This window comes from Mchenga conophoros, linkage group LG15, assembly GCF_057382185.1.
Source record: "Mchenga conophoros isolate Kocher_MC1m ecotype Shallow Benthic linkage group LG15, M_conophoros_male_GT1.1, whole genome shotgun sequence".
Classification (NCBI taxonomy): domain Eukaryota; kingdom Metazoa; phylum Chordata; class Actinopteri; order Cichliformes; family Cichlidae; genus Mchenga; species Mchenga conophoros.
The window spans coordinates 17898682-17951627 of record NC_140540.1 but is presented as its reverse complement, the minus strand read 5'-3'; the positions used below and the strand labels follow the sequence as shown (position 1 = coordinate 17951627).

Below are 52946 nucleotides of genomic sequence, written 5' to 3'. Positions count from 1 at the left end.
TAACATTGTTTTTGAGGATAGGCAGCTAATCTACCTCTCAGTGTTGTTTAGAGCTAAAACTATTAGTCAATAAATAGAATTTGAATCAATCAAAATTGAGAAATTTTTATTATCACTGCTTAAAAACAAAACAAAACAAAAACAAATTACTCCATAAAATCCTGTTTCCTGTTACCTTTAATGTGTAAATTTTATATATTTATGAATTTGAAATAATGATCATCAGACTGATCAATATTAGAAATAGTTATAATTAAGAATCAGTTTAAATTTCAGTGATTAAACCTCTGTCTATGTTGCATTATCTATTTGTCTCAGTGTAAATGCTAGGTTTAGCCACAAATCATTTAATTTTCATCTTAATCTTTGTTTATTTAGATGCATGGCATTCACACACACACACACACACACACACACACACACACACACACACACACACACACACACACACACACACATCGAACAGCTGTCCCAGAAAAGCTGTTATGGATCTCTGTTGCACTCCTGCAGCCCCAGCCATCTCCTCCTCTCTGCCAAGACTGTGCCCTCCCCGCCTTCTGGTGCAGAGGGTACGTGTCGGGGTTTCTGCAGCGCCAAAAGAGACCTGCAGTGCCAGTAAACACACCACTCCCCCAGCACACATACACAGACTCAGTCAGTACACTGTTGCTTGTTTCCCTGCCTTAAACAACCCACAGTGCCAGCTGCAGCCCCGCTGTCCACCAGCACGCGCCAGCTTGATGTCCAATAAGGGCCACGTTCAGCGTGTGTATGTGTGAGTAGACCTTATGTGTGTATGTGTGTTTAAAGGGACGAGGGGCTTAGCCTTAAATCCTGTCACCCAGCTGCCTCTACAGTCAGATGGTCCCAAAGACCCACATCAACAGATGTACAGAGCAGCTAGAGCGAGCAGAGCAAACAGAAAAAAATACCATCTCAGACTTAGTCTGCCTGTGTGTGCAGAGGGAGTATGTGTCTATAAAAGAGTGTACAACCTCCTCTGAATTAATGAAGAAAAGCAGTCATGACCTTTAATATTTAGCTGTTTATGTCCCTTGTGAATCCTTTCAGCCATTTTGAGCTGTCTGTAGTAGTACTACGTGTTTACAAATGCAGCACTGAAATGTCCTTGGCTGTTGTGGAGAGCTACTTTTGGAATCTGGTGTCAGTTTCCTGATGCAGTCTGGGGTATGTGGGGGGAATTGATGCCGACAGTCACAAAAGCAACTTGGCATCACACTCCTACTTCCTTGTACCAAGCAACAGCAATAAATAAATATTGGTATGCTTCCAGATTAGACTTAAAAAATTGATGTTGGCATTAAAAGCAGAAACAGATTAAATGTAGGTCAAGCAAATAACGTTTTACAGAGCATATTGTAAAAGCTCTCTAATGGCAAATTTGTGATTCAGAATGCTGGACTATATACATAACAGACTTAATCAGAATATTAGTTTCCTGTTAACCTAACCTTTTCCCAGCTAGAACAAAGCTACAAGTAAGTGCATGTAAGTGGAGTGACAAATGCCACATGGCTAAATTTTTTACAGCATGTGTGATGCCGTCACTGATCTCCCAGTTCTTAGCTGGGACTCTTATGACTTTGAGTCAATCCAAGATTCCGTCAATATAACACGTGAAAAAAGCATAACAGTAAGAGCTACACAACATATGCATGCTTTAATAATAACCTCCACTCTTTAAGCTTCGGATTTTCCACAAGATATTGGAACCTAGTTGCACGGATTTGTTCTCAATCACCGTCCAAAGACGAAGAGAATTAATAAATCTTTAGCTCAATGACAGCTTCCCAGCTTTTGGATGGGGTCTTGGTTAGGCCTCTGAGAAGGCTAGTCAAGTTCTTCTAAACCAAATTGTGTTTTCTGTCATATATAAACTGGACAGAATGGAGAAGAAAGATGACTTTGAACATGGCGTAGCTGTTTTCACCAGAAGGGCTGATCTGAGTATTTCAGAAACTGCAAAGATTTTCCCACAAAACCATCTCTAGTTTGTTCCAAAAAGAGAACATATCCAGTGAGAGACAGTTCTCTGGGAGAAAATGCCTTGTTGAGACATACATACAAACACATGCAGAAAAGCACAACACAGCCAACCTTGAAGTGGATTGGCTACAGCAGCAAAGAACCACACTAGTTGTCACTCATATCAGCTAAGAATAGGAAACTAAGGCCAAAATTCACATGGGCTCACCATAATGACATTGACAGTGACACTCGGATGGTAGGGTCAGAAGTTGGCATAAATAGCATGTGAGCATGGATCTATCCTGCCTTATAAACAGTTCAGCTTGGTTGTGGGGGTGGTTTAATGGACTGGAGGATATTGAGCATTGTTTAATGTTACAGCCTATCTTGGTAATGTTGCTGACCACGTTCTTTAATTTTGGGATCACAGTCTACCAATCTTCTGATGGCTCCTTCCATCAGGATAAGGTCACAAAGTTAAAATAGTCTCAAACTGGTTTCTTGGACCAGTTTAGGTTCATTGTACTCGAACTGCAGTCACTTTCAGATTGGTGAAGGCTTCCACAGCCACCAGATCTCAATCTAATAGAGCATCTTTGGGGTGTAGTGGAACGAGAGATTCACATCACGAATGTGCAGCTGACAAATACGCAGAAACTGTGTGATGCTATCATGTTAATATGAGCCAAAATCTCTAAGGAATGTTTTCAGCACCTTCATGCCATCACGTATAAAGACATTGCTCAAACCATACTGTGGTCCAAGCCTAGATTTGCAAGGTGTACTTAATAAAGTGTGATCTAGCTTGATGGTGCATGCATATGTTACACGTGACCAGAGAAAACAACTTATTTCATACAGAGAATAAACTGTACCAAGCCCTAACTGTATAAATTAAATATGGATTATTTTGAACTGTGAATTATCCAGAGATACTCCACTAGAGTCCAAGGGTAAAAATATGGAGATAGAAAGCATGATAGCCCCCCTTAAAGGACCTCATACAGAGCAGGAGGAGCACGGCCATGCTCAAACAAATTGTTTGTTTAGAGCACAAAGCAATAAATGCTGAGTCATAAAAGCAGCAAGAACTGCAGACAGTATTTCTGCAGAAATTAAACACCACATTCTGATATCGGTTACTCATGTCCACCAGATCTCTTTTACAGGATGTAATTATCCTAAGACCAGCCAAACCCTTCCTAAAATGTCATCTATATATTAATATAGCCGTAAACATAATCAGCTGACTTCCCTTCTCCCGCTATAACACCATCACTCCTACGAAACTGTAAGCTGATCTGGCTTTTCTGACAAAGGAAGGTCCCATTAGCACCAGCTGGGGCTACCCATGGGAACGAGGAGGAAAAAAGTTGTCCCACCCACACCACACACCATAACATTACTCATGAAACATTCACATCCTTATGTGGCCTGGACGATCACGCCAGTCTCCCATTGGCAGAGAAGAGATCGGCCCAGAGCAGGAGACAAGATTCTATTGGTGTGGTGCGAGCATGAGTGATGACAGGACGGCGGGGAGGCTGGCGAGGTTATTGGATCAATCGATCCAGGTCCTTCGCAGACCACACAGATGAGGGCAAGGGCAAGTGCTGCAGAAATTCAGAAGATGGCAGTTCTGGGGTAAATGCTAGCAGTTACAAGTTGTATTGTGTCATTACAAATACAAATACATGTACATATGTCTGTGAAGGTTCTCAGTCATCCAGGTCATCGTAGTCAAAGGAGCTTGCAAAGAAAAGCGTCTGGATTTCTTTAAGTTGCTTGAAGACGTTTCACCTCTCATCCGAGAAGCTTCTTCAGTTCTAAGGTCAAATGGTGGAGAGTCCCAGATATAAACCTAGTGGGAGTGACCCCTCTAGGTTTATATCTGGGACTCTCCACCATTTGACCTTAGAACTGAAGAAGCTTCTCGGATGAGAGGTGAAACGTCTTCAAGCAACTTAAAGTCCAGACGCTTTTCTTTGCAAGCTCCTTTAAATACATGTACAGTTATTGAGCAGAAGTAAATTTAGTGAGCAGCTTATTTTGCCCACTTTGTGCTTTCGTCTTTATCCCTGTGGACAAATATTGCAAAATCACAGGGTGAACTGCTCCCAAAAGAATTACTACTCAACTATTCAATAATCGGCCTGTGGGCAACCACTTTCAATCACAAGGCTCAGTTGGTTTGTATTCCCACTTTTAAGTTTCTATTTTAAATCTGACATTCTATCTGGATGGAACTAGTTAACGTGAATTTCTGTGTATACCGATGACGCCATCATATTCCTATGTTATTGCCACCTTGATTGACATTTTGTTTTGAGGACAGCCATTGATTGCACGTGCTTGCTTATCTGGTCCCCGTCTTTGAAACAACCATTTCAAGGGGAATGATTTCAGAGGTGCATTGTAGAATGACATACATCTTGGGTGTCCCACTATCTCCAATCAGCATTTTCTCTAGACTGACTGTAGTATAAGGCAAGATTTAATTTAAAAAAAATAAAATACATTGACAAATCAGAATGTGTGTAATCGTTAAATGTTGCTGCTCAATTTACACTGGATGTGAATATTTTGGGGTGATTTTTGCACTGTAAACCAAATATTACAAGTGTGATCATGGTGTGTCAAAACTGCTTTAATAAATAGGTAGGATGATTATTTAAAACAATGAAACACCCTTTTTGCTTTGTACAAAATTAACGCATGTCCCTTGTACAATAAAATGTATACAATATGCATATTCAGCTTTTAACACCAGCAGTGATGCAGCTTTAATTGTTTATTTTGCTGTGTCCCATTTACAGAAATACAATGGCGTTTTGAGACAATGACATGATATGAAAAGGGGTAAAACTGTTTAAACTGAGTTGGTAACTTAAAACACATTTGCATGATGGCAAAGAAAAATCTGCATCTGCAAACATTGTTCCCTTCATTAAAGCCTTTAAACCAAGCTAATGCTAATGCAAGATGTCCGCATTTGACCCAACATCCACATTCAGAACTCTAAACTGCCAAGAGTGGACTGGTTTTTCTTTTGTTTTTAAACCATCCATCTGTGTTTTATTTTAGAAATCTCCATGACAGTAAAGTGACAGCAGTGCACTTTACTCAAGCGAATAAAGCACACCACACTACACAAGATGTCTTACCTGCCTTAATAGTGGAACAACATCAACACAAAAAAAAAAAAAAAAAAAAAAAAAACCCCAACATCATAACACGACCACTGATAACACAAACAATGCACTGTTACATTAAGGCACCTGAAATAAAAGGGTTTGTGATGGGTTTATAAATGGTTTGGAAACTTGTTAAGGCTATAGTATTGGCAGCTTTTAAAAAAAAGAAAAAGAAAGAAAAAGAAAAGAAAGACAAAAGAAAAAAAAAACAAAAACAAAAAAAAAAAAAACAATGAAAAAGAAAGCAAAAGAGCGGTTTGACCGTAATAGCAATATGATTTTCTCTACAGCACTTACAAATAAATAGCAAGTAAATCTTAGGGCTAACAACAGTTAAGAGCAAAATTAAAGCATTTATAGTACATTTTCCTACAAAATAAAACATCCAGGTTATGCTTCCTACTTCTAACTTTGCCAATTGTGTATACACCCCCCTAAAAAACAAAAAACAAAAAAAAAAACCAACAACAACAAAACACTAAGGGAAGCTAATATTGAGACTGCATGCTAGACTGAAAGAAAAGCCAAAATAACATCAATGACACGAACAGGATGCCTAGTGATGCCTCGGCCCTGTGAAAGTTATTCTATCACATAATGTAAAGGTGAAAAACCAAAAACATCACTTTTTCTTTAATATTTCAAAACACATATTAATACCCCCCCCCTCAAAAAATAGACACCATTTATAAACCCTTCATAAATTCCTTCATAGGTGGTACCTCATTGTAAATGTTCCTAACTCTTAACTGCGGGACTCTGAGTATTAAGTGTTATAAAACCTGCCTATTTGGACAGGCATTAAATAAAAGGAATGGCGTTGTAAAAAAAATAAAAATAATATTAATCATAATAATAATAATAATAAAAATGTGTGACTTGTCTTTTAAGTTACTTATTTCAAATATACACAGCGACTCCTTTAGTATTTACATGTATGTACAGAGTATTCATTTCTGCTTTGATCAAATACCTTGAATGGCGTTGCTGTGAAATTGAAGTCTAAATGTACACATATCCCTTTGAGATTTGAGAACAAGGAGGTCAAACTGGGCAGCGCAACTTGGAGCCTGAACGCAGCTCTTAGAAAGGCACTTGCTACCAACTCAAATACTGCAAAAAATCGTCAAACAGAGCTTTCAGCCAAGAAAACGAGACAGGAGAAAAGGAAAACAAACAAAAACAAGGAAGGCCACATAGTAGGCACTGGGGTTTCTGCCCCCTCTTCCCCTCCAGGCCAAGTGTTTTTGGTAAGGCTGGCGTGTGACGGCCACAGGTGGGCAAAGCTGGAAGGAAACTAGAGCAAAGGGAGAGTTTCCCCTGTTACTGTGAATGCAACAACAGTCCATGTCTCTAAAACCCTTCCCTTTCTCTCCCTTTAATGTGCATCTGCCCCAACAGACACTGAACAGGAACCCACTGATAGTTTAACAAAATCATACTCATCTGTAAACAAAACATAAAATAAAATCATTATACAGCCTGTTTTTTTTTTCCCCTCAATCCATATCAGTGACTCACCATTTACCAACAAGTCCATAAACATAAATTGCAAGAAGCTTCTTTTGCCTCCTGAAATATCATTACATCTCAGCTCCTGTGTACATGTAAAGGAAAATAAGGTAACAGAATGAAAAAAGGATGTTCACTGTGCTCTAGCCCTCCTGAATCAAAAATCACTTCAGGTGACAGTGACGAAAACATGAAAATGAAGCAAACAATGGCTTATATAAACAAAAAGCATTTTTCCTTTCTTTCCAAAAATAGTCCAAACTAAAAATAGTCACTGCCTTGCAGCTTCTCTTGCTTCCACACTGCAACTCATTTGTTTATATATATCTCATACACAATAGTCTCTGAGGTCTTTCTGACCAGTCAGGACCGCACTGACATTTTTCCAGCGGTTGTCTTTGGGACTGTAGCCTGGGGTCCGGTGGGGGGCTTTGAGAGGTGAACTGGAGCTGTGCATGGTGCAGATCACTCCTCCACTGGGCCGCACTGCAGTTTTAGAGTACTTATAAACTAGCTGCTTTCCCGCCTCTGCTCCACCGCACTCCTCCTCGAGCTCAAGCTCGCCTTCCGTCTCCTCCTCCTCCTCCTCATCATACGTCCGACAGGAGGGGCCCATGAGCTTTTTGCGCTCCTGCTCAGCCTCCCTGTTGCTTTCTTTCAGCTGCTGCTGCTCCTGCTGACGTCGCACAACGATCCGCAGTGGCTCCCACTGGTTGTTGACGCTGTCGTCGGCGGCTGATCGGGAGGTCCTCTCGCGCTCTTTTCTCCGTTTGCGTGTCCACCAAACACATACAATGATGCAGAAGAGGCAGAGCAAACAAAAGGCGACACATAGTAGAGGCACCAGGTAATCTGTTGACATCAACATGGAAGGAAATTGTAGAAAAAGTAAAGTCAGTAGGAGTGCGACGTCAGCAATAACTAAAAATGGCTGGCCCTATGAAACCATTGTGCAACATTTGCGTTAATCATTCCTTACCCACTGATGGACGCATGACCTGGGTTTCCACTTTGACCTCAATGACTGCCAGCATTATGGTGCTATTGTGCCGCTTAGACAAGGTGCCCACAATGGCACTGGCTGTCTCCTGGATCAGACTGTGGTCAGGTAAATCCTCTGGATGGAAAGACTGAGAACCAAATCAAAAAGAAAGGAAGAGAAAAGACACCATGAAGTCCCAACCAAACATCTTATTGAGTGTGCCACTTGGGTTGTATGGTAGGCACTGGCTGTTTGTGTATTTTATGCCCCCACCCATAAATCTGTGTCAATCAAGCTTGGTAAAATCTCCAACATGAGCTAGAATAAGGTTGTTTTAGAAGGCAATGGAATAATCACCACTCTAATTCACTTTTACTTACTATAGCCACCTCTACAGCATCCTGATTTGAATGAGAGAGATCACAGAGAAGGAGAAGAGCGTGGTCTCTTGCCAAGTGTCTAGTATCAGGAAGATACCTCAGCTCAAAACAGATATTCTCCACTGTTGTTCCCTGTAGATATACACAAAAACCCAAAACGCATCAATCAGAAGCAACACAAAAAGTAGTTTAAACGGTTCAAAGCGATATGTGGCTGATTACTCACCGGCGGTACTTTGTCTCTGTTGAAAACGAGTGTTATGCGGCCGCAGCTGTTGTCCAAATGGCCGCTGTTTGGCTGGCACTTGGTGGTTACATGTGGAGGTGGAGGTCCAACCATTGAACAAACCCCCCACTGATGACAAGGGGGGGAGAAGCAGGTGAAGTAGCTATGCTCCAGACATTCTTGTCCAGCCGGACAGGACTGGTCACGGCCCGATGACTCGAGCCGGCACGGACGGCGACCACACAGCACCTGGTGTTACAAGGTCAAAATATTCACTTAGACGTGAGACAACATTCGCATTGCCATTTCTTTCTTGCGTCACTTGTCACCATGTTAAAATATCACGTGGGAGTGCGACTTCATATGAAAGCATTTTCATTCATGCTTCTGGAAATATTCCCTTGAATATAATATCCATTGTGAACTCAAAGACACAGAATGGAAAAGCTAATAACAGGATATCAATCAAGCCATCTAAAAATAGCACAAGTCCTGGAATCTGTTCAAAGGTGCGAAAGAAGAGTACCTTGAAGGCTCTAATCATAGGCGGTTATTTAACTTTAGGGTCCAGGAATAAGATAAACACGATGAGCTCTTAATCAGAACGCCGTTTTGATAGTAATTAAGTCTCTTACCTTTGTACAATCCACCTTGCCATCGAGGCAATGGCAACTGTTGCACTCCTCCTCCCAGTGGCTGCCATGTGGAAACTGCAGCCCAGTATAGTGGCAAGTTTTCCCAACGCCTATGACTATAGATAGGAAGAAAGAACCATGATGCACTTATGGAACAGTTTTAAAATCTCCAGCTGTCCTCCTGCAGCTCTCCTCTCTGGTCTAAGCCCCTTGCAGTAGATAACGACATTCGTAATTGCATGTCATAACCAGACAGTGAAAGCCCTCAGCTTAAACCACTGTGCCACTGGAGCTCATTCAATGCAAAACTTTGTTTTTAAGATACTCCATGGTTTTAGCCAATAATGTAAATCTAAAGGAGGTGATTTCATCCTGAAATCACTTAAATTTGAGCGTGCTTACACTCTTGGCATCTGGCTCCTCTTCTTCCACGCGGACAGATGCATCGGAAACTATTGATCTCATCCACACAGGTGGCTCCATAGGCACAGGGTGAAGACTGGCACTCGTTTATGTCTACACAAAGAGGAAAAACACCACAATTTAAGACAAAATGTTAAACCATTAGTTAGGTCTACGAGTCTTCCAAGCTCCCTGAAAGTTGATGTTTTAAGTACTTTGAGCTACTGGGAAAAAGTTGACATCTTAAAACAAGACGTGGCCTTCTTATGCCTTTTTTGCAACCAGTCACCATTGGCTGTGCATTGTTAAATAAATGTTGTTCTACAGACAAAGTTAATTCAAAAAGATAGAAAATAACTATAAAAGTCACATTTTCCCCCACTTACAATCATATCGCATTTGATGCTTTAGGGAAAAAAACAAAACAAAAAAAACAAACAAAACAAACAAAAAACGCCCCCCAATAACAACCCCCCACCCCGAAAACAGCCAGTCAAAACTAAAAACTTCCAAAAAGTGCAAAAATAAAAATCACAAAGCCTCGCCTCCCGTGTCAGTGGGAACCTCCAGGCCATTGTCACCCAGATTTCACATGAACATGTCTGAATGAGAATTTCCAAATTTAAGCCCCAGAAAAAAGGTGAAGGCTATCCGTCCAAAACAAAGGAGCAGAAAAGAAGAATTTCGGGGTCACTGGGTTATTTGTCTTCAATGTGTGAATATGTGACTGTGTGAGTACGGAGGAGGGATGACCTTTGACCCCCCCAAGGCGTTAAAGGACTAAGAGAAAGTGAGAGGGGTCTGTCTCGGTCTCACATTTAGATGTCAATACAGCCATCTTTTTCCACGCCCTATACTTTTTTCCACCCCTTCTTCCATGTAGCAATCCTCTTAATCATGTTCTCATCAGGAATATCATTGCGGTTGGTTTTAGCCATCACATCCAAAATCGGTTCATCTTAATCCTCATGTCATCACTCACTGATTCTGCAGTCAGGTCCGGCGAAACCGGGGGCGCACTCGCACCGGAACCAGTTGACTCCGTCCACGCAGATCCCACCATTGTAACTGAGGGAGCAAAGAAACTGACAGTTAGATGAGGCCGTACATCCTTTCCAGCTACAACAAAGCACATCGATTGTGTGCCTTTGTGGGGGGGGGGGGGGGGGGGGGGGGGGTCACAAGACTCAGTTCAACCCATCAATACAAGCCTCCACCTTTCAAATGCTAATAGGTGTGTCCAGTTCCTCCCCTCCCCTCATCAGGCCTTCTTCCATTCCTCCTCAAAAGCCAAGCTTCCCCCCAGGTCGCACGGAAAGAATGGACACGTACACCCCCTCTGCCATTCTACCCCCCACCTGCATTCACCACAGGGTAGGTGGGACTCTTGTCCTCCCCACAAAACTCCCACTTCTCACTGTCCTATTCAATATTTGAGCCCCCTCCTCTGCGAGATGCCCTTTGAGGCTTGATTTAAGGACAACTTCCACTGCTTTAGTGGCCCTTCACCCCTCTAGCCTGTAAGGTCTGAGTAAAGCGTGGAGATGAAAGAGCCAGGGAGGTGTGCAAGGAAAGAAAAATGTTACATACCATGGATGAGGGTCGCAGTCGTTTGTATCTGTTGAAGAAAAGAAAAAGTAATATATCATCTTTGTTGCATACATGTGGCATGCTACCCCCCACATCTGAATTGACCAGTCTATTATTTATATGCATGTAATGCAGCAATAATCCCAGCCTAATAAGATCATGGGTTTCAAGCTTTTGTTACTTGCAAACTTTATAATAAAACTTAAATGTCCCATTGCAACAGATTTCACCTCTACTTCAAAAACAGTACACCCAACACACAATTATGGTGATTTTACCGTCAGTTATATTTAAAGTTATACAGTAAAACTAACTTTGTCCACAGGTGGGGCCTTCCCAGCCCTCTTTACAGATGCAGGTGAAGGTATCGCCTCCTCCCACACAAGTCCCTCCGTTAGAGCAAGGACTGGAGGCGCATGTGCTGTTCTTAGCTATGGAAAGAGAGAGTGAGTCACGAGGTGCACTAGACTGTCAAAACCCAAAAGAGCAACACATACACAGGTATATGATTCCAAGCAGTGGAGCAAGTGGGTGATACTAAACTACCGGGAATAAGGTTACAGGTTTCCTACACATTATAAACTTACCGTACAGTCCCTATAGACAGTTATTTTATGTTCTACCAGCCTATATTTATCATCATTTTACTATTTTTTTAGCAACAGGCTTGAATAATTACTTGTTACCTGAGTGTTTGTGAAAGGCGAGGTAATTTGGGACATGCTTGTCCCACTAATTCCAGCCAGCCTTTAAATTAGCTAAAAGTAAGCTCTCAGGGAGGTCCTCCTTGGAAGGCTAATACCATATTGGATTGTCTGAATCATCCACTCCATATGGCGGTGTAGCTTCTGCCCTCAGGTTATCATGCAAGGTCAACCGTTTGGTCTCTCATGAGTGCGATTCAGATATTTATAATGGGTTCTATTCTGCAAAAAAATGGGTACTTTGCTCACTTGTTATGAATTTTCATTTCCCACTTCTTTTTTTTTTTTTAAATGCTAAACTGCTGATGCCATTACGTTTGTCATGTTTACAGTTTCTATATGAACCTAGAAAAACAGGACCGTCACCAGAATCCAAAACCTCTTCCGATTAAAACATTCGCCAACTTTCTCGTCAACCTAAAATTGGCTCACCGATCAGACAGGATTAAACTGCTGAAATGCGACACCAACAATGGAAGCCGATCAGAGGTGGCTGTTCTAAGAGTTACGTGGTTATTAAAAGATATGCCAAGTCTTGCAAATTTGCAGCAATCACTGTAGCCCGTTTTACTCTGAATCTAACCAATCGAGACTAACACAGCTGGTTGTTTCTCAGTTCTATTCAAGAAGTGAAGGGGTATAAGACTGCATGACATTTCTTTAAGGAAGGGCCAACAGACATCCCATCTATTACTCCAAGTTTGCCCACCATAAGGTTTATGAGTGAAAGACAATCATGCTCCATCTCCTACACTTAGTTTTAAAATACAATAATGTCAGTAATATAAAGCATCAGAAAAGTTTCTGATAATCTTACAAGTTGATGTTTCCTGTCAATTTGTGACAGTTTCTTATTAACATGATACTTATTCACCTATAAGGAACTGCAGTTGGTTTAAAATCAGGGCTGATTAACAGCCAAACTTTTTCATCCTTGAATCCATCATTAGCATTACTCTGGCTTAGCCTCACCCACACACATTTCTCAGCTTGTTCAGAGGGTTAAGGTTAGGCCTGGCATTGTGTCCATTAATGACAATTTAAGCCAGTGACGGAAACAGCCCATTTCATAGTTATGAAAAGCATTAAGAGCTCCCAGCAACTACAAATGTAGCCGTAATGATTGGTCCATGCATCGTCTGTTTAGTGAAGGCAAAGCAGAGCAAAAAGCATTCAGTAAACATTTTAAAGTTTTTGGATTTCTGACAAAATCTCCCATAAAACTAAGCCATTAGCTTCCTTAAACCTTAGCGTATTCCGTTTCTGCCTCACCTGTGTTGCACATCTTTCCTCCCCAACCAGGTGGGCATGCACAGCGGAAGGTATCCCCGTGGTCATTGCAGGTTCCTCCATTACTGCAGGTGGTTTCATCACACTGGCGCTCACCTGGCAAGAGGAAATTAATTAATAATTGGTGTAATCCAATAATGATATAAATGTAGACATCAGTTTTACAGCTGTGAAACTGTAAAAATACACAAAAGGTGGAGCTGGAACTACTGGGAGCTGTGAACATAAACACACCCATTAACACATAGGCAGATAACTCACGGGAATGGCAGGTCTTGCCCTTCCAGTTATCGGTGCAGTTGCAGTAGAAGTCGTTTACCAGGTCGATGCACTGTCCACCATTCTTACAAGGATTGTGTCTGCACTCGTTGACATCTGAGGAAGGAGGAAGGTTTCTATGATTCAAGTGTTTCATTCACTTTTGCATAAACTGTGGCGTGTTTGGTACAAAGCAACGCAGTGGTGGCAGATTCTTTAAACCAGCCGTGACTTTGTGTTTAAGAAGGACACAAAGACTAGCAGGAAATCACTCACTGTGGTCACAGAGCTGGCCCTCCCATCCATCAGGACAAACGCACTGAAATGAGTTCACTCTGTCAACGCAGGTTCCCCCATTTCTGCATGGGTTGCCTATGCAGTCGTTAATATCTAAAATAAAAAGAAAATGATATGACGTATATAATGATATACTGAAAGGGTTAAAAGAAAAGAAAAAACACCCCAAAAATGAATTACAGACCACACAGCACCTCCAGAATCTGAAAGCTTAAGTCTCTACGTACTCTCGTGACAGTAGATGCCACTGAAACCCGGATCACAGACGCAGGTGAAGTTTCCGGCTGGCTGGCTGATGCAGCGTCCTCGTGCGCCACAGACATTGGAGGGTATGTTCTGTATGCCATCCGAGTCATTGGTTGCAACAGCAATGCTGCAGCTGTCAATAGCTGTCAAAAATAAACCAAAAACCCCCCCAAAAAAACAAGTTTCAGGTTTAGTGTTTTCTCATATTATCGATCTATTCCAGCCTTTTCCCCCCTGCAGATTCCTTTAGCCACCTTGACATGGAGTGGTTTGGCAATCCTCTTTGAGCCTTTCACACATCTTTCCTTCGTAGCCTTCAGGACACGCACAGTAGAAGTCCTGTTCCATGCTATGACACTTGGCCTCATTCTCACAAGGGTTTGGATCACAGGCATCAGAAGATGACGAGCTTGGGATCTTTGGAAAAAACAGGAGAAGAGGGGGGGGGGGGGGGGGGGGGGGGGGAAGGACAAACAAAATATACACATTAAAAGAGTGACTGTTCCAATTATAAGACCAATGATGGCGGAAAAAAATAAATAAATAAAAATCACTCAGTAAACATAGTCCATCATCTTTACACAGCCAGGTATCTTCTTCAGGTGATGATGGAGACCAAGAGGATCTAAAGCACTATATGTTAAAACAGTCCATTTGTATTCACCAGGTCATTGCAAGCACAAATGTTGAGGATGCTTCCTCAAACTAACAGCCTGATGTTGGACACAAAAACCCCGGCAAACAATACAGTAAACTGGTGTGACTTAGTACACTCAGCAAAGTTTTCTTCAACAAGTGCTCACGAATTGTGGGGTGGTAGAGCAGATCAGCTACTAACTGGAAGGTTGGTGGTTCGATCTTTGGCTTCCCCAGTCTGCATGCCAAATATAAATCCTTAGGCAAGATACTAACCCCAAATTGCTCTCCGATGTGCCCATCGGAGTGTGAATGTGTATGAATGTTGGTTAGATTATACTTGAGTATAGAAGGAAATGCTTGTATGCACACTATATCAGTCCGTTTTACGGACAAAAGAGTTTCTAAGTGGTAGAAAACATTATCATCACATTAAACTGCCTATGATAATAAAGCAATCAGGCCAGCTGGAGTAAGGACAGCTAAAGTCTGAAGGTGAGCAGCTTAGCTTGGCTCAAGCCTCTGCGATTATGAACAAACTGAGTAAGTGGACGAGCAATGTAAGCCTCAGAAACTTTTACTAAGCTCATCAACAGAATCCATGCTTTCGGTTTTACATCTCTGCCCTGCGTTATCATTCAAGATTATTTTGAGAGGAGTCAGAATGCGAAACGGAGCAGGCAAAAGAACGGCTATCCATTATGAAGCTGGTTCCACATCATGCAGAGACAAGCGAACACATAAATATAAATCCTCTGACACAGAGAGAAGCTGCCTAGAGGTCAGAGTGATAACTTCAGCCATTTTCACATACGGCATTTCTGGGATTGGACAGAAAATCTTTCAGTTCCTATAAACAGAGCATAACTGTGCATAAACTCTGGGTTGCAACCCGTTGCCATTTAAGGTGCTGAAAAAGGGAGATGGAATTGGGCAACGGGGTTGGTGAAGTTTGTGGTCACACACAGTTTATTTTAAGTGTCAGGGCCAGACTTCTTTCTTTAGTATTTGCACGTGTGTGGTCAGGGAATCACGTCTGAAGGTAATAAATCTGCAGAACATCACTGTTAACTGCTTGCGCTGTCCAGAGCACAAAAGTCATTGTTAATGCAGCAGGCGAGAGCCCAGAATTTAGTGCGTTTCATTGCATAATTTATTTTTGCTGTGTCTAGCCAGACTTTTTGGCGATCGCTTAGATCACCCACATGTCCTCTGTGAATAAAAAGGGCCCAATTAAATGTAGATTGCCAACTGAGGACTCACATTTTACTGACCCCCTCTTTTCTTTCTTTGTTATTCTCAACTCGTATCCATGTTGTCCACTTGTCATCAAGTTTTCTACAGGAGACAGAGGCTCTCGTCACCAGCACCACCCGGGCAAGTTTAAGCGAAATTGCAAGATGCACCATTTCAAGTGGTCATAACTTGAAAAGTTGGCTCTGAAGAGAAAACTGGCAAAGGTTAAATCGGGTATTCCTGGAAGTTTTTTGTTATTTTCCCTTTTTTCTTCACACCTCTAAGATTGTTTAGATGCAAGTTGCCCATTTTTGGATATCTCTTGCTTTAGAGATGTTTGATTTCGCGTGAATAAAATCTCACTAGATGGCATTCACCGTGTTGCGAGTAGTTTCATGTAGGATATTATCTTTCTATTGCACTACATCCACCCGAGGTATAATTGTGCAGATGGAGGCGGGCATCCACCTGGGTCCTGCTGATGTCAGCGTGTAATGATTAGAATTTCTTTCGTTTATCATTATTCAGCAGCTGGTACCTCGCGATCTCAATTAACTCTGAGATAATTTAATATATTGCTTAATTTCCATAACAAGAGTCTTTAAAAAAAAAAAAAAAAAAAAAAAAAAAGCATTGGCCAATCAGATCACCAAGATATTTAGGAACCATGAATGGATTTCAAGGCAGCAAATATGAGATTTCACGCTGGGACCTAGTGCTTGACCGACTAAAAGTGATATTCGCAGAGTCACACTAGTAAGAGTGCTTGAATATAAAAAGATAAAGCTCTTTTTTGCTTGGCCCCTTAAATTCACAAAATTCACTAAATTTAAGCATGTCTACTACCATAAAAGTAAATGCATCATATTTGTCCCCTTTAGCCTTTTCTCTGTACCCATTTTCTCTGAAGACATGAAACACCGAGGCAAACATGACATTGATTAATCCAGTAAGCACTTGATTGTGTAGTCACAATCTAATCAGAGAAATACGATGCTGGAGGCATTGTAGTTTTGGCACTGCGGGGTAGGACTATACGGCCCTGCAACAGCAGGCATTAGAGCTCTGTAGTATGCGGGCAGAAATCCAGGGTCCCCTCATTCAGAGAGGCTCATATTTATAGTAGAGATGCTAAATCAGGATTGGCTCCTGACCAGCAATGTCCTCCATTCAGGACCCCAAGAGATGCAGCTGAGTGTCGGTTTCCTCACTGCTAACCTACATTCAAACACTCGCTTCATACATGAAGGGCTGCAGCAGGGACACCAATATGTGGCATCTTTATGAAATAAAAGTATGAATTGTGACGTGGACTTGGCTTGCAGGGTTGGAGGCTGACAACATTGCACGTTTTGGCAGATCACAGCAGCGATTTGGCACGTAGGGGAGTTTAATGATCTGCTGGATCAGATGACTATTGTGTTATGGCTTTTTGGTTGTCTTTATAGTTTAGGGCAATTTCTAGTCCATCTTAATGACACTTACATCCCAATTCATGGGCTGCTTTGCTTCACAACATGTTTTCTAGCATCCAACTTCACAGGAAACCATTTCCCCATCAGTGCTGGTACAATTGCACATGATTAGTCGCTATGATGGCATTTTGTTAATGTTCTACGTTTACAGAAGATCTGTGAAACAAACAGATCACCTTTTACGGTCATGATACCAGGTTATAATAAGAGATATAATCTCCTGATTTACATGCATATAACCACAAAGCATTTGCGGTCACATTTTATTTGTAGTGTGAACAACCAGACCAAAAATAAATAAATAAATAAATAAATAAATAAATAAATAAATAAATAAATAAATAAAGGAATTGAGCATTAAGACCTGCAGTGTGAACGTAGCCTTAGACCTCCAAGAAAACACCCTGAACTTAAGTGGACATAACATACAAACTCCACAGGTCCTGGACCCCTAAGCCTGGGGTGGGGAACTCAAGGGCCGGTGTCCTGCAGGTTTTAGGTATCGCCCTGGGTCATCACAGCTGAATCAAATGATTAGTTCATTCCCAGGCTTCTGGAGAACTTCAGGACATGTTGAGGAGGTAATTCCCCCCAAACCCTGTCCTAAGCACTAAAGAGCTCAAGTTAAGGTAGTGTGTGAAACTTCTGGTTTTGGATTGATCAAATAATCAACGTTACTAATTTACAAGCGTTTGTTGAAACAAACTTTGAAAATGTGAAATTGTGAAAACCAAAAGTGTGCCTTGGCAAGGCCAACAAGTCCAGAAATGTGAAAGGCAGTAAAGCACTTTACACAAACCATAAATCCTGCATGATATTGGTTTATGGAATTACAGCAAAAAACAGGTTTCGCCTCTCATATTTTATACCACAAGATGCAATAAAGGGTTAGTCAGCATCTCACAGCAAAAATTAATAAATGAAGCCTACTGCTACGTTACGTATTGCAGTTGGTCACTGGTAGAACCTGGGTAACATGAGACTCACCTCACACAGCTGTCCAGTGAACTGCGGTGGGCATTCGCACACAAAGCTGTTCAACACAGCGCGGCAAGTTGCTCCATTCTTGCACTGACCGTGGCAGGCACTGGTATCTGAAGAGGAAGACAACAAGAATTAGCAAGTTTCCTGCAAACATACATTTTAAAAATGCTACTCCACTAAAAGAGTGAACGATGCGCTATCAGTTGTGCATAGATTAAGTAAAAGTTAGGAAAAGAAAAAAAAACTAGTGAAGTGAGAAGGGTGCCAGATAGACTCTTATGTAACTGGGCATGCATAACACAGCTGGAGTTTCGGTTTGCGAGACGAGAAAGGAACACGTTGCCACACGTGTGGAAAGTAAGCGGTGCCAAAGTACACCTAAGCTGTGCATCCAGAAAGTGAGGAGGAGACATCCGAGAGCAACCAGAAGAAGAGTTATCGATTTAGGAGCGACTTTGAAGGGAGGAATACTGACTGATGTCACAGTTTTGTCCGGACCATCCCCGAAAACAGCTGCAGTGATATCCGCCAATCAAATTTTTGCAAGAGTAAGCGTTCACACAGGGCTGTCTTGCACACTCATTTGCATCTGTGAAGGCAGGAGTAAGGAGTCAATCAATTGAATGAAACCAGAGAAGGGACAAGATAGGAAAGAGACCAGCAACCCAGCTTTGAAGGCCTGCTGGCACCTGCGCTCTTGTATAATCGAACACTCAGAAGTTCGAGTGAGGTAAAGTTCGAGGAATAAAGAGTTAATCAAAGAACAGTTTAAATAATGAGGATTTTTGGTCAACTTCTGAGTTACAAAACTTTATGAACGTCTAATATTTAATGGCTCAAGTGCCTTAATTCTTAAATTTTTTGTCCAGTTGGTGTCAACAGAGTACTGGTATAAAATTACCTGCCTATTATTGGAATTCAAAAGCACAAAATTTGATATAAATATATTCATTCTTTTCAGTTTCTTGACCAATGAAAACATTGCTGGTTAAGATCAGGTGGAGCGGTCTCATAGGCTCGCTTCTGTACCCACAGAGTTCTCGCCACTTTCAAAGCTATAGTCTTCAGACCGAAAATGACGCAGGCTCAGGCGACAACACCTCAGGCACTGTATCAGACTTCACACAGCTTTAAGCGCCACAAAAAGCTTTATTCAAGCCTTTACTCCACAATACATGGAAACAAACTTTGAAGAGTAAAAGTGCCGAGCTACTTTCAGGATCTCAATTTCAAATTCAGTGTAAGTGATAAAATCTGCGAAAGTTCACCTGAATTTAATATTTAGCACCGAGTTATCCTGTAGTGCACTGAGTCGACGTTATTTTCGCAAAAAATTCCCCATTTGCATCACAGGGTGTTTTTTTCCCTGCTTAAGAGATTTTAGCCAGACTGAGAGAAAAGCACTGTAATTAAGTCTTACGTAAAGTTTATTTTAGAACTTCATAATATTTTTAGAATGTGTTTTGTGCGCCATATAGACAACCTCACAGTAATTCTATACACCACTTTGACCTGTTCAATAAAGATTAACAGTTTCACTCACAAACATCAACCACCTGCAGGTATTAAAAGTGGGTGTTTGGGGAGGAGAGGGCAGTCCGCAGGGAGTCCTGCTACACTCCCCTCACACACCTGTCTTCTCTATGAAACCCCAAACTCTACACATGCACCAATGGCCAGGTAAGACAGGAGGCCTATAGCTGCCTGTAAACTGAGACTGGAGCTGGTAAAACGACACTGAACTCTCGGGATCTCTTTCCTGCCTTTACCCCCACACACGCAACCCAACTTTGTTTACCGGTTGTAATCCATTTCCTGACTTTATGCTGGTCACGTCCGCTCATCGGAGAGGGGGGGTTCTACAGAAATGAATGCCACAGAGAGTGGCCAGCAAACAGCCGGATATAGGCTTTGGTATCTCATAAAGTCATTGAGAAAAAGGTGGTCACGCTGTGGGAAGCTGCCAGCTCATTCAGGATACCAACATCCTATATTGTGGCCTTGTGACATGGCAGTTTCATTCCAAAATGATGAGCAATGCTATGCCTGCGTGTCAAAGGCCAATTATTTATTTTAGGAAAAGGAACAAACAGGAAAAGGGCAGAAAAACATCTTCCCCGGCTGAAATAAAAACACACTAATATGTGTATGCACACAAAACTCACCTATCTGGCAGGTCTTTCCTTCCCACTGAGGGAGGCACACACACTCGAATCCATCCTTCAGGTTAATGCAAGTTCCACCATGAGAACATGGACTGGAAGCACAGTCATCCAAATCTGAGGAAAATACTCAGGTAAGTGACTGACTGATCAAAAACCTGATTTTCATGGCTGGAAATCACTTTCATCATATAAAAATAAAAATGTGTGTAGAAAAGAAATGAAGACACTCACTGGCACAGGTTGGGTTATCCCAGCCTGGAGGACACTGGCATTCAAACCCTGCTGGAACCTCGCGGCATGTACCACCATTTGCACAAGGACTGGAAACACAGGCGTGCTCAGCTGAAGAAGCAATAGTGTGGAAGAAAGGGAAACATTAATTTCATATGAGATATGTTTGGGTATTTTTTTCCTGTTTTTAAAAGTGTATTGTTAAAAAAAAAAAAAAAAAAAAAATACAAGTCTCCATTTGTCTTGCTGGATGCTTTCCCTACAAACTGTAAATAAGTTCACAGAAAAAGTGCCATGTATTTCTGACTAGCAAAACAAAGGCCAGTATAGCTGAGAGAGGAGGCGGCGGCAGCAGCGGAGGAGAGGGCAGAAAATATGCTGTACATGGAAGGCCCACCTCTAGGGAGTGGATTCTCTCTCACCTATCTCACAGTTCTTTCCAGAGAAGCCCTCTGGACAGGCACAGTGGTACTCATCTGGCTGGGTGTTCATACAAGTTCCTCCGTTAACACAAGGCTGATGGCGACCGCAGTAATTCAGATCTGGAGCAAGAACAGCAAGGAGATGCACAGTGAAGTGAAATGACAACTCAAGGTTGCAAAGAGAAGCACAGAAAATCTATGAAGCTGTCTTTTTTCACTTTGCGCTATATTTTCAACCAGGTAGAGAGAAGTTTGATATTAAGTGATAAGTGAATGTTCAGAAGGAACATGAGGATTAGAACTTCACCACTCAGAAACAAAAATCAAAGATGACAGCTGTTGCCACACGTGTTTATGATGTTTCACATCAATCTTAGACACAGGTACAGAGGCATACTGCCAAATATGAGTTAATGCAGGTCAAAATAATGTTTTTACAAAACTGTTCCTGGTTGAACTGAATACTAGAATTTTATCTGTATTGGTATATTCTGAAGTGACACTACTAATAATTCTCTTTAACAATTACAAGTGGAACAAACAGCTCTCGTCTTGTTCCACTTTTTATCCCGTTGGAGCAGAGAGCTCCCAGAAAGCTCGTCAGATTCCTCAGTCAGCAAGAAGCACCAGCTGTCCACTTTGACAGGAAGCACAGTGTTTTCTCAACCCCTCTGCTGCACTGCATTAAAATAAATTTTACTGTATTCAGACCACTAGCTGTGTAGACTTAGTCTGCTTATCTGTATAAATGCAGTTTTTCACAATTATATTCTTTGCTTCATTATTTTAAAGCTCCCAAAAATAAACTAACTGATCGCCGCACACCAGCTTTAGGCTAAAAGCCAGGTCACCCTAAAGGCTGGTAAATAAATGAGCAGGGGGATCAGTCTCCGCTGGGGATCTTAGGGCCCATTCTCATCCCCTGAAGAGCCCTGTGTGACGAAGGGATGTGGGGGGGTGGAGATCGGGTGTCCCTGCTGTCGCTCAGATCACACAAGCAGTAAAACTATCCAGCCGCCGGTCTCCACTCAGAGAAAATGAGCAGTAAATATAATTCAGACCTCATATAAACAGTGTAATTCTGTAATAACTGAATAACTATAATAATATAAAGATAAATGTAACTCCTCAATGTTAATGGGTCAGGGTGTGAGAAGCTTGCTCATCTATTACTCATGAAATCCAAGAAACTGTACCTGGAGGGGGAGCAGAGGAACGACAACAACGACTCACCCTGCCTGGTGTTGCGAGTCCCTGTGAATACATTTTGTAAAAAAATAAATAAATAAACAGCATTTCTTCCATACCTTTTTCGCACATCAGACCACCCCAGTTCTGCTGGCAGTTGCACTGCCAGGGGGCGTTGCAAGTCCCGTGGACACAACCAGGATGAAGCTCACATTCATCACAAAACTGGCCCTTCCAGCCATATCGGCACCTGCCAAACAAGAACACAGCCATGAATAATTTCCCTTTAACAGCTTCTTGAAAAATTGTTGGTTTCATGGTCCGAATCCTAATATAGTGAAATCACCCATCGGTGATGAATCAATCTTTTCAAAATATCTACATAAAACAATCTGCAACTTATGTCCAACAGTTTTGAAACTGATATGGTTTTATGCTTGATTATAAATCACCACAACCAAACTAGCGTCTGTTAAGAACAGTTCTTAAAGACACCCATTAGGCTGTGAGCTGCTGTAGCTACTAATGATGCACAAGTGACAGACAGCCCGTGGAAACAAACCTAATATTGTACCTGCTATAGTGTCAACACATCCCATGGACGTCTTCTGCCAACTAATCTTAGTAGAGGGTGACATTCCGGGGCAGCAGGGGTTAAGGATACTTCCAGTAGCTACTGTGCATTGGGTTAGAGTATGCGGGTGAGGCGGATTTGGGGGCTACAAGGGTGACGTGATGTTTCTGAGAGTGCGTGGCTGGAGGTGATTGTGTGTAGACAGTGTTTATGCGCAGCAGTCTGACGCTTCGGGACTGTACTCGGCTATTCCAAGGCTGAAATGTTGTCACGGCAGCTGTCTTGTCAATTGGCTGCTATTTTGAGCCCCTTGCAGACGGCACCGCTGCCTCTCTGAGCTTTCAGCACCCCCTTCCAACCCCCTCTTCCAGCCAGTCTCAGACTGGGGTCCGGGGTATCAGGGTAAGACTTGGCATGCTTCATCCACTGTATTCAATTACCACCAGAGAGCTTAACAGCAATTTGGCAATAACACTAAAAAGAACACGGAGACTGCTTTAAGGTATCCAAAGAGTAAATTTGTAGTTTGTCCTTATTGATATAATTAATCACAAATGTGAAACTTATGAAACTTGGCAAAACTCCATATAGAAGGGTTACAATTAATATCTAAGGAGTTCTTAGGAACACTGCAGCAAACCTCTTAAATATGTCAGAACAAGCCTAATGCGGGCTAATAAAAAGCCTCAATACTGTGGTGTGACAACAGGCACGTACTAGCCTTTGTGTTTCTCAAAAGCCCGTGGCAGACGAGGCAAAGCCCATAAAACCTTGATGAAATAAAGGGAATAAAGGGAGATGGCAAGGGATTTGATGCAAGCTTTCTGTGACCTGAGGCATCATTAAATTCATGCCGCTGCAGGAAGTCTCTTTACTGCTGCTCTTCCATTGATGTCACACTTCCTGTTGACTGCAACTTGACATTTTGTATGACTAAGAAGAATGCGCTAACTAGAAAAAGGACGGCACAAGAAAACACCATTCCCTCATTCCTCAGCTTTCGGCCAACTCTCTTTCCTAACACGTGGAGGCAAGCATCCCCTCCCCCCCCCCCCCCGATACAGCAGGTGAAAGACTGGGGTGGCGAAATGACGACGGGATGTACCACATCCTGGAAACGTGGATTCACTGGGACATCCAACGTCACTTTATCTAATTGTCGTTTCCACTTTGGGAAATGTACATAACACGGCGGGATATTCATTTCCGCTCCTGTCCCTTGCCCTTCGAGGAGGACTGCAATGCGGATGGGGAGAGCATCTGACAATTCCCAGCACGTTTTGCAGTGGTCAAATTCACACACCAAGACGAGTCCCTTTCTTCAGTCCGAGCTGCAGAAGCCTGATGAGGTGCTTGGTATTCTAAGGAGGATTTCGGATAGCTAAAAATACAAGAAGGCTGGTACGGCATTGCCCTTTTCTTCTGAACTGAGGTGGAGATGCCCACGAGGGAGGGAAAGGCTGACACACACACACACACACACACACACACAAAATACAACAGGCTTCGACAAGTGAAGGTGCCTCTGCTTTAAATCCAGCCTTTCCACCCCCACAGATTTAGCTCCTCTGCTGAATTTTTAAGAAATACCGATGCAATTTTGTATGTTTTAAAAACAAACAAACAAAAAAAAAAAAACAAACAAAAACCAACATTTCATCTAAAAATGCATGAGCAATATGACAGTGATCTAACATTTTACGACATGTGATACATTTAGAAAATTACAGCGCCAGAAACAGAAAGATTCTGCATTTATGATTCACATTTTTGCATATCAAATAAAATCTTCCCAGTCATCTTACTTGCATTCGCCTGGGACACTGCATGAGCCATGTAACAGGTTGCAACCTTGCTTGCAGATCGCTAAGACAGAAAAAGAGCAACAACATGTGTTTATTTAAATGCATCTCTTCCCATCCCATGCAACCCAGGTAATTAAAGAAGTGGAGGAAAGGGGGCACCAAGACAGAAAGTGGGTGGTAGAGACGCTGGTTTGTTTTGTTTGCCTTCATCCTAACAAGTGCAACAAGACATGAAAATTCATGGCACCCTGACTAGACAACTTTATGGCCTGCATAAAACACCACCCTCTTTTTTAAAAAAAAACAAACAAGCCAGGCCTTCTGCGCTCTCCTCCCCTTTTTCACCCTTCATCTTCTAAGGTCAGTTGGATGATTTATTGAGGGCCCCCCACTCTCTCCAACACCACCCACAAGCATGACCTCAACACTGCTAGACTTTAGAATAATGACCTGACCAAACATTCTACGTTTATTTATGCATACGGCACATTTCTGCCATCTTACTTTAATAATTATAGCCTTGATGATCAGTAAAGAGTAAACTGATCGGACTCCCTTTGAAAATCTGAACCCAAACTTAATAGAAACAGTTTAAAAGACATCTCATTAAATAGATCTCAAAAGGCAGCGAATCTTTACAATTCATTCACGCATTTCTTTTTATTTTTGAAGACATTTTAAGGTGCTAGGAGCTCACCTGTTGTGCAGTCGTGGCCCATCCAACCATCCAGGCACACACGGGTGCCTAAAGGTCCACAGCGGTAGTGGCCAAAGTAGTCGTCACGAGGAGAACACTGTATGTTGCACGTGCTGGTGTAGTAGTTTTCGTCACACTTTACCCGGATACGATAAGTGATGCGAGCCACGGGCCCATCGTACATGATTGTCTGCCAGGGGTCACCAGGGTTGATCATGCCAGTGCGGGCGCTGCGCTCAATCAGCAGGTCCTCCTCAGCTGAAACAAAACGGGGTGAATGTGCGATTCAGACTCACTTCCTTCTCACCACACATAAAGCAACTCAACCTGACACTGGATCAGATATTAGTCCACTCAAAAGGTGTCCTGACAAAACGTCCATCTATACGGCAGTTTAGTTTTTTGACTTGATCATTGCGGTCAACAGAGTCGACACAAAGTGTAAAGCTCAGACGATGACATTTCATTATTGCCTTTCTCTTGTTATGTTCTACACTAGCTTTAGAAGCTTTTATTGGACTTGTGCTAAAATAATATCCTGCCATAAACTGAATTAATATTTCACTTCATTTCACTTTCACACCTTTTGTCTGCTGAGAGCAGCTACACTTACAGTGAGAGGAGGGAGAGAAGAGTCTAACGTGACTAGATCAGAGAGGTATGCAATAGGTAAATTGAAAGTGGTGTTTAAGTACAGCCTGATGTTGCCTGGTGCCATGTAAAGAATCATTCCCAGCTTTTTCCTCAAAGTGAGCACCACAGCTTATTAGTATTCCCTACACGAACACCAACTACAGTCACTCATTTTAAATTTTTAGGCGGTCCCAGACTTCAGTGAATTTTACCAACTTTATGAAGCTCTGTAATGCTCCATATTTATTCTCAACCCTCAAGTTAATTTGTATAATTCACAGTTCATAACAATCCTCATAGCTCAAAGTAAACCCGCATAGTTCTCCCCGTTTATAAAAGCAAGACATTTCAAGGTCTCTCTTTTTAAGCCAGCTTCCTTCTGATTGGCTGCCCTCTTGCAAATCGATGGTCTGACCAGCAAGTGAGGGAGCCTTCTCTGCTCACCACCAGAACTGTGTCTGAGTTTGCCATTAAGGATAGCGAGGGGGGGGAAATCTGGCTGGTACTGAGCATTTACAGAGATATTAATTCTGAACGTTTGTTGCACAGGCGGTGCCTGCACGTGTGGTAGACTCCACATTTAAGCCAGATTTAAAATAATCGACTAGTTTAACAGTCAAAATACAGAAAAGTGTAACAGATCCGATTTCAGACTCTGACAAACACTCGGACCACATAAATAAGGCACACATGCTGTGCAATAACCAACAAATACCCACTACCCAGGCTGAGATCCTCACACTTTTTCTTTCCCCTGCCTATTGCACGCTTCTGTCCGTCTGTTACAGACCGAGCCACAGCATCTAACAGAGTGTCAACAGTAGACTTTATATAAAAGATTACAGTTGGAGACTTTAATATGAGAATCTCTTGGACCTGACTTGCATCTTCAGTCACTCTCAGGAGGTTTTTTGAGATACTGCAGTTTGTGGCACTTTCTGGTGGCTTCGCTTTTCAGCATCAGAGGTCACTGCTTTCTGTAAATAAGCTTCCACTTGCTATCATCAACTTAAAAGGTAATGAAGATCAATCAAGCACTTTAAAAAAAAAACACTAAGGAGTGAAACCTTTATGCAGAAGTCTCTCCATTAACTAAGTTGTTTAAAGGCTGAGGTATACTTATCAGGATGACTAAAAACTAATTTATTTGAAGCAATTTGAAAATCGGACGCTGATGTGGACCCTCTATCCATTCGTACAGTCACACTCAATTGTACCCACTGAATTTTAAGTGCGCTCTTGAAATTCATTGTCAATTTTCTGGCAACAGCACATATCATCTGTGAGCTTTAAACAAGCACCATCATGAAGCATCTGTGAAACATTTAAAGCCAATCATCCTCTAGCATTCAAACAGTCTACTTCTGAGGGGCAGAATGAAATAACAGGCAATCTTTTCACAGTGGAGTCAAAGCTGGAGAACAATCTCTGTGGAAATATGGGGGCCTGCGACTTCCTCCGTGGCTTTGGGCTCAATGCTCCAAAGACATTTTAAAGCAGGAACACGCACACACACACATTCCTCTGCTGGAGTCTGACAATGTCAGACAAAATTAAGCAACAATAACAGAAATAACCCTCGGTGGTTGCCAGATAGAGAACAATGGGCTCGGGGCCCAAGCCGGTCTCTGCTACTAAGCGTCTAAACACTGAGCCCGGCCACCCAGTCCAGTCCACTTCCTGCTCGATAAACACAAGGAAAACAGCCGGCGGCCTTTCCTGAGGACACAGGGGGAAGGGAAGAGGGGTGCTATGGAGGACATGACGCTGAAAGAGAGGAATCTCACTGACATCCTCGACACACTGGTAGGCTCTTACGTAGGACCAGACATGACCCCGATGCTGACTCAGGCCAGACAAGTTCAACTTAATGTCTCAGACTGAGAATGAAGAATCCATCTGTGCAAAAACAACAAATAGTTCAATGACAAGCAAAAGAAAAACTTAAGTATCGCTGGCTCATGACAAGTGTGAACTATGGCTACACTTGGAGTGGCGTGTCTCCAGAATATTCAACTTTGCAGTAGCTTGCAAATGCAGACCCTGTTCTGTTCTGCAAACTCTCCAAAGTCTCCACCTGCTACAGGTTCTAGTTAGAGTGCACCTCTAGTACACAGTGAGTCAGAGTACACCACTGGGGTGAGGAGGTCTCTGAAGAGGCAAGTGAATGACAAAGGAGCACTACAACGGGGACGAACAGGGAAACATGAGGAAGGAAGACTGAATATGTCCCAGCATTGATTCATTAGCATTGGTGTCCATATTAATACAAGCACTGTTTTTTCAGCACTACCAACTGACTTAACAGGCTCCTTTTTTTGTTTTTTCTTGCAATGGTTACAACGGCTTCAAGCTGCAGTTCCACATGTATCCATTAGTATAGATCAAACTACGGATTTGGTTGTTGCACCCCAATTCTCACCAATATGTGGTGTTCTGGTGTTGGCCCAGTATAGATCTGGTGTAATAGAACTGGTGCTTCAATGTTCATGATCTTGGCTCTACTAAGGCCTACAGACCAGTCAGTGCAACCAAAGAAGACAAAAAACCCACTGATAGGTCTCTAAATTTGTGTGACTGGCGCTTTAGTTTTGGTGGAAGAAAATCTTTTACCATCAGTAACAAAGGGGTTCAGATGATGCTTTTCTGTTCTGTAAATCTAGATGAAGGCTTGACATCTTAGAACAGCGGTCCCCCAACCCCCGGGCCACAGACCAGTACAGGAGTCGCTTGGTACCAGGCTGCGAGAGTTCAGGCTTGGGTGTGAAATTTATGGTTTTCAGGTTGTTGTTTTTTTTTTTTTAAATTATTATTAACTCTGTTTCTCTGGGTCTTTTCCTGTGTTGTAGTTGTGTCTTATTTTGAAAGAAATATGTATGCATTACCATAGCGACCAGAGAGCATTAAGGGGCAGAGGGGACGATGTTACTCTCAATGTTGTTGGCGCATTTCAGGGGGACGCTGCTAGTAAAGTTACAATTACACAGTGAATTCACGGTTATTATTGTATTTACAAAATACCACAGTTTGTCTTTGTTGTATCATTTTATTTTGTTGTATTTATGGACGACACCTTAAAGGCCAGTCCGTAAAAATCATGTCTGACATGTAGCGCAAAAAGGTTTGGGGAGCGCTGTCTTAGAACTACTGGAGAATGAGGTCCATGTCTTTCTAACAAGTCTCCCCATTTATAAAAAGTTGCCTTACCATTACTCATGAAATAAACCTACTTCTAACACGTTGCTATGAAAAGCACAAGACACCACTGCTAATGAAAAGATAAGACAAGTTCACGTGTGACCTGTCCAACCCTCCCACCTGCTGAGAAAAGCTGTAATAACTGCCCAACTCTGACATAAGCTTGCTACTACTGCAGACTGGCCCACCATCCTCCACAAAAGAAAAAACCAAACGTGTTTGTTCCAGACATTGTTATTTCTTGAACTTACTAAGGTAAGAAATTTGGGACATAAAAGCCAGTGACATCTGAAAATGACAATGAAAATAAAATAAAATCTAAACTGCCTCAGATTCAAAGGACAGTATAATTAAGGTTTTTCTATAGTTTGGCAAATGATGAAAAGCACAGCATTTTCCTTCTCATCTTGGTGAGGAGTCCCATGTCTTGGGGGGAAAAAAAAAAAAAATCTTCATCTTCTTTATAGCGATTTGGCTGAGACTAAAGCGAGAGTAGTTGGCAGATAATCAACTGGTCTGTTACTCAACAACTGGGCCGTACCACCTTCATCAGAACTAATTACCGTAAATGTACACAATCAGTGCAGAAACAGGAGACTACACAGGGCATGCACAGTCTAATCAAAGAGTGATGATGTCAAAATCTATTTCTTCTCCATTGTCTGCATTCTCAAGTGGAAGTGTGTTTGATGTTATGGACAAAACAGGATGCAGTGACCTCATATAAACAGAATAAGCTCAAGACTGGACAAGACAGGATGGCATGATTCAATACAAAAATTAATTCACCCTTGCATGCACATAAGGTTAATAGAGACACATGAAAAATGACACCTTTCTCACAGATCAAAGTTACATCTAGACATGCAGACATTATATGCCTCAATGTGTCCTCTTCCTCCTAGACTGGGCTACTGCTCAGATGGGGAAAAAAAGAGGCTCTACAGGAGTCCACCCAGCGGACACAACCAAAGGAAAACAGGATACAGCTGGTCAAAACTGACTGCCACAGCCAACATAGCCAAGGAAAACCAAGGCTTATATTCTTTATGAGGAGTCCTGTAATTCGTGACCTCTGCCATTAAGCCATCATTAAACTATGTGTCACAAAGTATTTAAGAAATTTGGAGGATATGCTGGAAAGATCTTTGGCACATTTTAGTGGAAATGATTAAACGTAATGTAGCGTCGTGGTTTTTTTTTTTTAACTGTAAGATGTTCTCATTACTGTATTAAAATAAATAAATAAGGAAAAAATACATTAAAAAAAAGAAACCCTTACTACACACACACTGGATTGCAATCAAATCAAATTCGAAACTCAAGTATTGATGTCGATACTAAACTCAAAGAAATCCAACGCCAGTCAAGATTTGTACTAAACACTTCTTACTGACAAACGCTACATAGTAAAATCCAAAGCAGTATGATGAAGGTGAGGTTTAAACTTACTTTCTCGTGTCTTGTTGTCCCAGTCCCAGGCCTCTACAATCAACGTGTATGTCCGCTGAAGGAAAAAGCAAAAACAAAAAGACATTAGTCACATGGCATTTATGACTCATTATTTTAGTTTTGGGCAGGTGGGCCTAAATGAGCTTGTTTAGCGTTGGCCATTGACTGGTATAATGTGAATAACAGGAGTCTTCAGGATCATGCACATGTAATAGTTGTGTCCATAAGCTGCATTTTTGCAGCTCTTTTTCCTTCTACAAACAGAAATCAATGCATTTCCAGTAAATGAAGTTGCAAACAGAGTCTCAGAGTACACCTTATATTCCAATGCACGCACAAATGTTTGGGACTATTAATCACAGGCCACACTGTAATACCTGCTGTACAATGAAAAGGTCCACTTTATTCAGTGATTACCGTGACCAGTCCAATTGTGACATGGCTGTTGTAGCGAAACCCAGTGAGCATTGCAAGACAGAATTTCAGTTGATTTTACTCGTCTTGAAGGTAACCTTGTTGACATTTAAATCTAAAGACAAAGAGGAATTGAGGACAATGAAATATTCTCCAACCAGTTTTTGTTTTTTGTAACTAGAGGGGGGGAAAAAGGGAACATTAAAACAGCCTTTGTCATTTTGTTCCTAAAATCACAGCAGTACGCATTAATAATGACAGTCGTTTCCTAAAAACAGACCGAACTGTGGAGATGATCATTTTAGCCTCAGCTGTGCTGCTCTCAAACATCAGCACGCACGGATACAAAAATCAATTTTACTGCTACTACAGCGTCTCATATGGACCTCGGCTCCATTATCCAAGGGTATGCTGAAGTTACTGCTGAATCATTGGGTTTCATTGACAGTGTAAGACAACAATTACAACTGTGGAAAAGAGCCAAGACAGGGAACAGGACTTCGATGTGAAAAGTACATGACAGGAAGATAATGCATCGCATTGGGTATTGGGATTATAGCTGGTTTAAAAGAGTTTTTGTACCCTTACAGAGCGGTCCAAACACATCAAAATGAGATAAGAGCCATTCAGGAATACAACTACAAGATATAGTACATGTCAGGCAGGGGCTATGATCACATGTACACATTTCAGTCTAATGTGCAAAAGTGATGTCTAACCAAAGTCAATCTTTCCTGCTTCAGTCTCCAGTTTTTAAGTTTGCCTTTTATCAAAAAAGAAATTAAAAAAAAAAAAGAAGAAAAATCTGCAAAAATGTACGGTCACTTTGCCAGTATAAGCTGTGTGAGATGAATTGGCTTTATCCTTGGTTGTCAGACAGTGAAAGAAAGCAGCAGCTAAGGGGATTATCTTGTTTCTGTCCAAGTTATGCTTTACAGTTAACCAGTACGACAGCGCTACATGGGTTTTACACTCTGCTGAAATTATTGTGCAATTAATAATAAAGACGAGCAAAGATACGATTGATGATCTATTGATGGAGTTTCATTAATGTGAAAGCTCCTCTGGTTGCTTAACTCCCCTCGACCAATGGACAGACGGGACCGCCCACTCTGATGAAAGTCAGTTTATGGACTGAAACTGTTTTATTCACACTTAATGGAAACCAGACAATCGTTTGCGTTTTAAGCAACGATGCAGCAAAAACTTGAGCATTCTGCACAGCTGATGCTGCTCGAGTAAACACCCGCACACAAAATAACCAAGCTAACCAGTATCACAGTAATCTAGCTGGTGTGCTGCAGGGCACACTGCTAGGCAACTAGCTGACCTAAATAGCACTCGTTACGTCACCGCCAGTGACAGTTGTAGTAGCCACAGTGTGACTGCTGTGATCTCTAGTGTAATGTCAATGACGGGGCATTACTCTCAGTGTGGATGGAAGGAAAAAAAAAAAGATAGTAGCATTTGAGCTACTTAAAGTTGAATGAAATGAGGAGGAGAAATCAGGGAGGGTCACTGTAAAACATGTGTACGTCTGCCTACGTTGTTGTTCTGGGGGACCAACAAGCTGGTAGGCTAGTTGCTGCTGGGCTGTTGGATTAAAGAGGCTTGTCTGGCTGTGGGTGGCAGCGGGAGGAAAGGGAGGGGAGTGTTATTGTGGAAGATCATTGGTGAAAAGAGAACGGAATGGAAGATGACAGGATAGGTGTGAGCGGGAGAGCTTGGGTTAATAAGGATTGGGAGTGCAGGTGTATGAGATTGTATGTATCCAGGCAAGACAACATTAGAAAAGAAAAGAAGGCTGGCGTGAAGAGATGGAAAGCTATAGTTAGGAGTTAAGAGAAATCAGGGGATCAGGGCATGGGCAGACTCGTGCTTCTGTTGCCAGAAGCTTTGCCAACCCATCCGACCGCAGACACACAACAGATGCGGGCTCAAACGTGGATTATTATACATGAACGTGCATCATCCCACGACACGTAGACGGCTTCTGACCTTTCTAAAAACCCACCCTCCCCCAACAACAAAAGGGTGGGCTGGCCGACCCACTCAGAGCATTTGGATGGGTGGGTGCATATGCCAGTGGATATAAAGAGGAACTATAAGTGGCAATACATGCATTTGGGACAGGAGATCTTAGAATGAAGCCTGTCGTTTCGTGAGACTATGCAGAGAGACGAACCTTGTCGTGACGCACATTCAAAGATTAAACAAAGAAGGGGTGGTCATACCGTGACTTGCACCTTTTGGGGTTTACTTTAAGTCCAGGCTTCCTTACATGCCTACATGTAGTAAACGTTTGAGTAAACAGTCCCGAATCGCGCATGCTGGGGATGAGCAAAGCCATGGACTAGTCTGGTTTCCCACAGACCGTCCCAGTCTGTGATTAGCTGGATTAAGTGACAGCTGCCCAAATTGTTGGAACAAGATAGATGGATGGGCAGAGGGATAAAGGGGAGGAGTGGGGGAGGGAAGGGGGTGAAGGCAACTGAACAAAGACCCTTGTCCCAACACCGTAACTCACCCCCATTCCAATCAAAACCATTGTCCATGAAGAGACACAGTCAGCACGGGGACAATTAGTGTCAGCATGTGTGCTACTGAGCCTGAGCAGCACAGTTGAATTGCTGAAGTCAAAACAAGCCGCCAGTGGCTCCTGTGCAAGTCCTAATCATATAATCAGACTCAGAAAGTATCCTAACATCATTAACCTGCCCTTTTTTCAACTCAAAACACATCTGCCATGTCTGACAGCGTGAAATACATCATTTGAGACTACAAAGTATCTGCAGTCAAATCTCCAAAACCCTTCCAAATGGATTAGAGGATTTACTTGGAGAAATCCTAGCTTTCAAGTCAAGAAGGGGGAGCAATGGTAAGAAACAAAGGATGTTAGTTGGATGCACTCAGTGACTGAGGTAATGATGCACTGACATTTAAGGGAAAAATAATAATCATTATCTATTCCAGGTAGTTATTTAATTCTCCACAGTAGACCACAATGATGATAAAAGCAAAGGATGTACCACTAGTGATGTCTGGGGAGAGCTACAGGTGTAGGTTCCCACGCCAGACGATGGGTGGATGGGTGAGTGGAAGGTGGCTGTTGAAATAATAAAAGGGACGGGAAACAGAGAGAGGTGGCAGTGGGAAGTGGAAGCCGGGGCAGGTTGGGGTCACTAAGCATGGGATCTGCACGCTTCTTTTTCAAAAGAGGGGTCAGCCCTCTGTATGTGGGGGCGACGTGCGGGTTTGCATTCGAAGAATACTGAGAATGTGAGATCCAGGGCTGGTGTGTAATCCCATGCAACATCCCCGTCTGCCAACAATTCCGTATCGTTGGAGGGGCGCGTCTGCTTTGTAGATCACAGCTTTGATTGACTAATTTCTGTCCCTTGGGGAAAGTTGGGATATCAACCGAGCTTTGAGAACGACTTTCACATAGTTACTATAAAAAAAGGTCTCAGATTAGCACTCGCAATTTAAAAGGAAACAAACAAACAAACAAAAAAAAAAAAAAAGCCCCGTCTGTGTCCTTGAGCTATTTTTGTCTCGCATGTCCACTGAAGGTAGCCTACATGCCCACCTCCAAGCTCGTCTACAGAGAGTTTAACTGATGTCTGATTTATTACCTTCTGATGGGACAAAAGGTCATCACAATTCATTCCATGGCCAGTAATCGCCACATGTAATCTTCATTAATCTGCGATGTCAATCCCAGCTTTTGATGTTAATAGGGCCGAGTTTACACTATTCTAGTGTAAAGGCACCGCACTAGAAGTCCTTCCTAGAGTGGACACAAGAGCATGTGACACAGGATCTCTGGAAGAACTGCTAAAAATCTGGATTAATGAGAGATATGACATGCTATGTCACCCTTAATATTTAGTACCAGGTAAGGTGAGAAATAACAGAATTCATCTGGTATTGCCATTTCCTAATGAATCAGGATCAGTAATCAAGCAACCCCAAAGCAGAGAAGTTTCCAAGGGAAGGAAAGCATGCTCAGGTATAGGATTTTGGGAAGCCATTTCAGGGTAAAACATTTGAAAAAAATAAAATAAAAATGTGAGCTTCCCATCACTTCTGCCAGTAGAGTGGACTTCAAATGTAAATCTCTCAGACTAGCTCCTCAATCTGTTCAGAGGCAAGGATCAAAGACCTCCAGTGGCAAAGTCCTTGCATATGTTGGCAGGCAGAAAGGTTGGATGGTTTTTGACCCTTCTTGACATCAGTGTTGAAACAGCACAGTGGCCATTCCAGGTTTCCAGGTATGGAAAACTCTAAAATAACCTAGTAGGAAATAAATTCTCAGTCATAAAGACAATTAGAATCCTGAGCACACAAATATATGATTAGTGTCGTCAACCTATCAAATATTTATGACATAATCCTGTGATTTTAACATCTTTAAAGGAGGAGAAGCTGGCAAATAAATCACAGGATTATGTTGGGTTTATTTTTAAATGTCCTCTAGCAGTCAAGTTAGGCATCATTTATTTTCACCATTGCAACCACAGGTGTAGTTGAGGAAGCAGATTACAGACAGTCTCATCTCTCTGGGTAGAGAGGTGGAGGGCTATGAGTTCTGCACGCCTGCCAGAGTCGTGTGCCAAGAGATCTCGTACTGAAGGCAAGGCATTTGGCTGGCTGGCATATACCGGCTGTGCACACACACACACGGCCCATTGAGCATGCTGCTACTATGCCAACAGGGTCATTACCCATGCACTTCCAATACAACAAACCCCTCCCCTCCTGGTGCTAATTAACCAGCATAATCCAAGACTGTGTTACACGCAAAACAAACACTGACGCATGCACATGTGTATACAAAGGCTAACGAGCTCGGCGTTGCCGTGTGCTAGTTTAGAGTTACAATTAAAATAAGCTAAAAGTAGGGCTGCTCGATTATGGCAAAAATGATAATCACGATTATTTTCACTGAAATTGAGATCACGATTATTTGACGATATTTATTTAACCCTTTAAGACCTACTATAGAACCAAGTCCACCAGAGCTTATATTATTTTATTTATTTATTTATTTATTTTTTTTTACATGCTGTAGTGCCATTTGTGGGAGCATTTCAAGTTGCTATACATCAATACAACTGTTATAGCCCATATTTTAATAATATGTATGCATTAAGTCCATAGTAATTACATAAATTGCAAAAAAGTGCAATAAACTACAAAAAAATTGAAAATCGCTTTTGTTTTGTTTACATATATTTCTACTTGGAGAAATTTAAGAGGTTTATCCCTCAAAACTTTAAATACAATAAAGTTGCAAAAAATAGTTTACAACAACAGGAAATTTATTTTGAGTGTCTTCATAGTTTTATTTTGGAGATACAGCAATTTTTATATACTGCAGGAAAAACAAAAAACAATCCTATGATGCAAATTTGCAAAGAAAACAGCAGGTGCATCATTTCACTGTGGGAAGTGTTACGAACAGCTGATAGGAACGGCAAAGCGTGTTTCTGGAATATTATGTTTTTGTTCCTGCAAGCGCTTTTTATGCAATTTTTGCAAAGCTATATGTGGAAGGAAACCGTGACCGAGGACAAGCTGATGGCATAAGATGTAAGTACAACTCCTCCGGTTTCATATGCAAAACAAATTATTGCACTAGCTTACACGGTTCAGGTTCTACAGGTATTTAAAAATAGTTACGCAAAACGGAGCGTGCTGCTCTGACCGGCTTTAAAGGGTTAACAATGACTTTAAAAAAATAATATAAAATAGTGTGCAACACCACTGAAGTTTTTTTTTTTTTTTTTAAACTCTCTTTTCAACCAACGGCAGTCACTCTCCAAATAACTTCTGCTTAGCTTTCCGAGCTTCCCTCGGGTCCTCTTAATCAGCGGTCTCCAACCTTTTTTGCGCCACGGACCGGTTTATGCCCGACAATATTTTCACGGACCGGCCTTTAAGGTGTCGCGGATAAATGAGGGAGGGGCTAATAATCGGCTCAGTCATTTTTAATGATCGTTGAAAGCCCAGATCGTAATCGTGATTAAAATTCGATTAATTGAGCAGCCCTAGCTAAAAGCTAAGATGTGGTGGGGGATGAGAGGGGTGACACTACAAAGGCAGTTTAAATGCTGTAAGTTAGCTGAAAATAATTCACTGACAGTCACAAAACTATTGACAGAAATGCCACATGTCATGAGTTCATCCCGATGCGTGCCAAGTGTGACAAACAAGTCAGAGTTCAAACAGGTTAAATCTCCATTACTGCAGCGTCTTGGATATTTGCAAATTACTTCCTCTGGAGTTAATTTGCCTTCAGAGGTCTAAGAGGTACTAGAGAAATAAGCATGCTTCAGAAACATTAACAGGCCAATTCCTGATCCAAAGCAACAGGGCTCCTGACTCGAGTGCAACCCAGGACCGCCTCCAGCACAGCCCCATTATCATTTCAAACAAGTTCAACAGAACAGTGACAATTTAACTGCCCATGTAATGACATGCTTTAATTACCCCCACAAGGAGCCTCTTGCACCTGCACACCATTCATTTAACAAGAGGCAGGGGATGTGGTGGGCCACAACAACACGCTTCAATGCAGAGTGACCATGGAAATACACACAGGTGCCGACACACAACTTACTGTACAACAGGGTTATACAAATAACATGTGCAGCATTCGTTGACAAGCAGGTCACTGTGCCACCTACTTAAGCAATGTTTTTACAATAAGAGACATAATGACTTTTAAAGTATGTGGTGAAAATACTGGAAAAGAAATTGTCATATGATTTAAAAGGTTTCCACCAGAAAAAAAAAAAATACATACAGCAGTGCTTGTGAGTCCTTTCAGGTGTAACTTTGAGCCTACATCTGTAGATCAAGTATGACACCTTAATCAAGGTGTCACCCCCCCTCCCCCTTTTACTTCATTTAGACCAATTGCACTTCTTCCTCTGTTAATATGAACACTGGCTACCAAATGGACTGATGATATACCAGACAGTGCTTTTGCTGCAGTGTTTTAAATGTGAAACATACCAAATATATCATTGATCTTTAGCAGAAAAAAAAAAACAACAAAAAAAAACAAACATCACACACACACACACACACACACGGGTGGAGCAGGTGCACTGTGCATTTACAGTAAATCTGAAAACACCAGTTTCATTTTGAGCAGAGACTCTGCAGATGTAAACAGTGGAGTTTTCTTCATCTGTCCCATGAGCTCAGATCCACAAGAGAGTACTCAGACCACCGTCTTAAACGCGTTCATGAATACACCCTCTCTCACCTGTGAGATCACAACAAAGGAGCACATGCAGTCCCCTTCTAGACAGGATTTAAAAAAAATAAAAAATAAAAAATAAAGCAAAAATCCTTCAGTTACCAACCTTACATACACTGATAAAAACAAAAAAACGTTTAGATAGTAAACTTCGATACATTATGGATGTAGTCGAGCTAAGGAAGGCATTAACTACACAGCAGATGTTATAAAATTACAGTAGGTACACTGTAGAACAGATTCACTGTGCTAAATCTCGCCGTTTTATTCATTTAACATGTTCCCTCTTCTACTTACATCAATGAAATCTGAACTGAAACCTTTACCACTGAAAATGACAAGAGTCTGCATGTTGGACCACGCAGATGCAATTTGAAATTTTGTGCGTCAATTTGCCTCTGGTTATGTTTGCACAAGGTGTTCTCATGACTCTATAGGAAATGGCTCAATGGCAACTTAAAGCCCATTTGCATTCGCAGTGCAGTGGTTTGGTTAAAATATGGTTTACGCCAAAGAAAAATAATGAGCTTATTTTCATACAGTGTGGAAACAGGATGTGTCACATCTTCTTAAAATACCCATCTGCAACATTTTTACCAGTGTTGATGAAAACAGCTGTGATTCTAGAGATTTTGTTCCTTTTAAAAACAAACTTGGCGTTTACGGTTTATTTTTAGTCGACTTACTTTTAAAGATCAATATCCAGAGCCAATTAATTAGTTAATTGTGATGACCGTTTTTACAATAAAACAGAAGCATTACTTTCAGTCACCAAGACTTAGCGATAACGCTATGTTTATGTTATAAACAAAAGTGGCTGTCTGACATTAATAACTGTCGAGTTCCTCTGAAGTCATAAGAAACTTTATATATACGAACATGATATTTACGAGCTCATTAGGAGAGGTTTGATTCCCATTTGAGACACACGAGTCAAAGAGCGTGAAACTGCAATAAATGTCCAAAGATTGAATCTGTAATTGCACTTAACTGTAAAAGATGAGAACTGTAAAGACTGAAATGATCCAGTTATTAGTGAGCCTTTCATGGTAAGATGTCAGTTCATCACAGTTCACTGAAGCCCCCCCCCTCACTCAGTAGCACAGAGCATTTGGACTGTTGTTTACGTCAGTCCGCTAAGTCAGAACCCAAAGTGTGGAGCTACTGCCTGATAAATTTAATCTGTTTACATCTTTGTTTAATAATTTACAGGTTTTTTTTACTTAATAAAATTGGAAGAATATGGTCAATCATTTCAGGAACAAAAAAAAAAAAAAAAAAAATCTCATTCTGCAGTAAAGCCTAGAGGAACATGCAAAGATAAAAGTAATAAAACTGTAGGCTACCACATCTTAATCACCACTTCTTAAAAAAAGAAAGGCTCTCTTACGTCCCATTATGTCACTTTGGGAGTTCAGTGCGAGTGGCTAATTGTATAATCGATACAGAACAACGCTGAATCACAGGTGAGACTCGTGTGAGTAGCTTTCCACAGACCAGCCCTGGGACCAGAGGAGGATGGATGGGGGAGGGAGCCACACAGAGGAAAGATAATTGTTTACTAGAGGCCTATGCAGCCGTCTCCTAGCAACAGCTCTGACACGCTCCGTATCAGGTGTGGTTAACCATGGCAGCCTGCTTTAGCCTCTCTCTCTCTGTGTGTGTGTGCATGCGCGTCGAAAAAAAATAAATAATATAGCTGCCCCTCAGCCAGAGAGGGGAGGAAGGAGGAAAGACCTACATTACATGAGCCTGCAGTGCATCACCAAAGCACTGAAATGCTCTGCTTCATTCTCATATTCAGATGCATCAATAAGAATCCTTGTCTGAGAAATGCGATGATACTCAAGAACATTTTCCGCTGCTCAAGCTCAAATTTGCTGACGTTTATAAGACAAAGAGTTCTATGTTAGAAGGTTTTGTCTGCTACGGAGTTTTACTCTGATAACGGGTCAGGAGCAAATAGATCACATGTTATAGGTGATATGTGGTGTTGGATATGCATATATATTGCTAGATGCAGTATCCAACCACTTCACTTCCTTTTTCCATTCATCTTGCAAGTACTTCACACCTGTCAAATGTGTGCACAGCATACTTTAACACAATTACTACCTAGTATCCCAGAATGTGCATCTTTATCCTAGGATGTATAATTCATAACTTGATACAAGCACAATGACTGAGTTGGGGACTGTGTCCTTGACCATCTTCTAGGAGTCAGTCGAGGTTTTTGTACTTTTATTCTCAACAGAAGCATGAAACAGGAATTCCAATAATTTATGTTTGCTCCAGAAAAGAGTTATGTAAAATAAAATTTAGCAGGTACGGCTAAGTTGAGATGTCATTTAATTGTGAATCAAATCTGCTCACAGTTGAAATAATCAGCCGCATGAGACCAACTACACATTAAGGGAGTGCGTGAGCGGAAGAACAAATAAACCAACCTGTAGCACACTCACTATCCCTTTACCATAGATGGGTCAGAGTGTTTAAAAACTCTTTATTCTAGGAAACAAACTATTTTAAGAAATATGTAGTTTAAGCATTTTAATGACACTGATGCCTGGTGTAGATCCCAGTAGAGTTTAAACTACCTCCCTACATCCATTAACTAGCAGAGTGAGGATGGAGGCTTGATACATGTCAAAGCCTGGAGCGGATAGAGTTACAGGCAGGATCACATCAAACGGACGTCCGGCTGATGTCACTTGAGGGCAGGGAGGATGAGAGAAAGATAGGAAAAGAAATTCCACCGGCAATTTCATTAGTGTTCAAATGGAAGTAAGACGTGGCTCTCTCTTTCACTTGCTCTCCAGAAGTACGCACGCAGCATGAGCCAACAAAAAGGAAACTCAATAAGAGTGGCCAAACAAGGCACTAACTTGGTCAGCTCATCTGCGAGCTGGAGCATGTGAATCTACATTGCATAAGGTCCATGGGCTTTATTAAACATGAACGCTGTTTTTATTTTAATGAGCAAATAGGCTTATTTTTAATCTTTCTAAGGCCAAGATTAAGAAAATCAGTGATTAACCTAGTCTGGCCTAAATAATGGAAACGCAGGGAAATGACTAGCCTAACCCTGATTTAACCATCATTGAGTCTGTTCCTTTCCCCCCCCCTTTGGCCCAGTCTGCTCATAATCAACTGGGACCCAAGTCAAGAACCTCCAATCAGAGCCGCTCCATCACCATAATGTTCAGTAAGTTACAGACAAGATGGGTGATAGTAGCCAAACACAAAGCAATGTCTAACAAAGGTTTGGTAGATTTCGTTTCCAGTTTGGACAAATGAAACCAATTCGGTGCATTCTGAATTCTATGTGGAAACCCCTGCATTCTATTTGAAGGCCACCAGATGGCGATGGCTGCGATTATAAAAAATAAAAATAAATAAATAAATAACAAGACTGATATAGATTTCTATGGGAAACAGATTTTTATCCATCAATCCTTTTTCTGAAGCTGGCTTGCAGAGGCAGCAGCCTAAGCAGAGAAGCTCAGACCTCCCCGTTCCTCGTCCTCCAGCCTATTCAAGTGAACATGGAAGTGGTGCTCCCAGGCCAGCCAAAAGATGCAAGCGTGTCCTGGGTCTACCCCGAGGCCTTATTCTGGTAGGACATGCTTAGAACACCTCATGCAGGAGGCGCTCATCCTGGTCAAACGCCTGAACCACCTCAGCTGGGTCATTTTGATGTGGAGTAGCAGCAGCTCTACGCAGAGTCCCTCCGAAGGTTATTATATTTTATTGACAGGACACAGACTGAAATGCTAGGATGGCTCCTGCGTTGCCTACTAACATTACGAGATTGAACGTTAGCATTGGGAACACAGTTGATTTTTCAGCTGCAATGCCAACTATCTCAAACAAAATAGCAATATTTCCTAAGAAAAATAATATTTTAAGAAGATGTTGCATTGAAACTCATTCCCCCTCGAATTCTTTGGACAGATCTTGTCTATGGATAGTTCCTTCACTAAATTTAAAGGATTTCCTCCCTTTGTCTACAAAGCTGGACAGTATCACTTGGATATTGGTTTGACTGCCTTTCCTATCCGCAAGTTAGGGTGGACACATCGCAGAAGTTGTACTAGTCGCAATCTTCCATGTGCTGTTTTTTTGCGTGCTTATGGACATCTTTCTTCTTCAGCATGTAAGGACAGACTGGAACACTTGTAGACATATGCTGCCCCCTTCAGTTCCAGAAGAACTGTAGTGGCAGATATGCTGCACGCGGTACCCACGGTAATAAAGAAAAACACGAGTACCATCGTGTTGTCAGAATATCTGAATCAAAAGTTCTAAGTATTGGTTCTGGTGACATCCTAATTACAATATGAATGTCGGTCTAACAAAAAGATTTAAAGCCACGAGAGTATAAGCAGTAAATTTAGGACTGAAGAAAGAGAGAGAGAAGAAAAAAAAGTGGAGGCTGAGCTCAGAGGTGGCATCACTAATCAGTCTTTTTACTGGCATGCTGTCAAGAGAACAACAAGACAGAGAATCACTGGGAGAATTCCAAAGAATGGATAAAAATCAGCCATTAGCAGCTGAATCATACTGGTGTGATGATAGAAGAACAGAAGAAACTATGATGCATAGAGCCACCATTTCTGTGGAGACAATCGTCTCCAGGAATACATGATAACCTTTTTTTGTTACAGCCTGAGTGCTCTACACAAGACTGAGATTAAATGTTCACTTTCAGATTTAGCTTAGGTGAACGGTTTAATTGAAACTTAGTGTCTTTAGCAGCAACATAACCATCGATCTAAATTACGCAGACTTGCATAGCCAAGATCCTAGGATTCAAATTTCCGCTATCATAAGAAAGTGTGAGACTAATTAAGTGTATGTTTAAGTATGAACAAGAACATTTATTATCATCAAAAAAGGCAACCTGAGCAGAATTTTTTCTGTTGACATCAACATCTGATAAGGATCAAAATTGAGAGCAGGAATAAAATCATTCATTCTGCTCAAGCCTGATTCAAGATGACAGAAGAGTCCAGGCCTCGCTGGTTTTCATGTGGCTCGAAATGGGCAGTTGACCAGATGACACAGCCAATAGTACACTGCATCTTTGTTTCTTCAGTGAGGAAAGAAACAAGGCCACAGCCAGTGACCCCGAAGACTTGTTGTGACATCTGGCACTGGAATACTGCGACGTTATCAGCCGGGCACTTAACAGAAGTACGACACACCAGAACAGCCCTCTTCACCTCTGCCTCAAGTTGTTGAGATCCTCAGTGGATCATATTTTATGAGATATGAACCATGTAGTTAGTCCATATGAAGTTTGAGTTAGACTCGAAGGAATACTCAACTCAGATGAATTATAACTTGATGGTGAATATATATGGCTAGACATTGACTTTTTTGTCTTTTAGCCTTTTATCAAGTCATTTTGGACACAGCAGACTGCCTCAATTTGAGGAAAGATTTCAGGCATTTTAAGTCATTAATAAATATGGTGCTCCATCCTTTTCAAAGGATCAAAAGGCAATTAACATAGCCTTTGGGCTATTTGCACAAAAGCTGTTGATTATCCCGGAATCCTTTCCATGGTACAGAAAAATCCCTTTGTCGGATCAATTCATATGAAGAACACCTCCAGGTACCCAAGTGGGCAATTAAGGTTCCCAAGGGGCCACATGAGAAAACGGGCCCTTATTGTTAAGCTCACAGTGAGCAGAGACTTCAACAATAAGCTGAACTCACTGCTCACTGTTAATTTTATCTCGTCAGAAGCTTATTGGTGCAGTCCTCCACAACAGGCCCATTTTCTCAGGTTAACATGGGAAAATTAATTGCCCACTCCTGCTCCAGGTGGTAGATGTATTATCATTACTAGCATGAGGTGCAGACCAGTAATTGGCGCCAGGAACAGAATAAAATGTCTACTAGACACGCCGAGAATCGACTAAAACGGCTCATGATCCAAGGAATACAACATCACCTCTACAACACTGGGCAGGGAGTCTAACATATGGCCATTCGTAGCTTCCAACCAGCTGTCACTGGCTTGCTGATGTTTAAGCAATGTGACAGAAGACAGGTAAAGACCGATGAATTCAAGTGTAGAGCACAACGTTTTGCTCAGATTCAGTGAAAAGTTAAAAAGAAATTTTTTTTTTTGAAAATGAATATTTTAATTTATGATTATGTTCATTTGCCCAATCACATTACAGCTCCTAATGGCTTTAATTCCTTAACAGTTAATAGGATTTCTCCCAGCCTCTTGAATTAAAGCTAAACATCTCCACTTAAACTGAATATTTATTGCACAAATAATCACTGTGGTGGCATACACTCAAAATTATGCCTTTGTATCCAAATGCTTCTAGACATTATTTCCTCTGAACCTAAAAAGTAAGTAAATGCAGCTGTTATTTCACTATTGGTCAACCACTTGTACTTAAGTTCACTTCGTTTATCATAATAAAACCTGAAGCACTCAATTAGTTAGGAAACTGCTGCTGATTTTGTCATCCATCCTCAACTGCAGTTCAAAAGACAGCACACACATCCTGGTCTAAACAGCAGCCAATAATGTGCAGTACAGTTCCTTTGACACAAAACATCCCCCTAAAGACGTTTTAACGTCTACCCCAACTGTGTCAGACGTCTGCGTTCGCATATTGAGTTTCACTGGCTACTTTATAGTAAAGAACACCTTTAGGTGTTCGAGGCTGTGTGAAAACAGTGCTTGACATTAGAGTGTCCAAAGGAAAGCACTCATTATCATAAAAACCTCAAACAGTAAAATTGCTCCTTTATCAGCTATCAGTTATCTGGAGGGAAATGAGGTTAACTGGCCTGGAAGGACCACAAGCAGCCACCTAGCAAGCACAGCATGAGAGGAGGCTCCTGGGTGCTGAAGAGGGGCGGAGAGTTGTCAAAACCAGCCAGAAGTGCACATCGAGCTACTACCCAAAGGCATCATTCACTCCAACTTGACGCATATTTCAAACTTTGAGCATAATGTAACACATTCATTATTGTATTACAGAATTCATCCAACCAGCACCTACAACCAGGCTGCATCCCCTCAATCTCCTACACCTGTAAAACTTGGCTGTTGAATGTTGCTATGTGTGAAAGTAGGAGTTTTCACTCCCACACACCAACAATCACCCCACAAAACTGCGAGTAGCAAACAATAAGGTTCAACCTTTAAGTTAACGAGCTAAGGCTCAATAAATTGATTTGACTTTAAAATCAGCAATTTGCTGATGCAAAAAGCATTGCCGTAACCATTTCTCCATAAAAGCAGCAGCACTCCCCATCCGCCACCATCTACATATCAAAGCATTTCAGAGTAATCACCCCATCACGGCCTTGACAGGTGCAAGCTGGTGGCCTGGAACAAAGCCAATCCTCATATATCAGGGCAACTTTAAAAGATGACCCAGTTGACACTGCGAAACACTGTAACTGCAATCGGATCCTTGTGAAGCATGTAATCATTTAGCCCCGATGTGTGTCAGTTCTCATAAGGACAGGATGCTGCTAAGCACCCCCTTTAATGAGGTCTAGCTTCTCTGTAATAAGACAGAGGAGGTGGGAGATGCTACAAAATCATTTTGGATCACTGCTTTAAATCTATTCCAACTGCGACTCCTTTACAGGTTCTTGTCTCCAGTCTTAACAGCATAAAGGAGAATCGCTTTAATTTGAGCCGCAACAAGCAATTGTTGATATAGCTGCTCAAAAGTTAAAGGTAATCTGCAATCGTTTTCATAATGGGTCAGAAATTTTACTCACTTTCAAATAGAAAAAAAACAAAAAACAAAGCAAAACCAACTTGGGGGGTTTCAGCTTCTGATGTGTTGCTCAGACCTTTGAGAAATAAGCTCCAGATGAAATAATCAACAAAATAACTGACTGTCAACTAAATTTGGAAGCAACTGTTAGCTGTAGTTTTTTTTTTTTTTTTTAATCTTGTGGATCTTATTTTGAAAATATGAACTTTTCTCCAGGTAGGTGCTGCTGGGGAAAACCTCATTATGCAGAATACCAGAGCGTTTTCTACCCACGAGTTTCTGCAGGTGTGTGCTTGCGCGCGCGTGTGTGTGCCCGCGGGTACATGTAACAAGGAGGGGGAAAAAACCCAAACCCGCCCTACATTTTAAACCGGGTTCAAAATGATGCACTGTCTGAAGAAAGGGTAAAGAAAGGCTTAACTGGAGCAAGAGAAATCACTCACCGGCCAAGCAAACTGGAAGGGGATCACAATCCTGCCAGCATCGTCGACTTTATTCGGGTTATTGTTGGCGCCCTTAAGAGAAAACGTATTTCCACCGACAACTTGCGTAGATTCAGCTCCGAACGTGCAGGAGCCAGTGGTGGCCACCTCCATCTGATATTCCTTCAGGCACACTTTGAAGTAAGTGTCGCACTCGTCTTGAGTGCAGCTCAGGTCCTGGGAGCTCCGGGGACCGTCGCAGCACTCCCCGTCCGCCAACTCGCCGTTTACATTCTCCACGGAGATCAACTGCAGCTCGAAATAGCCGGTTGACTGGGACACCTACAACCAACGTATATACATTTTTTTAATAGAGAGAACTACATATAGGCTCTTGTGGAGAAATTACAGCATAATTTATACATCTTAATCTGGTGCGTAAAAAATAGTATGGAAGTGGCCAAATCTGAGTCTTACTCTCCATTTAAAACGGTATAGAGGTTTTGGAGATTGGGTGGATGTGCCACAATATTTTTCTGCATCATGAATGGAGCACGTGAACAGCGTACAGTTTGCACGCTGGGATTTTAGACAATCAGGTTACTCTCAGACGGGAGCGAATTAACCGCTGCAGCAGCCAATTGATGCAATCCAACTTACAACTTGTTTGGTTCAGGCCTAATTCTCTCCCCTCAAGAAGATGAAGAAATTCAAATAAAGGAGTCAGCATTAAACCAAAATGGAGAGTAGCCTGTATCAATTCCTTACACTTGTCATGGTAACACGATCACATGCTCCACAACTGACGGCTACGTAATTCAATTATCGATTAATGTGACGCGAATATGCGTCGCCGGAGAGCCAACGCATCGCTCCACGCCCACCAACTTTTTAATTTGAATTTTAAACATTTTTTTTTTTAAATTAGCAGAATTAAATACGAGTAATAAATAAATTATTTTTAAAAACACCCTCTTACCTCCGTCCATAACGTCAACAGCAGGCACACTATTGGGAAGCAATTCCTAATCCTGGTGAGATTCCACATGCCTCCGACTAATTAGAGTGATATGTGGGGAGGGGGGGACGATCTAAAAAAAAAAAAAAAAAAAAAAAAGAAGACAAACAGCCGCGGAACCGGCGACTAGTTCCTCCTCTCCATACATGCAAAGATGGAATATTGACACGCGTGTCGTCTCCAACGTGTACGTCCCGATTTCAGCGAGGCATTACATGCGTGTGTGTGAACAGGCGGCGGATTGCAGGCGCAGTGATGGTCCATGTACAGCAGCGTCCCTCCGTCAAATCTCTCCACACAGCAACTGAGATGTTTCGTTGCCACAGCCTGAGGAGAGGATGTCTGCTGTGATTGGCAGCTCCGCAAACCACTTACAAATTGGCCTGCGGGCAGTCTCTGAGCCAACCGGATTAAGGGGCGGACAATAGTATAATAACCCCCGCTTCAATCCTCCTCCACCCAAAACTTGAATTGTACTGCCTTTCTATTGAGCTTCATTTAGACAAACCGCATTACAGCGTGCAAACAAAGCAGGGGTCGACTTTAATTAAACGCGGCCGCAAAGATATTATAATGAGCATGGCCATTAGCCTATGTCAAATTAGGAACTTATCGGCGCTGCTGTGCTTTTAATTACAGTCTTAATTAGGCCCAGAGACAAATTTGGATGGGTGTTTAAATGAAGTGACGCCCGATGGCAGAAGGCACATTAAAAAAATGATTTGCTCCTAAAGTTAAAAATAAAAAATAAAGCCCTACAAGTGTGCTAAATGTTTGGCGTTAATCTGCGGGGATTACTTGATTCGTTTACAGTACAGTTTCATTTTCTTTTCAAGTGGTTGCTTTTGATTTGATCTAATAATGCTTAAAATTGTTGCCACTAACACCGTTTTTGGAGTGATATGGAGAAATAAAGAGGTGCTAAAGTATTTAATCTAATCATCCACATTTCTGGATTATTAACTGCGATTAAAGGTTAAAAAAAAGAGGAAGGAAAAAAAATACTCCATACAACGCAACACTTTTCAGTCCACGAATTGCAGTTTAGAGCGCCCTCTACTGTCTATGCAATACTCGTCAACTTTAAAAATATGAAATCATGTTCGAATTTTTCCAGTATTTTTTAGGTGTTGCGCGGATCTTAAGTTAAAAACACAAACCTACTGTTGGTGCAGCATTTCCCATCATACATTTTCTCTTGTTTCCTTTGCTTCTCTGTTCTCTGCTGCATCTCATTGCTATTTTATTTGACCACACAAATCCACAATAAAACCTCTCCCTTATTAACTTAATGAGCTTCCTTGTCCTCAGCTCATTCCGCTGCCTTTATACTCCACGAGGAGTGGAGGTGACCCCCTCTCGAAGAACGCAACGACAGCAGCAAGCGCGTTTGGTCATATAAAATGACTCCTCTTCTCTCAGATTGTACACAGAGAAATACATGCTCACAGAAACAGATGTTTGGGATACCTGCATCACCTGACAGCGCACTCAGGTGATCTGGTCCTCCCTGACAGATGGTCAGTCCTTACCAGTGTTTTTCCATGCTTTTTAAGCCCATTATAAGCACAGCAATACTCATTTCTCAAAGCATGTTCAAGCTCTTTTGATATTTCTTTCTTCCTGCATTGAAGAAGTGAATTAAGGTCACTTCTAATAGGCAAGCTGCAACTAGCGGCTGCTCACTCCGAAACCTAAAGCACCTGCTGTGAAAAAGGCTGCTGTGAAAAGGCTCCCACTTTAACCATTCCAGTTATTCACCCACAACTAAGAATGAATTCTCCTTTAATCTAATGCTAATTTACACTTTTACAACTTCCTCATCTTCGACCCGATTGAGCCAGAGTGTCCACAAATTGTATTTCTTCAGTACTATGAGCCACACCTTAGCATGAGCGTGATTTGTAGGTTAAAGCTCCCGATATCCAGTAGTTTAGCAGCCCTTTATTTGTTATTTTGCTAAATACTATAATCATGTAAGGTTTTAAGTAAGATGTGCACTCATATTAACAGGACTGGATGTTTTTGACTGCAACATTAACTGCATGGGTCATAGATGGGAGGTATTTAAAGAAAACTAACACTCAGTTTCAAGCCTAACATTGCTCCGTTAAACAAGTACCCAGATAAACTGGCCAAAAACTATGACAACAATTCTACAGGCTCAGGTAGACATTTACCACGCTACCAGGATAAACTGCCACTCAAAATGTACGTGACAGCAGCCTTCAGCCTCCTTTCATGTCACTGTCTCCTCCTCATCAGGCGCCTGCCAACCTGTCAGATAGGCCTTGAAGGAGGCTGCCGATATCCTAAGCCACCGCAGTCGCTTTGACTGGAACATTTCACACGCTGTCACAAGTACATGTTAGTGCCTTAAGTTGGATAAGTAAATAGTCTTGGGTGGCAAAGGAACAATGTGTAAGAGTGTGCATGTTCCATGCTGGGAGATAATGGTTCAGCTTGTGGTCAGCCCAAAAAAACGTGATGCAGGCTCAAAATACAGTATTAAAATTTTTGGTTGCTTAAAAATTCTTGTGCGCTACCCTAAACCTACTGACCCAATGTCTGCACTGTTTAAAAGGAATCATGAGAGTGGTATTTGTGGCTTTGGGATATTTTGCCAATGTTGCAAACACAAATGTTCCCCTCTGGGATCCATAAATTTTCAAACTACAGCCAATAATTTTCTTTTTTACTGAATACTGGAGCTAACGACCTGCCCGGGATGCACCGTGCTCTCATTGTCTGACAGCTGGCATAGGTTCAAGTCAGCCCCATGACCCTAGGTAAGCAGAGGAAGATGGATGGATGAAAGGACTGTTGCTACTGGTCTTATTGGTTTTTGGTGTTGCTAAACTAAGGCAGTGACCAGCATGTTTGCATTGCTATTAGGATGCTGGTGTTAATGTTTAGCAGAGAGCCCTAGAGTAAAGCCTAAGAGATAGATGTGGCTTTAGATTTACCTGTTAAAGTCCTCTATATATGAAGGTTATTCATAACCAATCTCTTGCATTAAAAGCATATATTAAAAATGCTTTTATTCCCATATTCAGCACTTCAATAGCCAGGCCTGTTTTCATGTCACAGTAGAAACGCATCTGTGAAAGCATTTAGACGTTTATGATTCACTAATATGAGTCTCTCCTTTAAATGTGTGACTAATGCAATTTGTTCAGCATATCTTTAAGCTCAAGGATTCTTAATACATTCGGGTTTTTTTTATAAAATTGATCAAAGGGGGGGAAAAAACCCGCATTCTGAATTGAATCCCAACAAGAGAAAATCAATCAATAGATTTAAGATTCATGGAGCCTCGCTTTATCACATCAGTCACGGATAACATCTATAATGTTATAAAAGACTAATATTAGCACCAAACTGATGAATTCTAACACCTACCGAGGACCTGAGGCGGTGTGTGTGCCTACCGTGTCTTCCTGTTTGCATACACCACATGCATGTGTTTGAGGCGCAGGGAGAGGAGTGTGTGTGCAGGAGGAGAAAGGATTATGAGTGGGAGCGCTGTGGGGGGTTTGCCAGCCTCCAGGGGGGAGGTGAAGTGGATTTCTTCTCTCATCCATTTTTCATGGCTTTTCTCCTTTCAGATCTCCAGTCTCTGTACATACGGCTGACGGGTCGATTCTCTTTTATCTTTAAGCATCTTTCGGCAACTCTGTGTGTGTGTGTGTGTGTGTGCGGTGGTGGTGTTTGGCGGGGGTGGTGGAGGTGGCTTGGGTCAAGGTTGAGGCGTGCTGTTTTTCATCAAGCTCTAATGGCTACGAAGATGATGATCATTTGCTGATGTCTTTGGATTTTTAATAGAGGTGGGTAGCTTCATTACCTTGGTCGGAGGAGAGTGAATTCCAAATACTTAGTGAGGTCTGTGATTTCTACAGTGCAGATGGCTGCATCTCAGAGGAATATTACAGAGGCCGGTCCACATGGACCATAAACACTACTATTTAATAGCAGTTTATTTCTCTTGTGGATTTATTCAAACTCATGTCTTTAAAAGGGACTTTGAATGATTAAAGACCTCCGTCTGCGACCTCTAGAGTTCAGCCTTCACTGACCAAACTTGTTTCGTGGCCACAACCTTTCCCCCTTGACCTACTTAACTGGCATCAATAACTGCAATATTCCTATTTAGAGAGGCAGTTTAGGTTCAGAACGTAACAATCACCTTGATGGCTTTGTCCTTTCTGGTTTTCAAGGTCTTTTGTTTTTTTATTGTTGTTTTATCTACTGTAGTTTTGATAGTTTCATTATTATCTGTGAAATAATTACTTCTTTTTGATCGAATCTATGCTTTATACCACTACATGCATGTCAGAAAAGGCTGAAGAATTGTAGCTGCTCCAAAGCAAACTAACCTGACCTGGTAAAAGACATTTCGCCAGCCATATAGTGTATATTTTTGTAGTCAGCATAAGTCAGGTTTCTCGATTTCAGTATCTCTGAAGTGGCCTTTAATGTGGCCACCTTCAGTTGCTGCTTGGCTATGAGTCATTCTGCCTTCAGTTTCATCTGCACTTATGACTTATTTCTCTTCCTATCGCTGTGGTACTACATAATCTTGTTTTCATCAGCCCAAAGACTTTTTTCCAGAACTGTGCTGGCTCTTCTGTCAAAATCTACTCTGGTCTTTTTGTTCTTCAGCGGAAACAGCGGTTTACACCTTGTAGTCAAAGCCTCTGCATTTCCATTCATGAAGGCGTCTCTTTAGACTACCTCCTCAAAGGTGTACTTCATTTAATTAGATGTTGTGAGACTGTTTTTCCTTAACCATGGATTCACTGCCATTCACTTTCAGGTCTAAGTGTTATAATCAGGGTACTAAAAGGTCTTTTAGGCCTTCTAGTGTTGCAGAGTTGGTCAGTGCATTTAGTCTTTTAAAGAAAGTACCAGGTTGTTGATTTTGCCACTCCAAAGGTTTTTGATGGCTACTTTATTTAGCTTTTCATCTTAATGATAACCTTCAGTGAAATTCAACACCTTGGATTAACTTTAGATATTAAGTCTGCTTCATTTGTCATGAAATAAGAGGAACAAGCCTCACCTGGCCATGAATGTACTTGTCAGCCAAATGTCCAATATGAGTCTGAGCATCTGAAAATGGAGGATTGTGTGTAAAAATGGCTGTAAGTTGATGTAAAAGCCCTTGAATTAACAATAACATATCGATTGCTTGTTTTAAAACCGATGGTTGTGCTCCAAGAACCATATGCTCCTTTCTTTCTTCATATGCATAGTGCTTTGAACCAAATAGGCTTATTACGTGTCATATGAATGCAGGGGAAGTTTATCATACAGACCATACTGTATCAGTAAGATCAGTGTTATTCATTTTGCCCATCACTGGTTATAGTGTTGTAGCTGATCGGTGTGTGCAGTAGCACAAGCATAATTAATGGTTGAATTCAAGTGAGGGCATTATCTGAATTATCTGCACTTTTAAGAGGTCATTTTAAGAAGGTAGCATTTGTCAGTGGAGATAAAAGAACTCATTCGCTTACAGAAGTAATGTTATCATACCTTCCCACAGCACCTAAATGAAAATAAAGTGTTTTAGGTACAGTTTATCTGCTTATATCAGCTGAAAGAACATCTCACCCGTACTTTAAACTTTCAAGATAGGAACGGGGA

General features: G+C 41.6%; 1 protein-coding gene across 2 annotated transcripts; it reads right to left on the bottom strand.

The window, feature by feature from the left end:
* Nucleotides 1-4615: 4615 nt before the first annotated feature.
* On the bottom strand, nt 4616-48111 carry jag2b (jagged canonical Notch ligand 2b). Of its 2 annotated transcripts, XM_085246281.1 has the most exons (25): nt 47259-48111; nt 46301-46621; nt 30402-30456; nt 25119-25376; nt 24422-24482; nt 22162-22292; nt 20855-20974; nt 20433-20543; nt 20202-20315; nt 18512-18625; nt 18040-18146; nt 13960-14122; nt 13687-13848; nt 13439-13552; nt 13166-13279; nt 12887-13000; nt 11225-11341; nt 10911-10938; nt 10303-10388; nt 9321-9434; nt 8919-9034; nt 8284-8532; nt 8058-8189; nt 7675-7825; nt 4616-7547 (listed from the first exon to the last, which is right to left on the bottom strand). In XM_085246281.1, the coding sequence occupies exons 1-25, from the start codon at nt 47325-47327 to the stop codon at nt 7024-7026; spliced, it is 3645 nt and encodes a 1214-aa protein (XP_085102407.1). In that variant the 5' UTR covers nt 47328-48111; the 3' UTR covers nt 4616-7023. The 2 variants fall into 2 exon arrangements, with proteins under 2 accessions (XP_085102407.1, XP_085102408.1); XM_085246282.1 differs by lacking the exon at nt 18512-18625.
* Between the last annotated feature and the right edge of the window lie 4835 nt (nt 48112-52946).

What these genes read in the sequence shown, in the direction of transcription:
- jag2b (XM_085246281.1), bottom strand. Translation starts at nt 47,327, where the DNA reads ATGTGGAATCTCACCAGGATTAGGAATTGCTTCCCAATAGTGTGCCTG. An exon ending in GGACAACAAGACACGAGAAA is followed by an intron (nt 25,377 to 30,401) that starts GTAAGTTTAAAC and finishes GTTTTGTTTCAG; the next exon opens with CTGAGGAGGACCTGCTGATT. An exon ending in GCAAGGTGGATTGTACAAAG is followed by an intron (nt 8,533 to 8,918) that starts GTAAGAGACTTA and finishes TTGTAACACCAG; the next exon opens with GTGCTGTGTGGTCGCCGTCC.